The sequence below is a fragment of the Lactuca virosa genome, chromosome 8 (genome assembly GCF_052849685.1).
Source record: "Lactuca virosa cultivar CGN04683 chromosome 8, Lactuca_virosa_CGN04683_v6, whole genome shotgun sequence".
Lineage (NCBI taxonomy): Eukaryota > Viridiplantae > Streptophyta > Magnoliopsida > Asterales > Asteraceae > Lactuca > Lactuca virosa.
Window position 1 is genome coordinate 107,149,851 of NC_136433.1, and position 72,089 is coordinate 107,221,939.

The 72,089-nt window shown below is 37.1% G+C and overlaps 5 protein-coding genes across 5 annotated transcripts; 3 read left to right on the forward strand and 2 right to left on the reverse strand.

Annotated features, from left to right (window-relative positions):
* The first annotated feature begins 22,979 nt into the window (after positions 1-22,979).
* On the forward strand, positions 22,980-24,339 carry LOC145128580 (Leucine-rich repeat (LRR) family protein). The gene has a single exon (XM_079063389.1). It carries the CDS (start codon positions 23,069-23,071, stop codon positions 24,212-24,214), a length of 1,146 nt encoding a protein of 381 aa, XP_078919515.1. The 5' UTR covers positions 22,980-23,068; the 3' UTR covers positions 24,215-24,339.
* A 3,002-nt stretch (positions 24,340-27,341) lies between these two features.
* On the reverse strand, positions 27,342-28,376 carry LOC145133675 (Ribosomal protein L31e family protein). Its single transcript, XM_079068613.1, has 3 exons — positions 28,269-28,376; positions 27,976-28,085; positions 27,342-27,809 (listed from the first exon to the last, which is right to left on the reverse strand). Exons 2-3 carry the CDS (start codon positions 28,056-28,058, stop codon positions 27,530-27,532), a joined length of 363 nt encoding a protein of 120 aa, XP_078924739.1. The 5' UTR covers positions 28,059-28,085; positions 28,269-28,376; the 3' UTR covers positions 27,342-27,529.
* Positions 28,377-32,817: 4,441 nt separating this feature from the next.
* On the forward strand, positions 32,818-34,135 carry LOC145130700 (uncharacterized). The gene is made up of 3 exons (XM_079065477.1): positions 32,818-33,454; positions 33,612-33,861; positions 33,910-34,135. The coding sequence occupies exons 1-3, from the start codon at positions 32,818-32,820 to the stop codon at positions 34,133-34,135; spliced, it is 1,113 nt and encodes a 370-aa protein (XP_078921603.1).
* A 1,471-nt stretch (positions 34,136-35,606) lies between these two features.
* LOC145133288 (Insulinase (Peptidase family M16) protein) lies at positions 35,607-42,089 on the reverse strand. The gene is made up of 21 exons (XM_079068235.1): positions 41,753-42,089; positions 40,205-40,451; positions 40,007-40,132; positions 39,784-39,921; positions 39,568-39,702; positions 39,189-39,446; positions 38,964-39,101; positions 38,814-38,883; positions 38,519-38,732; positions 38,315-38,420; positions 37,994-38,227; positions 37,738-37,902; positions 37,517-37,666; positions 37,336-37,427; positions 37,174-37,255; positions 37,015-37,098; positions 36,812-36,928; positions 36,619-36,729; positions 36,175-36,255; positions 35,929-36,099; positions 35,607-35,843 (listed from the first exon to the last, which is right to left on the reverse strand). Exons 1-21 carry the CDS (start codon positions 41,962-41,964, stop codon positions 35,766-35,768), a joined length of 3,009 nt encoding a protein of 1,002 aa, XP_078924361.1. The 5' UTR covers positions 41,965-42,089; the 3' UTR covers positions 35,607-35,765.
* An 11,797-nt stretch (positions 42,090-53,886) lies between these two features.
* Positions 53,887-56,432, forward strand: LOC145129725 (deoxyhypusine synthase). Its single transcript, XM_079064503.1, has 8 exons — positions 53,887-54,030; positions 54,319-54,575; positions 54,684-54,851; positions 54,949-55,167; positions 55,285-55,371; positions 55,582-55,687; positions 55,803-56,038; positions 56,122-56,432. Exons 2-8 carry the CDS (start codon positions 54,366-54,368, stop codon positions 56,227-56,229), a joined length of 1,134 nt encoding a protein of 377 aa, XP_078920629.1. The 5' UTR covers positions 53,887-54,030; positions 54,319-54,365; the 3' UTR covers positions 56,230-56,432.
* Positions 56,433-72,089: the final 15,657 nt, after the last annotated feature.

Below are 72,089 nucleotides of genomic sequence, written 5' to 3' on the forward strand. Positions count from 1 at the left end.
TTGATCATATGGTTGTGAATGCATACTTTTTGTAAATTAAACTGAGATTTATTGTACTAAGCTATGAACTTTGTATATTAAGATGTGATTTTTGTGTTTTAAATTGTGAATTGACTGCATTAAGCTGCGATTTTTTTTGTTTAAACTAAGAATTGACTGTATTAAGTTATGAATTTTTTGTATTAAACTGTGATTTTGTGTTTTAAACTATGAATTGAATGCATTAAGCTGTTAATTTTCTATATTAAACTGTGAATTTTTTATATTAAACTGTGATTTTAGTGTTTAAAAATGTTAATTGACTGCATTAAACTATGGATTTTCTGTTTAAATTGTGAATTGACTGCATTTTGCTGTGAATTTTTTATAATTTATGTTAAAATATGAATGATTTATGTATAAATTTTTGTGTTAATTTTCTTATGAATATATTTATTTTTTTGTTGTATAAATTTGTAAGAATCCACAAGTTTTTATAATTGTTTTGCATTAAATTCAAAATGAGTGAATTAATAAGCTTTATTAGACTGTGAATGTACTATTTAAGTTGTTAATGCATGACTTTTTCTACAGATCTGATTTGAAAGAAATGACGGCTACTATGTTGATACAGGTGGTTGGTGGTGGCATGTGGTGGTAGAGTTTGAGTTTTTGACTTCTTTGAATTAGTGAATTACTGTAAAACAGTTTGTATTAAGTTGTGAATTTTTTGCATTAAACTGTAAATGAACTGTGTAAATCTGTATGTAATATAAGTTTTGTGTTAACATATGAGAGGGATGAAAATATTAGATTGTAAAAATTATAAGTTTGCTCTTTTCATACCAAAAACACAAAAAAATTAGGATTTTAACATGTTTAACAATAGTATCGTATAAATATTTACTAATTAATTAGGGTTCTTAATCTTTTATGGTTCTCATTTGAACCACTCCCTATATATATATATATATATATATATATATATATATATATATATATATATATATATATATATATTGTAACGCTCTGATTCCCGAGTATCAATTTACAGGTTATAAATTCTCATGGTTTTAAGGTCTACTCGACGAGTTGGTGGCCTGACTCGCCGAGTAGCAGTGGGTTGGTCCGCGAGTTTAAGTGACCTACTCGCCGAGTCCAAGAAGGGACTCGACGAGTAGGATCTGGCAGATGATACCCTAAGTTCCGGGGATTTGCACCCTATTTAAGGACCACTTATTCCCCTTAGCCTCTCTTACTGCCTCCCTTGAGTTCAGAAACCCTAATTCGTGGTTGCTCTCTATAATTGTGTGCTCCTTAGCTTGGAAGAGGGATCTTTGGAGTAAAAAGCTTGGAGTTCAAGAAGTTTGGAGCAAGGGGCTGTTGTAGATCCGAATTCTTCTCTGTCTTGGCATCATTTTGGAGGTAACAAGTTGTTACCTTGGCTCTCTCTTAGTTAGATCTCCTCATTATGGGTGGGATTTTAGGGTTTTGTGGTGGTTCTCCAATTTGGGTCAAGATCTGAGGTTGCAATCTCAGATCTGGACTCCTTTAGCCCCTCTTTGTCATAAAGTTCCAGTCTTTGTTGAGCTATGTCCTTTCCCTTACCTTAAGCCACTCCTTTAGCTTGTTTTGGGCCATTATCACCTTGCATTCACGTAAAGTTTTCAACTTTACGTGATAAACATGCCCTAGGAACTCAGATCTGCAGTATGGAGTCTTTGCATGACCTAAAAAGCATATGTATGGTTGAAGGACTGAAGGGACTCGACGAGTCATATGAAGATGGTCATGAACTCGACGAGTTGGATGAACAACTCGGTGAGTCCGATGAAGATTGCCTTGGGCTCGACGAGTCAGATAAGGGACCCGACGAGTCGGCTAGGGTTTTCCCAACCTTTGGACACGTATGAACGCGACGAGTTGTAAAGGGAAAACTCGACGAGTTGGCCAAGGAGTTACGACCACTGACACTAGGAACTCGACGAGTCACTCAAGTGACTTGGCGAGTTGGCGAGTCATGCCATGAACTCGACGAGTAGCTGAGGGTACTCGACGAGTTGAGGTCAACATGGACTGTTGACCTTGATAGTTGACTTGACCTTGACCAAGGGTTGACCAGTTGACTTCTGAAGGTATTTTGGTAAATTGAATATTGATAGCAAATGACATTGGTGAATATAGGTGTTGGAGTTGGAGCTATATTTGGAAGAGTTTGACACTACCTTCCGAGCTACTTGCGAGGTGAGTTATCCTCACTATATCAACAGGGTCTAAGGCACCAAGGCCGGCCCTTTATCGGATTTGTATCCGGGTATTTGCTTGATATGTTTATTGATCTGTTAGATCTGCATCCTGGTAGTTAGGATGGTATTATGCTAGTGACCTGGTTTAGGTCGGTATCCTAGTATATAGGACGATGTTATACTAATGACCGGTTAGGTCGATATCCTGGTTATAAGATGGTTGTTGTGTTAGTGATCTGTTAGATCGGTATGATTATCTATTATATACATGCTGGCGTATGATATTTATGTGCACATGATTGTTTGATTGGTAAGGGGGTTGGGTTGAGGAGGGTCCTGCTTCGTGCTATAGGCCAACATACCCAGGGCGGACCGGATAGACTGCAAGCCCAGGAGGGCACATAGTCAGGCCGAAGGCCCGGCGAGCGGTCCGGATAGGCTGAAGGCCCTGAGAGGGCGAACCAGACGTGTCGAGGCTCGGAGAGTGGACCAGATAGACTAAAGGCCCGGTGCAGGCGGTCCAGTCAGACTGTAGACTTAGAGAGTGGACCAGGTGGACTGAAGGCCTGGTGCGGGCGGACCAGTCACACTATAGACTCGAGATGCATGGTTGTTCTGTGTTTGTTATGTGATATGTTATGGTTGTATGAGGTTGGTATTTTGGGGGTAACTCACTAAGCTTTCGGGCTTACAGTTTCAGTTTATTGTTTCAGGTTCAGCAGATGACTGCGGGAAGGCGAAGGCGTGATCGTACACTCCCTCGATTTATGATTATGATTTCTGGGAACTCTGATGTTTAAACTATTTTGAAAACAAACTGTAATAACTGAATGGTTTTATATGATTTAAAAAGTTTTAAATTTGCTCAAATTTTATGGGTGTTACAAGTTGGTATCAAAGCCTTGGTTTGAGTGAATTGGAGGAACACTCGTGTGAATCCAGTCTCAAACTAAGGAAAATATTTTCAAAATGATCTAAATGGTTTTCAAAATAAGAAAGGAGGATGCGAAGTGTACGATCAGCCGGAGCCAGTAAATAGACCCCAAAATACCATACAAGTTATTAATCTTATGTGTTAGAACATCATGCTAGTAATAAGATAAGGATCCTCATGAATCGTATGATAGAATTGCCTGATCTTTGATGCCTTATCTTATGTAGAGTACCTTAGTTGATTGTTTGTGACTCTTTCGCGTGTGAACTAACTATTGGGTGAATACTCTAAGTCACATGCTACATGGGTTAAATGGTCTTAGGGTGAGGGATTTGGTCCTGCTGCGCAGCTCTTGTCTGAGTCCAACCGTTATCGGATTAAATCTTTTAGCCTAAGATTGTTTAAGCCATGCGGTATGTGATTGTATTCACACAATAGTTAACTGGCACCAATGGAGGGTCGTGTGGCAGTTGGTGGATGGGTGGGTAGTGAGAGGCTGGAAGGCCAGTTATAGGATAGTTTAGCATTCCTCTAGGAGTGAGGATTGATTGCTCGCTATGATATATATTAGGTTAGGGTGTTATGGTGATACTTGAGACAAATATGGGTAGGTGTGGAAGGTAGTATGGGCTCATACTACTGAAAGCACAGGACCCATACGCGTAGCAAGGAAGTCACAACCCCTAGGGTGTGGTTGGGATTAGGTTCCCCGTCGTTGTGCGGACTGTCTGATATCTTCCTGTTATATGTTCAATATAGTGATGGCAAATCGATTTAAGGCGGGATCCGGATCAGGATCGGGAGCGAGTGGCCAGGATAGGCCAGTATTGTCCGTCGATCAGATACGGGAAGAATTATTCGGTGTCGTGGACCGGGTCACCGCCATGGTGATCGCCCAGTTCGAAGAGCAAGTTGCAGCGTTGCAATCTGTGAGAGATGTTGCTACCGGTATGACTACTGGGGGAGTGTCGGTAGTGGGGTCACAACTAGGAAAGAGGAGGAGGGACTGTTCAGCAGAGGAAAAAGAGTTGGAGACAGCTAACTTAAGTACTGGGAGTCAGTAGGGTCACGAGGTGTGTGGCAAGTGTGGGGGAAACCACGGATTTTCTTGTCACAAATTCAGGTGCTACAAGTGCGGGGAGAGAGGGCACGTGCAACGGGATTGCAAGAAGGATCAGATATGCTTTCACTGTCACCAGCCAGGTCATTTCAGGTCCAGCTGTCCTGCGTTGAGGACGGAAGGAATTCAGATTCCAGCGATCATCGTTCCTCAGGAGGTCAAGGTCGAGCCGCAATAAGTATCTGGTATGTAATTGGAAAACCCCCATTCTGTAATAATATTGTGTTCAAGTCGTCCGTGATCGGTAGTTATTCTGTCTTAGAATATTGTTGAGTATGGATAAGTAGTAATTTCGGGTTAGTTGCATGTTCTGTCTTATCTATGTGTTGTGGAGTCTCATGAGTTGTTAGGCCATTGGTGGTGTCAGGAGAAATTTATTATCAAAGGATTGTAGGTGATTAGAGTGGTTGATTAGAATCTTTTTTTTTCATCTATGGCAAGGGTTGTGCCCTTTCAGCTTTTTTGAGCTCAAAGGAGTGAGCAGGCTTGTGACCCCAAGATCGGGCTGTATTCCAGCTTAGGGTCAGTTGGTTGCAGGGATTGGCGATATTAATTCAGCGCGGATGGGTCGATGTGACATAAGTATTTTGTGAGGTCTGGTTTACCTTGGAATTCTTGTATCAGGTGGTAAGAATTGATAGTGCGACCTATTGCAACTTTGGGATTATAGACCATGTCTTGGGAATATTTTGTGGCCCGGTTTAGGGAAGAGGTTGTTTCAGCTACTGCAGTTCAGTTGTGAACGTTTGAGCGGGAAACTTGTTTCGAACACCTTTGGAAAAAGGGGCATTACGTGGGAGGTCTGCAGACAGGATCCCACAGAATGGTTATTCAGCATTTTCAGGATTCAGTGGTTTTAGTAACTGTCATGGGTTGGCGGGCAAAAGCACCAAGGGAAGTAGCTCGTCACCGAGGTGTTAGTTGGAGCGCTAGTTAGAAGAGTTGGTTGTTATCGGATCGATCGTTGGACAGTGAGAAGGATTGGGAATTCTCTAATTTTCATGTATTGTGAAGACTTAGTTGAATCTAAGTGGGGGAGAATCGTCCCGGGATATAGAAGCGGGAGAGGTTTTGAAACGGGGATAAGTTTCACAACCCGACAGGGAGAATGGAGGCCTCAGTGGCTGCTTGGTTTGAGGGTTGTGTCGGTTGGGGGTTCGGTAAAACTCCCCAGCATAAGAAACACGTCTTCTTGATGCTGATAGCAGAAGTTGGGGAACCAGGTTGGAGTTCTAGTCATGAATTGAGTTCAGTTCGAGTATTCGATCGAGGGTGTGCTCGACTCTGAAGGTTTTTGGATTGATAGATTGAGGGTTTTGTTAACTGCCCGGGGCTCAGCAATACATTTGGCACGGGTGTGCGGGTTATTTAGCGTATGTGGTAGATACACGGGTCAGGGAACAGACCTCGGTTTTCCGAGAAGGTGGGCGATCGACATGAGACCTAGGGTTAGGCTGGGGTTAAAGTCCACGGAATGGATCAGGAGTTCGAAACCCCAAGTGGGTGAGAACAGTCCGCATGAGAGAGATCACCAGGATGGGTGGTCTAGAGAGATGCTCAATAGATTAGAGCGGTCCGGATAGACTGAAGGCCGGTGGGGCGTACCAATCAGGCCGAAGGCTCGGGGAACGGTCCAGACTGGTTGAAGGCCCAGAGAGGCGGTCCAGACATGCTGAAGGTTCCGAGAGTGGTCCAGGTAGACTGAAGGCCTGGTGAGGCGGTCCAGTCATGCTGAATACTCTGTGTGTGTGTGTTTGTAGATCTATGTGCAGGTATTGAGTATGCTACTATGTTATAGAAATCAGTAGGTTTGTCCCCAAGTATTGAACATGCTGATGGAGTATGCTGAAGACTTTGCATGGGTTTTGTTAGTTTCATGATTAGGTTCTGAGTTTATATGTGTGTTACGAGGTAGCAACTTGCTCTGCAAGTGGATAGTATAGGGTGAGGTTTCAACACTGTGACGCTTCTTGGAGTTGTAAAGGATATTGATTAGGTTTTCTTGGGTAATGAAGGAGATGAGTACCTACAGGACGGAGTGTTGGACATCTGAAGTGTCGACGGCGATGTCGATGGGTTATCGGGAGCATTCCAGTCATGAGCTAAGGGCCGGAGAGGGAATACCAGACTTATGTTGTGGGCTCAGAGGCAATCCAGACCTATGCTGAGGACCATGTAAGGGTATTCTAGTCATAGGCTGTGGGCATAGAGATTGTGTTGATTATGTATTTTGTAGGAGCGTGTTCGGGTTAGATTTTTCTCCTGATCGTCTATGGCGACACATTATATGTGGGAAGGGTTGAGGCGGTCCTGTTTTATGCAGTAGGCTAAGATACCCAATGCGGGCCGACTAAAAGTCGTAGGCACGGAGGCTCAAGAGGAGCAGCAGGGTTGAGGCGGTAAGCCAAAAAACCATGGGAGTTTCAACTCGACGGTTGAATTGATTCGACATGTTGGTAGTTCAATCTAGGGTATTCCATCTTAGGGATGACCGGAACCGTCATAGGCATGCCTGGTATTCCAGCCGAGGCTGATTGGGCCAGGCATGAGTGTTCATGTTTATTAGTGGATTGATTATGTATGATATTCTGGGAGCTGGAGGACGCATTATCCTGGCAGCACAAAGAGGTTCGCTTCAGGAAAAAGGGAAAGTTGGGTATCCGGTACTTTGGATCATCAGGATTTTGTCAGGTTGGCGAGGTGGCATATAGGCTAGAGCCTCCGGAGGAGCTTAGTCGGATTCACAGCACTTTCCACGCTTCGTAGTTGCGAAAGTGCGTTATGGACCAGGAGGTGGTGGTATCCTTGGATGACATACAGGTCGAGGAGCGCCTGAACTATGTCGAGAGGCCCGTGGCCATACTAGAGACGAAGGTGAAGATTCTACGGAACAAGGAGATACCTTTGGTGAAGGTACAGTGAGAGCATTAGAGGGGGTCCGAATGGACGTGGGAGCTGGAGGCAGGGATGCGGGAGCACGATCCAAGGTTGTTCACCACAGCAGACTTCGAGGACGAAGTCTAGTTTAAGTGGGGGAGAATTGTAACGCCCCGATTCCCGAGTATCAATTTACAGTTATAAATTCTCATGGTTTTAAGGTCTACTCGACGATTTGGTAGCCTGACTCACCGAGTAGCAGTGGGTTGGTCCGCGAGTTTAAGTGACCTACTTGCCGAGTCCAAGAAGGGACTCGACGAGTAGGAGCTGGCAGATGAGACCCTAAGTTTCGGGGATTTGCACCCTATTTAAGGACCACTTATTCCCCTTAGCCTCTCTTACTGCCTCCCTTGAGTTCAGAAACCCTAATTCGTGGTTGCTCTCTATAATTGTGTGCTCCTTAGCTTGGAAGATGGGTCTTTGGAGTAAAAAGTTTGGAGTTCAAGAAGTTTGGAGCAAGGGGTTGTTGTAGATCCGAATTCTTCTCTGTCTTGGCATCATTTTGGAGGTAACAAGTTGTTACCTTGGCTCTCTCTTAGTTAGATCTCCTCATTATGGGTGGGATTTCAGGGTTTTGTGGTGGTTCTCCAATTTGGGTCAAGATCTGAGGTTGCAATCTCAGATCTGGACTCCTTTAGCCCCTCTTTGTCATAAAGTTCCAGTCTTTGTTGAGCTATGGCATTTCCCTTACCTTAAGCCACTCCTTTAGCTTGTTTTGGGCCATTATTACCTTGCATGCACGTAAAGTTTGCAACTTTACGTGATAAACATGCCCTAGGAACTCAGATCTGCAGTATGGAGTCTTTGCATGACCTAAAAAGCATCTATATGGTTGAAGGACTGAAGGGACTCGGCGGGTCGCAAGGTCGACTCGGCGAGTCATATGAAGATGGTCATGAACTCGACGAGTTGGATGAACAACTTGGCGAGTCCGATGAAGATTGCCTTGGGCTCGGCGAATCAGATAAGGGACTCGGCGAGTCGGCTAGGGTTTTCCCAACCTTTGGACACGTATGAACGCGACGAGTTGTAAAGGGAAAACTCGACGAGTTGTAAAGGGAAAACTCGACGAGTTGGCCAAGGAGTTACGACCACTGACACTAGGAACTCGACGAGTCACTCAAGTGACTCGGCGAGTTGGCGAGTCATGCCATGAACTCGGCGAGTAGCTGAGGGTACTCGATGAGTTGAGGTCAACATGGACTGTTGACCTTGATAGTTGACTTGACCTTGACCAAGGGTTGACCAGTTGACTTCTGAAGTTATTTTGGTAAATTGTGTTGGGATTAAAACCCTAATTGAGATTTGATGAACAAGATGTGGAAAATAAGAACAAACACAAATATGAAGATTATGTCGAATGATCACTCGATTTATTGAATTATGAGGAACAGATTACACTTTAAGAAATATAAATCTAACTCTACAAGAAACCTCACAACGTGGCGGCTACATTTTGCCTCACTCTTAACCCTAATAATGAATAATACATGACTATTTATAGGGAAAAGACAAGTCTTGGGCTTTTAACCTACACTTCATCAAGGGGGCCCATTACCATCATCCATGGAGTGCTTTGAAACCCTACAATCTCCCCCTCAAAGTATGGAATGGATGACAATGCTTTAACTTCCAAAACAAGCATCTAGCAAATAAAAAGATCTGCAACGAGGAATATATGAAGCAATCCACGAATCTTGATTCTTCAATAGTCTTCAAACACGGGCTCTAGGATATATAAACCAAGCACTGAAGTAATGTCTTTAAACTTCATTTTCGAATGTAATCCCAAAAAAAAATCTTCATGAAAACCAAACCCGCCATGAAAAAACCCATTTCAGAACAAAGAAACCAAATCACTTCTTGTCTTTGAAGAGCTCCCCCTCCAAGTCACAATGATCTTCAAATAAGATAATGATATAAGCCATAAAAAATTATCATGTAACAACCCAATTTTAAGATTCGTAGCGCCACTTGATCGAGAAAATACTAGAAGTCGGAGATAAAACAAGTCCTTAGAAGAGCTCGATGAAGAACTGCTACTCTAAAGGATACTTCTCTGCAAAAGCTTTAGAAGAGCTCGACGAAGAACTGCTACTGTAAAAGCTACCTTCATAATTCTACCACAAGCTTTATAAAAAATCTTCAAATTTGAAAAGTCACAAATCCAATTTCGAATGGCCATACCAAATTCTCCCCTGCTTTATAATAAAAAACGTGATTATAAAGCCTTCAAATGGTCATGAGAATGATCTCGAATGGATAAAAAATTACTATGCTCCCCCACGACAAAATGATATAAACGATGAAGTATAAAATCCGAAAAAGTGGTGAAAATTTGTCGTTATCACGAAAAACGACTTTCCGAACCGCCAAGACTTGATGGAATCTTTATTTTTCTGTTCACGAAAAAATATGTGCGTTAAAAAATCCAAAACTGTTCACCAGCCCTTAAAATTGTAAACTTTTACAAAAAATGGGCCGAAATTGTCACTTTCCAGAAACTCAGGGGCTGGAATGGTAATTCTGCATCAATATACCCCTTTATTTGTAACAAAATCTAGAAATGGTCCAAAACTGCCAAGGCATGAAAAGTATAGGGACCAAAAGAGTCAATTCGCTGAAGTTTCAGGGACTAATAATGTAACATGTTTATCTTCTTCCCCAATTCATTGACAGCATAAACGAACATGACTGGAATCGTGAAATCATCACAGCAAACACCGATAACAAAGCGAACGTGCAATCTGAGCTCAAGTGACCGAACCAAAGTTCGTTTCAAGACCGCCAATTATTCACCTGAAGCGAACCCAACCGAAGGTTCGGTTCCTTTCGTTTCTATTTCCATTCCAAGCTTCATCAGGCGAAACTCCTTTCGCTTTCGGTCCTTCTTCCGTTCGCTTCAACCATTAACAAGCGAACCCAAGTTCGTTGTTCCAGGTTCGATCCTAATTCATCAGCAGTACCCCAAGGCGAATACACTCACAAGTTCGCTTATTGTTCTCACTCTACATTCGCTTCAAGTTTTAACAAACAAACCCAATATCTTTCTAGGCTCGTTCCGAGTCCGTCGATCAAAGCGAATCCACGTCAACGAACGTTAGAGCTAGCCCAGAAATCAATTCCAAGTCCTTTCGCTCCGAATCAATCTCACAGATGTTCGTTCGATCGTTCGCAGGTAATGCAATTTTGACTTTTCGTTTGACCGTTGTTCATCCCAATTAAGTTTTGATTACAATACCATTCGTTCGATTGTAACAAGCTCCGAACTCGTGATTTCAATTTGCGAAGATGTTCATTACCGAGAGATACTGTTCCGAAATTAACCCCATATCCCCGTGATCTGATTACCTTCTCAGTTTCCTTTCTGATTCCCTTCGCAAACCTGATAATAAGACTCTTCTTGTTCCGACTGAGTTCATTGTCCAACATTCCGATTGCGAAATCCATTTCACAACTGATAACAATTTGTGAGATAAGATTGACCATCCGGAACCCAGTACTTTACAAACACCAAACCAAATTTCACAAATCGAATTCCATATTTTTAACCAAAATAACAATTGTTCTTCATCTGTTCTTCAACGGTTCTAAAAAAACACACATTCACTGATTTTCAGATCAAAAACATCAAAATCAATTCAGCAAATCACACAGAATCAACGATTCACGAATATGGGTTCTCAAACAAATCGATTGAAACAGATCGGTCATTCAACCACAAGATCGCACAAGAAATGACAATATCGATCAAATATTGGTTACTGTATGAATCGAAAACATGAAACACGCTAAATCACGAACTCGATTTTGAATCGATCAGAATATAAGAATACTTAATCGACATAAAGTTGAACACATTATTTGAATAAAGAATTTTGACTTGAGAATCCAGAACTTGCGATTTCAACACCAATATATTTGCTAAACGATGAACAGTAGACGAAAATATTAGGCTCAAGGAACAGTATAGGATCGAATCTATGGGCTAAATCAAGATAAATTGATCCGGGAAGTAATAAAATAACAAACAATTGATTAGATCCAACCAGAAAATACGAACAAAATATGAATCAGATTGAAATAATACCCAGATGAACAGTAGAATACACCATAAATCTCCACGAACAGTAGCTTGAACAAGAAGCTTTATTCCAAAACGCCAAAATACCAAAAATCTTCAATAACTTGTGTAGAAAATAATCAAATCTAGAACCGATACTTCAAAAATCAATTAGATCTTCAAAGACCCGCTCTGATACCACTTGTTGGGATTAAAACCCTAATTGATATTTGATGAACAAGATGCGGAAAATAAGAACAAACACAAATATGAAGATTATGTCGAATGATCACTCGATTTATTGAATTGTGAGGAACATATTACACTTTAAGAAATATGAATCTAACTCTACAAGAAACCTCACAACGTGGCGGATACATTTTGCCTCACTCTTAACCCTAATAATGAATAATACATGACTATTTATAGGGAAAAGACAAGTCTTGGGCTTTTAACCTACACTTCATCAAGGGGGCCCATTACGATCATCCATGGAGTGCTTTGAAACCCTACAAATTGAATATTGATAGCAAAGGACATTGGTGAATATAGGTGTTGGAGTTGGAGCTACATTTGGAAGAGTTTGACACTACCTTCCGAGCTACTTGCGAGGTGAGTTATCCTCACTATATCAACAGGGTCTAAGGCACCAAGGCCGACCCTTTATTAGATTTGTATCCGAGTATTTGCTTGATATGTTTATTGATCTGTTAGATTTGCATCCTGGTAGTTAGGATGGTATTATGCTAGTGACCTGGTTTAAGTCGGTATCCTAGTATATAGGACGATGTTATGCTAGTGACCGGTTAGGTCGGTATCCTGGTTATAGGATGGTTGTTGTGTTAGTGATCTGTTAGATCGGTATGATTATCTGTTATATACATGCTAGTGTATGATGTTTATGTGCACATGATTGTTTGATTGGTAAGGGGGTTGGGTTGTGGTGGGTCCTGCTTCGTGCTGTAGGCCAACATACCCAGGGCGGACCGGATACACTGCAGGCCCAGGAGGGCACATAGTCAGGCCGAAGGCCCGGCGAGCGGTCCGGATAGGCTGAAGGCCCCGAGAGGGCGGACCAGACGTGCCGAGGCTCGGAGAGTGGACCAGATAGACTGAAGGCCCGGTGCGGGCGGTCCAGTCAGACTGTAGACTCAGAGAGTGGACCAGGTGGACTGAAGGCCTGATGCGGGCGGACCTGTCACACTATAGACTCGAGATGCATGGTTGTTCTGTGTTTGTTATGTGATATGTTATGGTTGTATGAGGTTGGTATTTTGGGGGTAACTCACTAAGCTTTCGGGCTTTCGGGCTTACAGTTTCAGTTTATTGTTTCAGGTTCAGCAGATGACCGCGGGAAGGTGAAGGCGTGACCGTACACTCCCTCGATTTATGATTATGATTTCTGGGAACTCTGATGTTTAAACTATTTTGAAAACAAACTATAATAACTGAATGGTTTTATATGATTTAAAAAGTTTTAAATTTGCTCAAATTTTATGGGTGTTACATATATATATATATATATATATATATATATATATATATATATATATATATATATATGTAATCTGAGGTGATACGAGAATTTCGTTGTCAAACTTGTTAGTATATGTTTCATAAATATTTCAAAGTTTTTTTTACAACAAAATTGCAAAAATAGTAAAGGCCAAAGGATGCGTACGCTGGGCGTACCGGCACGTACGCTCAACGTACTCCCCTGTTAAGTCCTTTTTCCATAAAGTGCTTAATACACAGATTTAGAAGTTATAAACACAGATCCAGGTCCTTTTCCATGTCTTAATCCATAAAGTCACTGACTTGGTGACTTAACTTGCCCCAAACAAGTCCAAACTCCAAAATGATAATCTACTTCCATAAAGAGGGCTATATCTCATGCATGAACTCGTTAAGACACTCAAGATGGAGACTTTCCTGCTTATGGAACCCTTTTAGCTCTGAGGGTGGCAGCCCTAAGCTCACAAACGAGATTTCATCATAAAGGTCCATTCTTGGGACCAAAATAACTCCAAAACTACACTACACTAGATCTAAACATTCTTAAGTAAAGTTATGAAATTTATACCTCAAAAGTGTTCCAAATGCTGATGGTATTCCAGATCTATGAGCTCCAACTCCCCAAGTTCTTCCTTGCCAACTTCTCCTTTTGCTATTCCAAGCTTACACCACCAAAATGAGCTTCCCAAGGTCAAGACCTCACACGAATGAAGGGATGAGGCGTTCTAGGGTTTTTCTGAGGTTGAGGGACAAATAAGGAGGCTAGGGTTTGGGCCATTATGTTCCTTATATAGTGGCATGCCCTAAAATTAGGGTTTTAAGACTCTGAGCGTACGCTGGGCGTACATCTCGTACGCTGGGCGTACGCCGTACGCCTCTCCGCATCCGCGACCAATCCTCCTTATACGTTGGGCGTAACCCAGCTTACGCTGGGCATACCCAGCCAAGCACGTGCATGCATCCCTTGCATGCATGGGACTTACTTTCCAAATATTTCCTTTAGGGACCATTTATGTCAATAACTTCAAAGTGCTATAACTCCTTCATTCTAAGTCCGTTTCCGACGAACTTTATATCCACGAAAAGGTGGCGAGAAGCTCTATGTTTCTAGCAACACCTTTTGGCCCGAAACCTTCTCGCCTAAAACTCAAAGCCCATAAAAGACCGAAATGCCCCTAACCTCGTGCTCTGAAATCCATAAACGAATACTTTCAGAACAGGGCGTTACAACTCTCCCCACTTAAACTAGACTTTGTCCTCGAAGTCCGCCACGACAAACTATCCTGCACTCTGCTCACCAATTTCTTCTCGAAGCATGCACCACCTGTTGGGTCCGATCCCCGAAGGACCACTTCCATTGACCTTCCGCCCGGTCATCCTGACAGAACTAATCCTTGCCGATAACACCTCGAGAGCACTCTAATCACCAACCATCCTGAGAACATGGCTCTTACCCCACCGTCAATCCTTTCGGTACTCCCCGAGTACTTATGTTGGACATCCTAGGGGTTCACCCCTTCTCCTTGCGCGATCACTGCCCTTCCCAAGGCAGCTTCCCAAAAACATCAATATTTCCTTTCTCTATGAAGGGCGTACCCTTCGTTGTATTCACTTCTCCAGTCACTCTCAGTACTGGTCACTTCACTGATACCCACTGAGTGTCCTCTCTTGCTATGTCCTGGTGCTGACATCCTATTCCAGCGAATGGATCAGATAATCCTTCGAGTAAAAGATTCATCCATGCAACGGTTAGACTCATACAAGAGCTGCGCAACAGGGTCGAACCCTTTCCTCTGAGATTATTCAACCCTGATGTGATTGGCGTAGCACCTCTCGGTCAACTAGCTGCTCCATCAGGAATTCTCTTATCGCTATCCCTGACCGAATGTCCTGCTATCTCCTGTCCGCCTTCCGGACGAACCGAGACCACCCTGGTCCCAACTAATCTGCCATAATCTGGGTTACCGGACTCCCACCGGTTACTGCACCCAAACTCAATCGCTCAGTCGCTCTCAGCGACTTCCGAAGGAAACTTCAACTAACTAAAACTGCTCTATATACCTAACCAATCTGGCTCCATAAGTCCTGGGATCCTTGATCCCCTATCTTGACTCTAAGGTCTCTACCAGATCCCACCTGCGCGGCTCAAATCTCACGGGCCTCGCCCACGGGTCTCACCCAAACTATATCTTAGAGCGGTCTCTCCTTCGAGTCTCACTTGTCTTGCTACAATCGCAAGGGCCTCGCCCACGGGTCCCACCCAAGCCATACTACAGAGCGACCCTGCCCCCGGTCTCACCTATCTAGGGCTACACGGGTCCTAAACCGTCCTGAATCCTCAACGTACTATCCTTTCTCGATCTCTATTAGGCTGACTAGGAGATACGGGCCTCGCCCACACTCCGCTAACTAGGAGATACGGGACCTCGCCCACACTCCTTCGACTTAGGAGATACGGGCCCTCGCCCATACTCCTCTAACTGGCTACTAACGAATGCTGCGACTAACCCGCAGTCTTACCACACTCTCCATGTTGTCTCTGCCACCGACTACAAATCCGGAAGCATCCCATGCCGGTCATTCGTACAATCTACATCCCGACTTACTCGAGTCCTGCTGGCGATCCTCCGTCCTGGTTTCCCAAACCAGCCCTCGGCTGTCAAAATATAGGATCTCAACGTTGGGAAGTTTCTCAAACTCCCAACTCATGCACTCCTCTACCTACACAGCCCCTCGGACTGCTTTCCTTTCCTTCTCGAAGGTCACTAATCCCTCTAGGTTTCGCATGCCGCTGCTCCTGGATACTTGGAGGTTTCTCCCCCACTTCGATCCTGCTAAATCCTTACAGTTCGCAACTTGGAAAAAATTCCACTCCTTCCTATTATCCCATGACGAATCTTCTAATAATCCAGCGCTTACTGCTGCTAGGGATCCAAACTCGCTAGTATCAAATCCGAACCGCTCTTGAAGACTAACAAAACACTTCCCGAACCCCACTCACACCTGCTACAGTGACTGCATCCTGAGAACCGGTCCCAAAAAGGGGTACCTCTGTGAACTACCGCCCGAAAATCCATGGTATGCAGATGGCATATGATCCGAACACGAACAGAAATAAAATTCTAACATACATTCACTAACATAGATGCAGTACCATAACGATATAATCATGAATAAAAATTGACAGGAAGGAAAAAAGTACACACCTGCAACGTCTGGTGCTGCACACGTCTCCACTGTAGACAACTGAAAAGCCCTGCTCCCCACCACAGGCGCCTCTGCTCGGCCCTGACGGCCGTTGGTAATCCTCATGGCTGCATGGGCAGGTGCCATCACCTGTCCTAATGGAAGCAAACTCGGACACCGGGCCTTCTTGTGGCCCCTCTGACTGCAATGGAAACATATCAGGTCTGATCCCTGAGTGGTGGTAGCAGTACAATCCCTGCTGAAATGACCAGTCCGGTCGCACTTGAAGTAGCCCGAATCACCACCACTACCACTCCTGCATGCACCCTCGTGCGTCCTGCCACACTTGCCACAACGACTGCGGCCCTGATAATCCCTCAATATCACATCCGACCCCTTGGGTCTCTTGCATGAACCTGCAGCTACCTGAACCTCCTCCGGCTTCCTCTTCCTGAGGTGCTCCAGATCGATCTCCCTTTCCCTGGCCCGAGCAATTATATCCTACAGCGTCTTACAGCTGGACCTGCTCACAAACTCCCTGATGTCACTCCTCAGCATCTCGTGATATCATGCCTTCTTCATCTCCTCATCCGCGACATACTGCGGAACAAGAAGAGCCCTCTCCCTGAACTTGGCAGTGATTTCCGCCACTGTCTCTGTAGTCTGCCGCAAATCCTGAAACTCTCGTGCTAACTGTTACACCTCAATCACTGGTGCAAACTCGGCCCTGAACCTGGTCGAGAAGTCACTCTATGTCACCGCGTCTAACGCGACATCATCCCCAATAGCATGACCAACCTCCTCCCACCAATCTCGTGCTCTGTCCTTTAGAAGAAAGGAGGCAAGTCGGACCTTGTCCCCCTTGGGACATCGGCTCGTACGGAAATCGTTGGCAACATCGGCCAACCACCTGCCGCCAGTGATGGGGTCTTTGGCCCCATGGTAATCCGGAGCTCCACAAGCTCTAAACTCTCGGAAAGTCAGCGAACGCGCCCCCATCATGGCCATTATCTCAGTACGAAAAGCTCCCAGCTTCTCATTGAGAAGCTCCAAAACACCCTCCTTGACCGAACCAAAGATCACAGGAGTCTGGTTTAGAATACTACGCGAAACCTCAGCTGAAATAAACTCTCACATCTGCTCCTCGAGCTGCTCGGCTCCTGAACCTGAGCCTGATCCCTATCTGACGCCTGATCCGCCCACTGGCCTCCTACGCAACGTCACCATTCTGAAAACATGCCATAACAACCATCAGAATACACATCACTACCGAGGGACCACACACGCACTACAAGTTCCCTGGTTTTATCTCGGCCCTTCTTGAATCGAGTACAGATCCTCTGCTTTCAGTAGTATGGGCCCCTACTACCTTCCACATCTATCCGTACTTTCCTCAATAATTGCCTTGACTCCACCAAGTCCCTTACTACTACTATTGCTCCCAGCACTGCTCTCATCCTAGGCTTGCCCTAGGGTAACCTCCAACCCGCACCCAGTCCTCAACTACTGAAGGTATCCTCGTAATGCCAATTAGCCACCACCTGAATACCATCACATGTGACAAGTCTTAGATAATCCTTCGAGTAAAGGACTCGTCCCTACAACGGTTAGACTCAGACGAGAGCTGCGCAATAGGGCCAAATCCAGAACTCTGAGATTATTCAACCCTGATCACATGTGACTTAACGTATTCACCTAATGGCTAACTCCCATCACTCAGAGTCCCACAAAGCACAAAGCAAGTAGCATTCAGACAAAAGGAAAATCTAACCACATAATCCAATCATACTGCTCTATCCCCTACTCAGGAATCTGTACTAACATGCAACACATAAAGCTCATACACATAAACAGGCACATAATGCATCCTCCTAGATCCTTAGTCCTAATCTAGCATGCAGTTCTAATAAACATAGCATAACAGAAACTTGTATGGGTAATTTGGGAGAACTTACTTGAACTCGGCTGATTGCATGCACCACACCCTTTTCTTTTTTTCTCTTTTTAAACCTCTTTTATAAAATGACTTTACTTTTGAAAAAATTTCATACCAAGTCCTTAGTTTGAGTTCAGACACACCCGAGAGTGTGTCCGAATCCCTCAAACCAAAGCTCTGATACCAACATGTAACATCCTTAAAAATACGGTCCGAAAATTTCATTTTTAAATCATTAATAAAAGGCATAATTATCAACCATTGCATTCATAAACAAAAGTGTTATATCCAATCAGAGTATAATCCCAAAACATATTCTTTTTATATCAGAGTGAAACATCCCAGGCTAAACAAAGATGGTGTGTGTCATGCGATCACCCCGAGCTCCTCCCTCCGCTACCGGAAGTACCTGAAACCAAAACTAAAAACCGTAAGCACGAAGCTTAGTGAGTTCCCTAATCTACCACATACCACATACATAACCACATACTGGGCCCCTGACCGCTGCATCGGGACTTGCCCGGCATCGGACTAACTACGGCATCGGTCCCCGCCCGGCATCAGGCCCCGCCTGGCATCGAGCCCCGCTCGGTATACATATCTGTTTCTCTTAGGCCCGACCTGTCTCTGGGCCTCGCTCGCTAAACACATACAAACATATAACATAACACATAACCAATAGCTAGACATACTCTACTATACTCCTGTTCCAAGGCCTCGCCTAACTTGGGCCTCGCCCCTGTCCTGTTACTGATGAGTCATGGAACCTCGTCCACGCTCCTGCTGGTAGTGAGATACAGGCCCCCGCCCACACTCACCTCCCTCCTAACTCGAGCCTCGCCCCTGCTCTGCTACTAATGAGATACGGAACCCCGTCCATACTCGGATAGTTATGAGATACGAGACCTCGCCCACACTCACCTCCCTACCAGGCACATACAAGTATCACACAGACAACAAGTATAACTAGCATACTAACATTCCTCGGGCCTCGCCCGGCATCGGATCGTAATCCGGAACATATATCATAATAATTCCTAGGGCTAACCCCCAGGTCTTCCTACTATACACAAACATAATGGGCCAACATTGTGGTTGTAGACCCATGCACACAGTGAGGAGACTCACCTCGCACTGCTGAACCCTGCTGATACTCCTCTGGCTGCTGACTGGCAATTCCCGAACTGCTGACCCTTTGGCTTCCCAACTACCAATACCAAACATCACTTAGTACAATACAATAACCCTTCCGGGGTAAAATGACCATTCTACCCCTAACCCAACTTGGTCCATATCTAAGGACCAAAACTATGTAAGCTTTCCAAGCCCACTAGTGGCCTACTAATGGCCCAATTTGCTAAATTGGGCCCATTCCCTCTATTAGGCCTCACTCTAAGCCCAACTATTTCCTTGGCCCATATTATCTGACTACTGATGGCCCATTAAGACCCAAAGTCCACTACATGGCCCAAACCAAGGCCCATAATGCACAAATCCCAAACCTGATGAGTACGCTGGGCGTACTCCAATGTACACTAAGCGTAAAGGCCAATTGATGCGTATGCTGGGCGTACCTGCACGTAAGCTCAGCTTACTCCCCTGTTAAGTCCTTTTTCCATAAAAGTGCTTAATACACGGATTTAGAAGCTATAAACACAGATCCATGTCCTTTTCCATGTCTTAATCCATAAAGTCACTGACTTGGTGACTTAACTTGCCCAAACAAGTCCAAACTCCAAAATGATAATCTACTTCCATAAAGAGGGCTATATCTCATGCATGAACCCATTAAGACACCCGAGATGGAGACTTTACTGCTTATGGAACCCTTTTAGCTCTAAGGGTGGCAGCCCTAAGCTCACAAACGAGATTTCATCATAAAGGTCCATTCTTGGGACCAAAATAACTCCAAAACTACACTACACTAGATCTAAACATTCTTAAGTAAAGTTATGAGCTTTATACCTCAAAAGTGTTCCAAATGCTGATGGTATTCCAGATCTATGAGCTCCAACTCCCCAAGTTCTTCCTTGCCAACTTCTCCTTTTGCTATTCCAAGCTTACACCACCAAAATGAGCTTCCCAAGGTCAAGACCTCACAAGAATGAAGGGATGCGGCGTTCTAGGGTTTTTCTGAGGTTGAGGGACAGATAAGGAGGCTAGGGTTTGAGCCATTATGTTCCTTATACAGTGGCATGCCCTAAAATTAGGGTTTTGAGACTCTAAGCGTACGCTGGGCGTACATCTCGTACGCTGGGCGTACGCCTCTCCGCATCTGCGACCAATCCTCCTTATACGCTGGGCGTACCCAGCCAAACACGTGCATGCATCCCTTGCATGCATGGGACTTACTTGCCAAATATTTCCTTTAGGGGCCATTTATGCCAATAACTTCAAAGTGCTATAACTCCTTGATTCTAAGTCCGTTTCCGACGAACTTTAAATCCACGAAAAGGTGGCGAGAAGCCCTACGCTTCTAGCAACACCTTTCGGCCCGAAATATTCTCGCCTAAAACTCAAAGCCCATAAAAGACTGAAACACCCCTTACCTCGGGCTCTGAAATCCATAAACGAATACTTTCAGAACAGGGCGTTACAAAAAAAGAGGTGAGTTTTTTGGTAAGGAGATGAATTTTTTGGTATAATCCGGTCTGTGTGCGTCCAATGTACAAGTGTACATCTATTGAATCTCACCTTATATATATATGGTTCTTTATTGAATCTCACATTATATATATATATATATATATATATATATATATATATATATATATAAATTCAGTTTTTTTAAGCGAATAGGTATGAAAAATTGCAATTTTTAGCTTTGTAAAGTAAGAAAAAATTAGATATCTCAAAGTATTTATTTTTTATGTATTTTTATTGATTTTCTAGGTTTTATGATTTCCAAAGGTTTATGTATTTTATATATATATATATATATATATATATATATATATATATATATATATATATATATAGAGAGAGAGAGAGAGAGAGAGAGAGAGAGAGAACTCAACAAAAAAAAACTTCGTTTCGGTAGTAGAATATTTTAGTTTTTATTTTAAACAAAAAAACTCTAATCCAAAAGTTATTACTTGCTTTTCATAGCTTTTTGCTTTTAATTTTTATGTAATTTTCACATTTAATAGCTAATTATTTTTTACGAACAATTATGCAAAAATAAAAGTTACAGCTATCAACTAGTTTTGTCAAATAAATACATAATTGGTACCAACTAGTTTTTGTTGAAATTCAATCTTGATATTTAAACAATCTGATAATTAGTATTATGGAGTAATTCACAACTTATTTAGAATTGACAAACAAACGAATGATCATTCACGATTAGATCTGATTGTAAGAAAGGAGTAGAAATCAAAGCGTCCAGATGTCGCAAGATAATAAATTCAATTATTATTATTATTGTTACCAAGTTACGTCCAGAAATCAGAATTATCCTTCACGATGAGATCTGGTAGTAAGAAATGAGTAGAAGCAGATTGACCTGTTATTGGACGAATTTAAATGTGAAACGAGAATGTAAAACCGAACTGTTGATGACTGATCTTGATTGTAGAAAACTACATGGGTCGAACTCTTGTCCTTAAAGTTTTTTACTTCGCTTTTAGGGTTGTAATAAACAACATAAAACCTCTGGATTTAATGCAGATTTATCAGTTCTCCAACAACAATGGAAAACGATAAACACAAAGCGAATACTCAGTTCGCTTTTAGGGTTGTAATAAAGAAAGTTGTGATTGCTTGAGAGAGAGGATTTTTTTTGTGTGTGTGTTTAAATGGGACCTGGGAGGTCCTTTTTATAGTGGACGAAAACCCTAGAGGCCCCAAAAAAATCAGACCTGGTGACTAAGTGGCCTCTCACAGGTTGACACGTGACAGTTTAAATTTCGAATCAGATATCGATATATGCTTTTATTCGAATTCAAACATGAAGTCTATCCGCTCTTTCTAGAGGATTCTAGATGATTTTGTATCCTCATCCACGAAGTCAACGACGGTCAACTTTTTGACCAGGTCACTCAAACCGACTTGACCTGAACTCTACAGAAATGTCAAGTGCGCCTAAATCGCGTCATTTCACGCATTCACGACATCGGCTAGGTTAGGCGCGTGTGTGGGTTTGACCAATCTCTTGATCCGCTTAAACCTTTGAAGGCCTATCAAGAGAAAAACAATATAAGCCCACAAAATGTTTCTTCTCCACCAATATAGATAAACGAAAATACACAAATCGGCTTATTCTCTTATAATTTCCAACAGTTTTGCCAAACAAATATATAATTGCTTAAATGATACAAAAGTGTTTGGAATATATTCAAATGGAGAACTTGATCTCTAAGTCTTCCCTAATCATTTTCTCTTTTAAATATATTCAAATATCGATGTGTCTTCTGTCTTTTTTCTCAAGGTACTCAATGTACCATTACATACTTCATACTACATAAACTTTCTAGATTCAAATGCTATATATCTGTGATAATAAAAGCATAACTCAATTAATTGTTTCTTAGGTTTGATTTATTGATCAACCTTTAATGAGCACCACGTATAGTGTGGGAGGCAGACCACACTACTCAAGTGCATGTGGGTATACCCATGGAGAATAGCTGCAATCCATACAGTACAACGTTTACTTTCACACTTTTTTTTTTTTTTTTTTGCTATGTGCTTCATGGCTTTATATAAATCCACTTATCAATCAAAGGATTTTTATTAATTTATATAAGATATATTTATGATTGTTGTTCAAAATAGGTTCACAATGAGCAAGAAAAACCATATAGGCATTAAGGTAACCATCATAAATGGGACACAATCTAGTGATGTAAAAAAAGGTGTACAAAAAAATCAAATAACCAATAGCTTAAAAAAAAAAGTTAGTAGTACATTTTTATGATAAACATCATTTAATATAAAGACTTTTTTTCTAAAAGCTTACCTATTCTTAAATACCAAAAACATATTTCAAACACTATTTTCTGCATTTTTGCTATATTAAATCATCTAATTTTTAAGTGCTTTACATAAAGAGATTCAAAGACAATCATTTAATGCAAGACCAACCCCCATCATCTTCCCCAATAAATTTCTGTAAAAACACACACCCAACTCCAAGAACAACCCCAAAGAAATGGAGGAAAAAACTAAACTTTTATTACTTTCTTTACTCTTTCTACTTGCAGTTCACGGCGGCGCCGGAGGTTTTGTTGGTGGTGGAAGAACCACCAGAAACGGGTGGTCAAACTCAAACACATCGACTCTCAACAATGCTTACATTGCCCTCCAAGCATGGAAGTCAGCCATCAAAGATGACCCTAAAGGAATCTTGAACTCATGGGTCGGGTCAAATGTGTGTGATTACAAAGGAGTTTTCTGTCAAGATTCATCAGTTACAGGGATAGACCTTAACCATGGTGGTCTCGAGGGTATTCTCGTAAAGGAGCTTTCCCTCCTCAAAGACATGACTCTCCTCCACCTCAACAGCAATAGCTTCACAGGCACAATCCCAGATAGCTTAAAAGACCTTTTTGCCCTCACTGAACTTGACCTCAGCAATAACCAATTCTCCGGACCTTTCCCTACTATAATCCTCCAAATCCCAAATCTGGTGTATCTAGACCTCAGATTCAATCTTTTTTCAGGACCCATTCCAGACCTTGTATTCACCAAGAATCTTGACGCAATTCTACTCAATAACAACAATTTCGAAGGTCAAATCCCACAAAGTCTAGGCAATTCCCCTGCTTCGGTAATCAATTTAGCCAATAACAAGTTGACAGGTGACATTCCGATTAGCTTCGGGTATTCTAGTTCCGGATTGAAAGAAATCCTGTTCTTGAACAACCAATTAAGCGGTTGTATCCCTCAAGGAATCGGAATGTGGTCAGATTTACAAGTTTTTGATGCGAGTTTCAATTCATTGATGGGTCATATCCCTGATTCGATTTCTTGTTTGGAAGATATTGAAGTGTTGAATGTTGCACACAATGAGTTGTCGGGTGAGTTGCCAGATCTGGTTTGTGAGTTGAAATCGTTGATGAATTTGAGTGTTGCTTATAATTTCTTTTCTGGGTTTAGTCAAGAATGTGGGAAATTGTATGGTAGGAATGTGGGATTTGATTTTGCATTGAACTGTATTCCAGGGAGGGAGATGCAAAGGCCTGAGCCAGAGTGTGATATGATTCCCGGTGGTAGTTTGAGTTGTCTTAGAATCCCATCTATGAAGTCTTTTTCTTGTGGGACATCGTTTAGATCTTCGAATTCGCCAATCCCATGAGGATAATAAATATAAGATTTTGTATTGGAATAGAGAAATTATGTTGCAAATTGATTATTGTATTGAGTATTGACATTAACTCACAAAGTGAGGTCGGAAAGTTATGGGTTATTCACTTATTCTCAGTATTCATATTGGCTTTTAATTTGTTTCCACCGTTTCGGTTTGATATGGATATATTACATACAAAGTTTTATCGTTTTTTAGTGTCGTTGGCTTTTGGGTTTTACCAAGATGAAAAGAAATATGCCAATGTATGTTAAAATATAAGGCAAAAAAATGATTACTTTACTATTTTAATGTTAAGGCATGGTTTAGATCAATAATGACCATAAAAGCGAGCATATTTGTGAATTGCAAAGTCCAAAACTATAATGACCATTTGTTTGAAGAGCTTTTTCGCTAAAATGAACATTTATCTGAAGAGTATACCTTAGTATAACTCTTATTTTATGGCTTTAACAAAATGACCATTAAATCCTCAAAACAAACCTCGCGAACCACGAAGGTAACACAAATATCAAAGCTAGTCATGGTGTCTATGGGGGTTTTGGCTATAGTATTGAAGGATTGAAGAATAAACGAGTTTGGTCCTCGATAGTTGGTTCTATTAACCAACTTCACGAAAAAAAAAAAAAAAAAAAAAAAAGTTGATTCCACATACAATTTTGAAAAAAAAAAAAGGATTGGAGATGGAGCATTGACCAAGATCGACAGAACTTTGGCTGGGAAGACTTGCTTGTGAACGTATTTCCGCATATGCTTTTGCTAGAAATAAACAAAGAGTGCTCAGTTAAAGATTGTCGAGGTTCCGATGGTTGGATTTAGGGATGGAGGTGGACCATACAATGTGGAGCCAAGGACCAAGAGCTTTTGGCTCTTCTTCAGCTCCCGGAATCGTTTGTATTATTGGAGAAAAAATGACTCGTGGAGTTGGGTGTTGGCCTACATTGAAAGATTCACAATTGCAGTGCTCAGAAATCAGATAAATGATTAGATTTTGGGATGTCTTATGTGTGATTCCGAATCGAAATAGTCGTTTCACGTTTTCTTAGCCAGTGTAGCTTCTTCACAACTGTGGGGTCATGTTTTTAGATGGAGTAACCTTTCTTTTATGTGTTTCTCTTCGAACAAAGATCATTTTAATCAAGTTGACTCGTTGAAGGTCTTTCACACTAAGAAAAGTGTCATTGAAGCAATTACAGTGCCTATGTGGTGGGTTATCTGGAACTACCGCAACTCCCTTATCTTTGGATCGAAGACTACTAGGAAAGAAACATTATTTGGTAGTATTGTAACGAGTTTTTATAATGCATTTAATTTCAGATTTGGTAAACTGCAAGTTAGTAAGGTCTTTTGGATTTAAAACCAAGTCTTCACAATTAATTGCAAGTTTTCTAGCTTCTTGCTAACTTCTAATAATATTAAGCCTTTCAAACAAAAGGACGGGTCCACACTTTTCAAAAGTTCGTTTTCATCGTCATCATCGTTTGCCATCTCTTTCACAACAAAAAAATGAACCAAAGTCATCATTTTTGTTTGCGCATGCGGATCATGGGTTGATAAAAATGAATGTGATGCAAGCAAGTAATCATTAAACTTTTGTTCTTATTGTAACAGCGTAATTGTTAGTTGAACACACTTGGCAGTGGACTTTAGCATTTAATGTTATTTTGTTTTGGTTATTTGGGTTTGATAAGCATAAAATATCATTTCCTTCACTAAAATTGAGGTATTTTTACATAAAATATCATTTCCTTCACTAAAATTGAGGTAGTTTTAAGGGAATCATAATAGTTCATGTTGGTTCGCGAGACCCGCACAACTATCCATTAACCATGCATGAATGGTTGAAATTATTCACATTGACGTTGTTGTAATGGTATGAGTGCGAATATGTAATTGTATTTTCCGTGTGATTCGATATATATCATCATTGTCTAAAATGTCGTTTGATCAATGGTTATTACCCGTCCTTATTGACTATCAAGATGAATGTGCTATTTATGAATGAAATAAGGAAAAGGTTGTCTTCTACTCCAACTCCAGTGAAACTATTTAGAAATTCATATTTTGGATTGTTGTTGGAGTTGTGTAATATGAATGGGGATCCTTCGCTCATCCATACGATGTTGATTTCAATGATTCATCATTAACATGACGATGGTGCATTGTAGTTTCTAGCTAGAGGATACAAACTACATTTTGGACATGAAGAGTTTTACCTTATCTCCCTTGTATATGGGTGGATGAGAATGATATTTGCTAGGTTAAGAGTGATGCCTAAATATATTGAGGATTTACTTGGGTTGTTTACGACATTTCTGTGGAGAAAGTTATCCGTGTACGTCTCTTATTTGCATTGTAGCTCAAGGTTTTATGACATTTCCGAGGATAAAGTTATCTATGTATGACTTATTTGCATGTTGGAGCATGCTTTATGGGACATAATTTGTTTGTCAAACCATGGATCCTTTTGGTTACATACAATTTAGATGTGTGTAACATGTGTAATTTTTATGGCTTTTTTTCGTTTCAAATTGTTTATGTTTTATTATAATGAATTCTTATGGAAATTTGCATACAGTTGGATGCTATGGCCATTTGTTAGACTGTCGTTGTAATGAATTTTTTTTTGTTGCAAAAGTACCAATGGGCAACAGTGATCTTTTACATGGAAAATTACAATAAAAATTTAACCATAACCAAACCAAATAAGGGATCCTTTTTAATTAACCATAAACTAAATAACTGCAACCAAATAAACCAAATATCATCCGGTTCGGTTTGATTTTTCAGTTTTGGTTTTTTTTAATACCACTACTTCAAGCTCATCTGTGCAAGAGACGATGTTAACCCCACTTGTTTAGAAGCCCCAGGCAGCAGTCAAGACCAAGTAAAAGGGTTATAGACCATTCAGTCTGCAATTGCTTGAAAACCAAAGAAAGGGTCGGGAAGATATAATTGGCACCCCTACTTGTCCAATGGCATATGAGTTATGAGTGAAGCAGATTACAACTACAGAATTGTTTAGTTTTGGTATGAATTGTGAAAGAGGATTAAACAAGAGGTCAAGAGTTATGAAGGGGATATGATCTTCTGTAAGAAACCTTCTATACAGGAGACACGTTAAAACTAGCACATGCATTATAGTTTCTTTCAAAGACAACACAAATGAGCTACCATAATCCATCAAAGACAAAATGTAATAGATTCAAGGAAAATGTAAATTACTAGAATCCAAATAAAAGTAGCAAGGATAAAAATAAAAACTAAACTCTGCCAGTTGTTTCAAAAAGGTTGGATTTTGATGAATTAATCTTCATCGTCGATGACCTTAGTGCCTAGTCCCTTCAACCCCTCTGCTGGGATCTCTGCAACAGTGACAAGCGAGTAAAGTTCTTCCTTTGCATCTTCATCATCGTTCCTCTTGCGGGCAATACGAACCCTAACCCTCCTGGGTACACTTCTGATTCCTCGGCTCCAAACATACTTGTTTAGCTTAACATCCACCCTCACATCTGTTGTCCCCATGGCCTTCTGGGCAAACTTCCTGATCTCCTTAATGGCCTTGGGAGCCTTCTTCTTGAATGTGCTGTTGATCAACACAGATGAAAATTTTACATATAGGGTACAATCAAGGTCAAACATAAACGCGATCGTATAATACAGATGTTTGCAAAGATAAGGCTTCGAAACAAAGTTCAACCGAAGTGAATAAGCATATATGAATAATTTATACGAATGAAACAAGTATGTACCATCCATGGAGGCGCTTGTGGAGGTTGATTGTGTACTCCCTGGTAACAACCTCTTCTTTTCTTCCTTTAGTTTTATCCACCATTTTTACTCTCTCGTATCTGCACCTTACCTGCAGACGCAGGTGCAAACAAGGAATCAAAACAACAAATCAGTAAAATTTCCATCACAAAACATCATAATTCTTATATCAGGCAACAAATAATATCTCCATTGATTGCTAACAGATAAGCTACATCATCAAATTAGATAGTCATGGAAGTCATTTGAGCATCAGAGAAGACAGAGATCGAACCTGCGATTTGGGAGCTGGAGAAGAGAAGACGGAAACAGAGGCGCAGAAATGAAGGGATGAAGGCAATAAAACCCTGATATTGATGCGTTAGGGTTTCCTTTTTCTGTGGGCTTGGCCCAGAGGCTCTATTGAGTCATTGTTGAAACTAACGGAAGGCCCAGTTCGTAAAAGGATTTTTTTATGGCCCCGAGAATTCGAGACTGGTAAAGAATTAATATATATTTTTTGTGTTTGGATCTATTCGTTCTAAAAACATTGTATTTTTATGTTTTATAAATGATTATATAACTTTATTATTATAATAATGATGACATAATTTTTTGGAGGTTGTACAAATTAAAAATACTGGATGATTTTCGATTAACTTATTTGTTTCTCTTTTAATTTGATTATTTAACTTATATTCACTATTTTGATAAGAAAATGGGTCTTATTGCCGTCTCTACTAATTCATGTAAATTGTTTCCTTACATGTTATTTATGTATCAAATAAATTTCAGATTTTATAAGTTTCTTTTGTCATGTAGACATACCTATATGTAAATAACGGGAAACGACACAAATGTTGTACGAACTTTCTAAGGTTTGTTTGTCAATTTAGTCTCTAAACTATTTTTGTGGTTTTATGAGGGAACGAAGTCGTTTTATCTGGTCGATTACATCTTTTTGGGCAAAATGAAGGGGTCACTCGGTTACCCCTTTGACACATAGACATTTGTTGACCAATTATCCATTAACCCACATTGACTTTGAGTGTACAACCCCATGAAATACCTGATAAACTCAGTATTATTCATCTTCTACCCCAACCTAAAACCCACCTTATAACTCCATAACCAACCCACCACTCACAATCATCTTGAAAGTGCTTCATAACATGTAAAACTAATAGTTGTTCTCCTCTATGTTAGCGATAGATGCCCTGTTTTCCATCTAAATATCAGATATTTGTGAATGCAACTTTTGCTTCTTCTCTTTTACAAAACAATTTAAAACTTTTGTCATGGGTAGACTTGTCACGGGAGAAATGGAGATCTTGATGTCTTTATGCGATTAAAACCAAAGTTGCATCCTCTTTACTCCCTTTTTTTATAATATTAAATCAGCATATGTTTCTCAATCATATAAAAAATAGATGATGGCATCGAGTGTATATCATGGGTAGACTTGTCATGGGAGAAATGAAGATGTACAAGTTGGTATAGTTAAATAAGTTGTGACTGTATGTAGCTTTGTTCCATATTTTCCTATTATGTGAGAAAGATATCACCTTAGTACATCGATTTCTTCTTTGATCTCGTTTAGGCATTTCATCGAACAACTGGAGTGTGTAGCTCATCTCTCCCTTTTGCAGCCCTCTTTCTTAACCACCATAATTGAATGCATACTAGATGTAATTGAATCTTCTATGCCCATTTGAAACCATAGACATGTTCAATAAAATCTTGAAGATCTTGATAAACTTTATCAATACATCACCACTTGTTTGAACTAATATAGGGTTCAGAACCGTGTTCAGATAGCTTCGTAGTCAGAAAACTTATCATCCATGTCAAGAACAAAATACGAGAAGAAGATGAAGGCTAAAAACTATTTGATTTCATGTAGAAATCAAATATCATCATGGAGTTTTGGCTGTGACAATTCGATGAAATGTTTGAACATGGGTAGAGGAAGAAGATGATGGTGGGTGCTTGGTAGATTGTGTTCTTAAGAGAGAGAGAGAGAGAGAGAGAGAGAGAGAGAGAGAGATAGTCCCCAAGTATTGTCTGTGTGTCATTTAAATCGGCTAAACACAAGTAAAAATGACTAAAAAGACGAGTTTCCCACGAGTTGGTTTCCTCATAAAGCCACGAAAATAGTTTAGGAACTAAATGACCAACCCTAGAAAATCCATAAGGCATTTGTGTCATTTCCTCATGTAAATAATTAACATATTCTCTTATTAATTTGATGGCACCAATACGACTTGAAGAATAAATATTATGGAGTTAATTCGTAAACAACAAATTTTCTCTGTACACAACAAATTATGCTTTAAAATGTTGTATTGTACAACTCTATACAACACAAAATGTTATGTATGAAGAAAAAAATGTTGTGTACAAATCACTTTCCTATTTAAACATAGGTTTCAAGTCTTACTCACAATGGTTGTAATGTTTTTTTTGTTGGTTAATTATGAGGTAATGTATTTTTAATAAATAACCAAGATCTTATACTATTTTTTTTATGGATATATCATAACTAACTTGAAAGTCTTATACTATTATTTTTTATTGGCTCAACCGGGTAAGGTTAAGTAATCACCTCCTCATAGGTGACCTAAGTTCGAATCTTAGGAGTTTCAATTAGGGGTCACCATGAGTTCGGGATTGTGATGCAATTTTGAATAAGGTTGCTTAGCACATCGCCTATAATAATTCAGATCCCCTATATTCTTGTAAATCGGGAAATCTGTAGTGAGCAATAAAAAAAACTTATCTTGAAGAACAAAAATAAAATAAAATATCTAACATGAATAAAGACATGCATGAAAACCCTGTGTACTTTAAATATATAGTTAACTATTGATCATATACAATGACAGTTCTAAGATTTCAACCAAAATATAATCTATTAATACATTACCATTTTTTACATTGAAACATTACATAAGTTCAATTGAAGCTGTGTACTTGTATACCAACATCTAATATATAGAAAAATCAAGGCCTCTTTCACTTAAACACATGAGAAAGTCCATGTCCTCAGATTTGAAGAGGACGAAAGTGAGAGTTGGATAAGGATATCAACGACTTGTTAGGACGGTTGGTTATAAGCCATAATGACATACTTTAATCAATACTTAGCTCCTTATAAAAGATTAGTTGAAAGATTCAAGTAAGTTATTGTAAAAAAATTATAAAAAAAAGGTTTAAACCAAAAACTCTTTTCATTAAAAAGAACAAAATTACATCAAAACCTCAATAAAATCTCACTACAAGACACACTCTCACATACATACAAATAACCTACTCATCAAAGATAATTTATTGTAACTTATAAACTCGCTTATAAGCTAGTTTTTAATAAGCTATTTTGAAATAGATTTTGAGAAGCTTATGAAGATTTTTCAAAAATATTCCAAATATGTATCTAATGTTGATTTTTAGTTATATATCCAAATATCTATTTATGTAAATTTACATTAATAATCTAGCTTATCAGCTATTTTTTACCAAACACTATTAATTTATAAACTAACTTATAAATTACTAGCTAGTTTTTTAGAGCTTTTAAACTAATTTGTCAAATATGGCCTAAGCCTATAAATAGGTTATAAGCATTACAACTTAATTAGGTGATGTTTGTTTTTTCGAAGAGAAAAATCATGAAGTTTGCGAACCACATCTGCAATCCTCTGTAGCAGAAGAGGTGGAACAAACGGTTGCAGCCTATAATAAGAAGCATGTTTGTTTTTTAACATCTGCAGACTTCTGCAACAAACTGAAATTTAAATAAACTAATTTTATAAACTGAAAATAGTTCTCAACACCGAAATTTTAATAATTATACTCTTAAAACATTGAAAGAATACTAAAAAGAACATGTAAAAAACAAAAATATAAAACTTTAAAAAAAACTTAAAAAATATAAAAGAAGCTAACAGTTTTATTCTAAAAAAAATTAATTTAAAAAAAAAACATAAAAAAAAATAATAATAATAAAATTTAGAAAGTATTGCAAACGATGTCTACAAAATTCGTAAAAAAATCACACACGTTAAAAAAATTGCAACTGAAACTAAAAATATTATTAACAGAAACGGTAAAAAAATTAAAAATATCAAAGTTTTTTTTTAAATCAAGTTAAAACAATTTGTGAAACTATAAAAAGAAATTGTATCAAATCCGTATATAAAACTTTAAAAAAATCATAGTTTTTTTTTTAAATTAAAGTTAAAAAAAAATATAAGTTATACCAAAATTTAAATAAAAAAAAAACACTTGAAAAAAATAAAAGTTGAAGAGGTTTGAAGAGGCAAGTCAAGTGTTGCGCCACGCAGCATACGCGCAGAGGTTTTGTAGTTTGAAGTCTTCCAAAAACAAACTGCTGCGAGAGGGAAAGTGTTCCGCGTGTGCTACCGCGCAGCAAAAAGTGGTTTGAAGAGGTTTAAAAAAAAACAAACAGCACCTTAGTACAAATACAGTGGGATACACGCGCATAAGTATACAAACACATATACCCTTCCTGTTGTCATCCATAAGGCTATACGGTGTGGGGTGCGGTTCCAAACCGCAGTGCAGCCACGTGGACCGCGAACACCGCCCTCAGGGTGCGGTTTCCTGCGGCCAAAACCGCAGTGTGGCTAGAAACAACCGCGCAATCTGATTGGATGTTCCACCTTTTGACCGTTGACGGTCCTTTGCGTCCGAATTTATTTTTTTTTATTATTTTTTTTTGCCTTTCTTTCCTATATATACATATCCAATTCATTTGTTTTTAACCACAATACAACCTCTTCTCTCTCTCAAAATTTAAAAAAAAAATCATCACTCTCTCAAAAATGTCATCTTCTTCATCTTTTGAAGAATTTCAGACTATTTTTGATACCACTGTTGCGTGTGCTCAAATGGCGGAACAAACATACGATGCTTTATGCAACAACGCAGCTGCAAGTTCTCAACGGAGAACACGAAGATATATTTGCAGAAATCGTGAAGAAGCCAACCAACGTTTGGTGCAAGACTATTTTGAAGAGAATGCCACTTATCAAGGGTATTATTTTCGTAGGCGCTTCAGAATGTTCAAAGGTTTATACGAACGTATAGTTGAAGATGTAACGAGGGAGTGCAATTTTTTTCAACAAGGCTACGATGCTAGAGGTACACCCGGTTTCACTCCCTTACAAAAATACACGGCCGCACTTCGTCAGTTAGCATATGGCATTCCGCCTGATGCGTTAGACGAAACTTTTAGGATGTCTGCTAGGATCACACGAGACAGTCTCCATTTTTTTTGCAAAACTGTGATTCAGTTTTATGGTCCAAAATATTTACGTAAGCCTACACGTAATGACATCCTGCAATTGCAAGCTCATCATGCTAGTGTGCATGGGTTTCCTGGAATGCTAGGAAGCTTAGATTGTCTTCATTGGGCATTGGAAAATTGCCCTACATCATATCATGGGCAATTTACCCGAGGTGATCATGGTCACCCAACGGTCATACTTGAAGCAGTTGCATCACAAGATATGTGGATTTGGCATGCTTTTTTTTGGTTCTCCTGGTTCGATTAACGACATCAACGTTCTTAATCGTTCACCAATATTTAACAACATATACGATGGATCCGCACCAGATTCTTCTTTTGAAGTGCATGGAACGCCATATAAGTATGGTTATTATCTGGTCGATGGAATCTATCATGAGTATGCTGTGTTTGTTAAATCGTTTACGTGTCCACATGGTTCTAGACGAAAGAAGTTCAAGAGAGCTCAAGAAAGAGTTAGGAAGGATGTTGAGCGTGCTTTTGGAGCTCTGAAGAAACGGTGGTTCATATTGAAAAAACCAGCAGCTTATTTAGGCGAGGAAAAACTTCAAGAAATCATGTATACATGTCTCATATTGCATAACATGATTATTGAAGACGAATGAAGAGCGATATGTGCGTTTGACGAGGAAGAAACCATACCGGAGACACAACCAATAGAAATTGGTGGCGAAGAGTATATGAACAGGAGAGCAGAGATACGTTGCACTGAAACATTTCACAATCTTCGCAATGACTTGGTGGAACACATTTACGGGGTTCAAAACATTAACCTTAATTTGGATCCACCGGATGACTCCGAAGACGCGTTCTCGGAGAACGACTTTATGTAGTTTGCTTTAGTTATTTTATTTGTGTTTTTTAAGTTTCTAGGATTATTTAAAGGGTTTAGGTCATTTTTGGTCACTTAACTTTTGGTTTTGTGCTCATTTGGTAACTTAACTCTTTTTAATTTTTAAAGGTCATCAAACTTTTGACTTTGTGCTCATTTAATCACTTAACTTTTGGTTTGGTCACTTAACTTTTAGATTTGTGCTCATTTAGTCACCTAACTTTTAAAATTGAACTCATTTAGTCACTAAACTTTTGAAAAAAAATAAAATTTTAGTGACTAAATGAGCACAATTTTAAAAGTTAGGTGACTAAATGTGACCAAACTAAAAGTTAAGTGACTAAATGAGCACAAAGCCAAAAGTTTGATGGCCTTTTAAAACTTAAAAAGAGTTAAGTGACCAAATTAGCACAAAACCAAAAGTTAAGTGACCAAAAATGACTTAAACCCTTATTTAAATGTCATGTGTGGTTTTCGTTTTTTTTTTTGGTAATGCAATGTAATGTTTTTTTAATTTTCAAGTAATGAAAAATTATGTTTTTTATTAGAAAAGAAGTTTTATTAAATTAAAATAGTTAAAAAAAGTTTTATTAAATTAAAATAGTTAAAAAAAAAACAAAAAAATAAATAATAAATAAATAAAAGTGTGACACCACTCCTTTGGTATGACAAGAAACCACACTTGTATGGTAAAAATTGATATGGCGTTTATGTGGCGGGGGAGGGAGTGCGGTTTCGGTGGCACCACTCTCTCCCGCCTAACTCAATGATACACATTCCAAGATGCCAAGTACAAGCATCAAAGCAACATCCGTTCTTCAACTCTACCAGCAAATCCCACTAGTTTTACACATGCTTGAATTAGTCCTTCAAGTATTAAACTATGCATCAAACTTGCCAAGTTAGAATGGTGTTTACATGTGTGTAATTACGAAATAACTTATCAAAAATTATTTATTGAAGTCAATAAGTGTTTATGAAATTTTCCTATCCAAACATTTAAAGCTTCTTATTATCGGTGCCAAACTACAATAAGTCAATAAACACTTCAAAATAAACAATCCCAAACAACCCTTTAGTTCGGACAAAACCTATAATATATGGTCTTTTTATGATTTTAACCATTATTTTTAATAAATGTCTGTGAACCCGCACATACCCTACCAAATTTACGAAGTCAATTCAAGAACCAAAACAAATGTTTCTTGGGATGTTGAAACTGATTCTAAGATCGATCATATCAATTCTTTGGATTTTAGAACTTGTAGTGAACCGGAAAATATCATTTTGTTCATTGTGTTGATGTTATTTTACTTTTTTGTACTTTTATTTTTATTATCTATTGTCTACTTTAGTAGCTACGCTTTTTAGATTGTTCTTCCACCATCTCACTCTCCTTCCCTCTTTCCCTGGTTTGGTCTGAACACACACTAAAACTACATATCGCCTCCTCCCTTCCCCAATTTGGTTCATAAACACGAACATTGTTTTCCTTTTTCAATTTTAATCAGTGAACTCTAATCAATTTTTGGTTTGTGTTTTAACCAACAATGCCTCCCACATATACCATGATGTATCTTGTATCTACTATTCAAAATTTCTAGGTTCTGATGACTACTCAAACACAGACTCTATGATTCCGATGATCTTCGTGCATATCTCCAGATGCAGAAACCCAAAACTACCAGACCACCAAATCCAACTTGAACCTGCACCCACAGAAAAAAATCATTACTTTCTCATAAATTTTTTGTAAAAAATAATTGAGTCACTGTTTTGACTTTTGTAACTGACCTTCGCATCAGTGATGAAGGACTTTAGCCTTTCAAAACGAGAAGCCTGAGGCATTAGAATTACAACAGTGTATTGTTTTTTGCAAGGGAAAGGTAAAGTCCTTTGCAGTGCTTGCTGAGCTGTAACTGGTGTCAAGATTTTCCTAACGTCTATGCGACTCTCATCTTGAACCTGCATCAAAAAATCACCAATTATTATTAAAAAAAAAGGCTACATGGAATAGACTGTGTGAACACAGACACTTACAGCAAATGAAGTACCAACATCCCCTGAATAGATCCTAGATTGATAGCTGTGCAATATCCGATCAAGCCACCAATAATTCTCCTGAGATTTCACACTTTTTTTTAGTTTGTTTTTTAGACTAAATTACTTTTTTAGTTCTCGAGGGTAGCTGATTTTTGCAACTTTGGTCCTTATTTGAGGTTCTTGTAACGTTTTTGCTCTTTAATCCAAGTAAATGACTATTTTTGGTCCTTAAGTATAGCTGATTTTTGCAATTTTGGTCCCAAAAACATAGTTATTTTAATTGGAACAGGGACTAAAAACGTCAAATAAGGACCAAAATTGCAATAGGAGACTTTTTGGGACCAAAACTAAAAAAATCAGCTACACCCGGGTACTAAAAATGTAATCTACTCTTGTTTTTAACACAGATATCACTTTTTGAGTATTTTTCATATTAATCACCTGTAGTCCATTTTCGTGGGCCCGTTGTTCAATCTCGAGTACTGTAGAGATATCTGCATCTGAAGGTCCTTCTTCTTGAAGACGTAATATCTCATCTAGAGCAAGATCAACCTGAAAGGAAAGTCATATACTCATATGATAAATGAAAAATATCCACAACTGTTTTCAAGGATCAAGATGTAAAAACACATACCAGTGCTAGAGCGACATCTGGATCACAAGAAAAGTTTACACTAATATCTCCACGAGCATTACCAACTCGTGAAGGTTTATTGCCACCAAGAAATACAGAAACACCAGCTGAGTAGATCTGGTATGAAAACAGCATTAGAGTTTTAATTAAGGTGATGAATGAATTTAGGCAATGAAGTTTACACGTGAAACATAAAAACAAACCTGTCCATGCTTGAAACGGAGAACCTGAATTATTTTGGCTTCCAATAGTTTGCTCAAAAACCCAATGAAGTGAACGTCCTCCATCTATCATGGAAACAAATTATTACTTCATTAGTCCTCCATCTATCAAGAAATGTCACAAGCTTCTCATCCACATACCATTTTTTCATTCTTTAACTCAACGGGGAAGCATAACTGAACAGAACACTGTGCTTCAACCATAGGGCTGCGAACAACTTCTCTACAAACAACACCATGTATTAAATAAAATTTATTTATTTTTTTGTTATTAAAAGTGAAAAGGGAAAAACATGTACAAACCGAGTTATGGTTGTGGGAAAAGTAAAAGGCAAGCCTTTCAGGTCATCACGGTTGTACTTTAAAATGGGTTCAGATGGTCTTGGGATTCCTCCCTGCAATAAAAATCCATAACACATTTCACATAATCATATTTCCAAAAGTTTTAAGTTAAATTTAAATATAAAAATACAATTCTACTCGCCAAATATTGTAGTATCAATGGCCTTGCAATATCAGGATCAATATTCCCAACAATCACCACAGTGAAAGTTGACGGGTCTTTGAAACATTTGTTGAAATATTCACATGCTTTAAATGGGTCAACTTTTCGAAGATCACTAATTCTTGTAGGCTGAAAAAAATAACTGTAAGATGTACTAAACTCTATAAGTAAACCAAAATATAACCAAAAACCGAGCTTACCCTGAAAAAATAAGAGTTCCCATAATTAATCTCCCTCACACGGTTTGCAAAGACAGTATACGGGTCTCTTTCTTGGGCATTGACCGATTCTTCTGACATTTGCATCACAATCTTAATGTCCTCTTCCCCTGGTACTACCCCAGTTGCAAACAGTTGATAGACCAACTAGCAAGAAACATAAAAATTAAAACAGGATCAAGAAAAAGATATTATGAATTTTAGCCAAAAATGTAAATAAATGATTACTAGAACAAACCTGGAAGGCAGTTTCCAAATCGGTAGGTGAACAGTCACCGAAGAAAGTTCTCATATATGCACCAAGTTTTGTACCAATTTCGGCTCTTTTACCAGCAAGCATGTCTAGAAGTACTGAAGGCCTATAACCAAAAATACCAATTTCTCCAGCAATGGTGGAACTCATTGAACATGAAAAGTATTCGTTTTCTGGAAGTTCAGATAAACCCCCGTATGCGTATCCTGTGAACAAAACCTGTTCAAACACAGCATTTTAATCACATAACAAATATGCACATAATAAGTTTTTACAAGTACTAATTTTAAGTGCTTGAAAACAAACCTGGTCTTCAAGGAAGTCTGTGTGCTTATAGCAGACACGCATGCCATTTGACAAAATCAGCTCAGTGACTCCAATATTTGAATATTCAGACTCCTGAACTACACTCCTACAACAGACACAAAAAGATTTACAAATGGGAGATTAGCAAGTATACAATTTGCAGAAATGATGTCATCAGTTACATTGCATGATGAGGAAAGTTACCCGGGGTTTGGTTTTAAAGTAACGATTTCTTCTGGGATGTGTTCTTCATCCCATGGGGAAATGTTTCCATCTTCCTCAAGTGAATTTATTTTTAAAACAATATTTTTTAGATCATCCACTGTTGCAGCAGCTCGAGGCTCGATTGTCTTTATGACACAACTATGTGTGGTACGAAAATTCTCTGAATACTTTGATACCTCAGATGCGGATATGTCTACCACATCAAAAAGTAAAGCCACCATTAGTATCAAACACTCAAGAACATAACTATAAATTAATGAGACTAACAACTTACGGGGTAAAATAGTTTTTTGAAGTTGTGCTTCGTACTCAATTCCAACAACAGGTTCGCCACGAAGAAAATGCTAAAAGTTAAACACCAAGAATTAGACAATGAAAAAACTTAAACTATAAAAATAATGATACAAGGGAATCAGTGGAATACATGCAAAAATTCCTCCCGTAAACTTGCTGACTGTACTTGGTCACGCTCCAAATATGCAGATTCAATTTCAGACATCATTGATGCTCGTGCAACAGAGGTTTCACGTTCAGAAAACCCATGTATCCGAACCCTAGCAATCTGAAAGAACTTATATTAGTGAACAATATTGAATCACACATTCACACTCCAACATAAAGATGGGAATGAAGCCATGAAAGATGAAACCTCTGTGAGCATGGATTCCAAGGCATAAAGAGTGCCTTTCTCTTTACAAGATGAAGTCATTATATACGCCTTAATTGGTTGAACAACCACATCTGCAGCAACTGAGCATGAAAAGTAAGGTGGGTCCTTCTTGCGTGACATTTTAAAGAATCGTTGATTCATCGCGTGGTAAAACATGGCTTCCACAAGTAAATTCCGGTAGTCCTTTACAGTTTTCAGCTCGTCCACTTGTGACTTGCAGCTGATCATGACTGCTGACTGTAACAAAAAGAAAATTTTATATTTCATTAATGTGTATGTTTTGCTGAATGTAACCCCAACAAAAATATGATATTAGTTCTATACATATTTATTACATTGGAGACTGTAGAACACTAACCCCAGCAGCTTCAGATTCCACAAAACATGAAATACGAGGTTCCTCGTGAGATGGAACTAGAAATTTAGGTATTTCTTTGTAATTGGTAGCTGACACTTTACCACCAAAATGGGTCTTTATTAATTCAACAACACTCTGCAAGAAAGAAAAACAAGAGATTAAAATATGGCTTTCTGTTTGTCACTTATAGTAGGCAAACAATTATATCATTCTAACCTTTGTATCAGAAAAGTCTCCAACAGCAATAACAGCCATATTCTGGAGATGATACCATTTTGTGTAAAATTGTTTCACGGTTTCAGGAGAAACTGTCCGGATTACCTTCTCTAATCCAATTGGTAAACGCTCTGCATACTGGAACAAAAATCATTGAAATTTTAGAAAGAAATACTTTTGAGACAATGAACCATAAAAAGAAATATTTATGATAGAGACACACCTTTGAACCTTCCATCATCAAAAGCCAATGTGCATCCTGCATTCTGCCATTGGCGTTCCTGTTTGCTCTGTACTCTTCCATTACAGCACCTCTCTCTTTTTCTAAATCCTCTGCTGATACTCGAATCTGCATGCATAAAAAATATGGAAAACTGGAAGAAGGATGATGCAGATGTATGTCACAAATATTTGTTCTTACCTCTGAACTAAATTCTGCCAAGACTGAAATGGCTTGAGATAATAGCTCAGGTTTGTCAATAGGAACAAACAGCTCATAAACTGTTTCATCAGAAGATGTGACTGCATTCTGACAGGCACCAAACTCTGCTCCAATGCTTTCAAGAAATTTGACAATGTCATGATTTGTGTATTTTTTGGTTGCACTGAAAGCAAGATGCTCAACTATGTGAGCAACTCCTCGCTCTTCTTCCTCTTCCAGAACTGAACTGTCATGTATTAAGATTTTCAACCATTAATGCTCATTTCTGACTAAAATTACTTGCTTCTATATGGACATATACTTTACCCCAAATTTAAGGTTCTCCAACTTGCAACATAAAACAAGCAAAGGTATCTATGATGCAGTTAGAGGAAACTCATACTTCTTAAGTATTAGAATGGAAGTATAACAATAAGAACCTACTAGAAACTAGCACCACCCCATGACTTACACATTAAAAGGATAAGTTTCACGTCCTCTTTAACAGCAAAAGAAGTAAAAAACAGGGCATGCACATATAATTATGAAAACTTTAGACAAACCAACCAGCGAACCCTAATTCACTGAATCACTGCTGTTTTTGTAATCTCATAAATGTAAGAATAACTAAGAGCATGTCTACACATAATATCTAATGAACTATGCATTGCCGGTGACATATCATCATAATTAAGTCAAACATAAACCTGATTTCTGAAAAAAAATCTTATTACATTTCTTATAATTACATACTACACATAAAGAATTTTAAGTGTTCAAGTGTTGAGAAAATTTCAGGTCATAAATATATACCATGTCAACAGGAAAGTAAGATAGTTTTGAGCAATCTTTTAAGTCATAAGTGACTTGCATCTTTCCCTTATTGATTCCCTGTAAACTTCCAGATTTTGACCATTTTAAATGCAGCCTAATGTGCATCAACCAAATCAACTAGTCTGCTATTATCTAATCAATGCGTTAAGTTATCAAATATCATCTATAATTTGGCCAGAAATGTATCACAGCATCAGATTTCAAGTGCAAAACCAGTACATAATCAAACATTACTAACAATTTCAACTACAACCAGCAACATTGAGTTCAAATGCATACTAATTCTATAGTTAGCTAAATCCTCAACTTGAATCATTCACCCGAACAATCCAACAAAAGGGCTTAAAATGAATCACTAATATTAGCAGTACCTATAAAAAATTAAACACAGCTTTCAGGTGACAAAGGAAAAAGATGAATATCAGTAAGTAGATATTAAGGCATAACACATAGCATTTCAGGCAGATTAAATGGGAATCATGCAGTTACAGTTGTTCCAGAAAATGCATAACCAAATATTATCGGATAACAAGTAAATCAATATCCATCAACATTATGCTAAAACCCTTGCAAATCTATAGTAAAACTGCTTTGCGCTAGAGTAATCAACAAAAAACTGTTTAAATAATTCAAAACGTAATAATGAATAAGAAAAAACAAACACAAATTGCAAGTGAAATTAAGCTATTATCATGCTGATAATAAATGTGTTACCCGACTCTGACGGCGAGTGCGAGCGCTGCTCTCATTTTAGGCTTGGAATTCAATCGCACATAGTAACGGAGTCCATTGTCGAGTTTACCGTAGTCCGCACCGTATGGAACATCCGATAAAACTTCTTCGTAATTCAAGTCTACCATTTTCAGTGACCTAAATCTGTGCTTCTTCACAATCTCCGATGACGCCTCCGCCGGTAACAAATCCATCTCTCCTTACTCCTTTCTCTTTCACACACATAAACACACTCCAAAACCACGCACAATTTCTCTCTGTCGCGGTTGAGAAGTACCCAGAGAAGATCCGCAACGTCTTCTGTTTTATACGAGTCACTGTCTCTCCACGTGTATGCCGTCGGGTTTCCTTTTCCGGTAAAGGTCAAACAAGTAAAAACATACGTCAAATCATATACGTGGCACTTACTTATTGGATAAGAGACTAAGATCTATTTCTTTATATTTTTATGTTTGATGTTGCTAACTTAGAAAATGCTGATTGATAAATATGATTGACTAAGAAACCATTTTGCTTGATTGTACATTTGACTAAATGTGCTTGACTCATGAAAAATAATCATTTTACCTTGCTGCTTTATACAATGATGGATGAAGTTACTGAAGAGTTATAAAACCATACAAATTGTCATACAAAATATAAATTACACACAAGTCATTTAAAAATCCAAATAAAAATTATAAAAAGAATCATTGTTTTTATAAAATTATAAATTGATTCATTATATATATATATATATATATATATATATATATCAAACCGAACAAACTAAAACATTGGTTCTTTTATTTATTTTTAATTCTTAAATAAATCCACACCAAATAATACAACCAAACATCAGAAGATTACATCTCACAAAGCAATACCATTATCTTGAGTCCATAAAATATACTAGAAATACCAATAAATTATGCCAAATTGATTTCTTGATTGAATGTTTAATAGGATTTGTATGATTGTGTCACTAATATCAAAATTAAATCTCATATCTGCTTATAAGTTAAAACCACCAGACATGGCGTAAAATGAGTGTATTATATCATTGAACCCGAGGTGGAGGTACATTACATTTTGCAAATCATATCCACACCATAAATAGATACATCAAGAACAACCCATCTACATATATCATACTTCAAATCACTGCTCTTCTGTGATTTCAAACCCTACAATCAATGAAATGCAATATGTTCATCAGTAAGTAGAATGACATTTTTACCTTCAAATTATTTTTGCAGACAAGAGATGATACCCTGGTATTAGCATTAGAAGATGTTGATGAACCTGCTCCAGACCCTGGCCCTAAGGCTGTTATTTGTTGACTGAAATTTTGTTTGTGGAGCTCTTCGTGTAATTGTTGCATAAATGTGCATTTACCTTAAATATAAAAATTGCTAAAATAAACTCAAACTCTTTACAAAGATTTTGATATCATCTTGGAGGGACAAGAACAATAATATACCTTTGCAACAACTTCAAATGATTTATGATAAGGTTCATTTCACGGATCCTGCAACAGACAATAATTAATCAACTCAAAACGAATAAAAATCAAAACCTAGCAAAAACATTAATTCCATACAAATTAGGGCACTTTATTTTACCATGCTTTCAGCAAATCACATAACCAAATCAACTCCAAAATAAATCCGAAAATCACATCATAAGATCATGCTTACCTTTAATCATAGTCCTCGACTCCTCTACACTCTAGAATGTTGACAACTCAAGTAAAGCCCCTCCCCATCTGGTTAGATTCTATGCAATCGAGGAACAAAGAAATACACAAATCAAATGGTTGTATAGAACAAACACCGAAAAAAAATCAGGAATACATAGAAACACGAAGATACATTTAACACATGGTGCGCGAACCCTAACCTCGGTAACGAGAGGGTTTTGGGCATAAAAACCCTCCGTCGTCGTGTTCAGACCGGTTTGTTCTTCCCTCCATCGTCGTGTTCAGACCGGAGGAAACCTATTGGAGGGGGAAACGTATATTAAAGCGATGGAGATGATGATTGAAGGTATCCAGCAGTGGAGGCGGTGGACTAAACACGTTAGAATTAAAGTAACCCGATGAACATGTGACATCCCCAAAATCACGGCCAGAAAAGACCGGTTTAATTTATGCTTTTAAAATGATTTCAGAGTAATCCTTTGCTTAAAAGAGTTGCGGAATTTGTTCCCAAAACAAAATATGATAAAAATAAGATTTACCAAAGCATTTCTTAAAGAAATGTATTTTTCATTATATTACAATACTCGGGATGTCATGTTCCGATAAACAGACCAAAAACATAAACATTTCAATACAGACCTTACAACAGTTATTTACAACAACAGGTCTATAATCCAAAAATAACTTGACAAGTCATCCAACTTATGCTCTGGCGCCACTACCTGTAATACAAAGAAAACTGAGTGGGTCAGGCTTGGGGGCCTGGTGAGCATATAGGGTTTTCAACCCACAATAAATAATTATGTTTAATTCCACCAACCAACAATAACCCAATTACCCATTCCCGTTATTCTCACTTTACGTCCCTAAGACAACTAACATAAGGGACCTAGTCTAAGAATATTTCATCGGGGCGACAACACATGCATTCGGGGGTTTCCCAGCAATATATGTCAAATAAGGCAACCATGAGGGGGATGAAGTACAACGAATGAACACCCAAGTTCATTAACACCTACAGGTAATGAGCCTGCTAGCGTTCCACTGGACTATCTAGAAAAGTCTGTGGTCGTCATCTAAACTCCGCTAGATGACTGAATCAGCAACAACAACGAGGCCTCTCATCATTTTATTTTATCACACACCAACTGTCTACCCATGTTATACCCAACATATTAGTAGATAAAATATATGCATTTATATACAGTTTAAAACCTGTATAAATCATCCATTCAACAACTAGTTCAAATAAACAATTAATATATAAACACATAGCACGTATTTTATAAAGAATACTTCATATATATGTGTTAGAAGAAAACGAATATACACTCACTCTTAACATATACTTAATACATTCAAACAATACTTGTATTAAAATTGAGTTTATGAAAGAGACTATACAATCACTTGATCAGAAGATGATCGGACAGCACTACGACTTGTAGAAGTAGTATTCTTCGGTAGATCTGGAAGATCTTCACAAAAACCGGGCTTCTCGCGGGCAGAGCTTCGGCTCGGGAATTGCACTTCTCGGGATCTTCGGGGCTTCGAGACTTGCTTCGGGGCTAGGGATTAATACCGGGGCTTCGGGATATTTCTTGCACGCAAAACGAGGCAAAACGGGAGAGAGAGAAGAGAAAAGGAGCAAAAAGGCCGGCTGCCCTCGCACCCTTTTATAGGGCCTGAAACCCTCGCATTACGCTGGGCGTAATGCTCAGCTACGCGGGGAGTAGCTCGAATTCGTCATCGCTTACATCATCGGAGCACTCGAGTCTGAGGCGGTTCATGCACCGGGGTACGCTGGGCGTACTCAACTACGCTGGGCGTAGTTCGGATAAGATCAGTGACTCCTTCGGATATTATCCGAAATTCTTAATTAAATATATATTTTAATTATTTATAAAACTTCTGAAATTCATATCTTCCTCATACGAACTCTGTTTTCGACGTTATTTATATCCACGCGTAGGTGAGACTATGCTCTACAACTTTCGTTTAGACTCCGTCGGCTGATTTTGATTTTATTTTTATTATTTATTTTTAGTAGGCCGGGACAGGAAAACTCCGTTATAAATTCATAACTTCTTCATCCGGCGTCCGTTTTCGTCTGTCTTTTTATCGTTGCACTACTAATAACGAGATCTTCGATTCTCGTTTAGATTGTCTCGGCTAAAACCGCTCGATCTCAAATCGAGTATTCGGGCTGCATACTGCTAAGTCAAAACTTACAAAAATCATAACTTCCTCATACGAAGTCAGATTTGGACGATCTTTTTATGCACGCTCTCGGTTTAACGAACTCTACGACATTCGTTTAGATCACTAAGGCTAAATATCGCTCTATTTCAAATTCACATTTTTCGTCATTCAGCGTTTTGCCGGTACGGTCGCGAAACTTTGACAGGTCATAACTTATTCGTTATAACTCGGATTTTGGCATTCTTTATATCTCCGAAATCCTTGTTTCAACTACTACATATTCATGCAAGGATATCGGGCTTATCTCACACTTTACTTTTGACGCTTATTTTATTCTTAATTCATTAAATTATAATAATTAAGAAAACAAACACGTAAATCACATAATTCACATAATACTCAAATATTTCATCATTAATACTTCAAAAAGAGTTACAAAGGTTAACCTAGACTATTATATCAACGATAATGCGTAGCCTGGAAACGCGGGCGTTACAGAACAGTACCCTGGTTTGGTATTGTTCATAAGGTAGTTGTGCTTTAATTATATGTTTAATTAGGAACACAACACCGCTCAATCTAGTTTAAAGAAATACAACTTGATTTGTGTTTTAACCACTTGAAAAAGTTAACTTTTAAATCATTTATCGTCTTCATCGGGTTACTATGAATGTGTTTGAACCAATGTTTAAAAAACTGGTTTTTTAGTTGAACCGATATGGTGACCGGTTCCCGGTTCGACCGTCGATTCAACCGGTTTCTATAGTTTTCTATTTTTTTTTTCTATTTTTCTACACACACATAGACATCCACAAGTTTAAACATTAAAATACACTTAAATACAAGTTGAAAATCAATCCAAATACATTAAAAACACACATAACCGTAAGTTTTACATCAATCCACGTACATCAAAAATAAAATAGAGTATAATAAGGAAACAAAATATAATTTCAGATAAATACAAACACATTAAAAAACGTTATAACATTTATAATATGTTTTTATTTAAAAAAATATATAAATAGATGTGAAAAAAATCATAGTTTGTTATAAAAATGATTTATTTCCATATGTTTTTATTTTATTTAACCGGTTCAACTGGTTTAACTGGTTCGACCGGATTTTTGTAAAAACCGATCGGTTCATTCCGGTTCAAAAATAGACACAAAATCGGTGCTAGTTGAACCGCCCCCTTCTCCGATTCCTGATTCAACCGTCCGGTTCAAACTGGTTTTTAAAACATTGGTTTGAACAATGAGTCATTTCTTGCCTTTCAAATGGCCCAAAAGAAGGAATAAATTAAAGTTCATCTCAATTTAAAGCCCTTTATATCCAACTTCAAAATCTTTAAATTGAACAGGAGCTCCAAATGGCTCTTAGGATAAATATAAAAACTATTGATCTAAGCTTTTTTTAAGGTACAATATATTAGAAGCAACTAACAAGACTTTATAACCATACAATAATGAAAATTAAGGGCACAACACCACTTAGTCCGGTTTAAATAAATACAATTTGATTTGTGTTTTAACCACTTGAAATAGTTAACATGTAAATCATATATCATCTTCATCGGGTTGCTATGTGTTTGAACAATGAGTCATTTCTCACCTTCCAAATGGCCCAAAAGAAGAAATAAATTAAAGCTTATCTCAATTTAAATTCATTCTTATCTAACTTCAAAATCCTTAAATTGAACAGGGGCTCCATACGGTTCTTAGGAGAAATATAAAAAACTATTAATCTAAGTTTTTTTAAGGTACAATATATTAGAAGCAACCAACAAGACTCTATAACCATACAATAATGAAAATTAGGGGCACAACACCACTCAATCCAATTTTAAGCAATACAATTCGATTTGTGTTTTAAGCACTTGAAAGAGTTAACTTGTAAATCATCTATCGTCTTCATCGGGTTGCTACGAATGTGTTTGAACAATGGGTCATTTCTCACCTTCCAAATGGACCAAAAGAAGGAATAAATGAAGCTCATCCAATGTAAAGCCCTTTTTATCCAACTTCAAAATCTTTAATTTGAACAGAAGCTCCGTACGGTTCTTAGGAGAAAATGGGAATAAACCAGTCAACTTATGCATCCAAAACCAAACTGTATCAACAAAAGAACATTAAGAAAATAGGATCCACACCTTCATCACAAAACGCACAAAGAGGGTAACTAATCAACGCCATTCTCACACCTCGAATGGTAAATTTAATTGTCGTCGGTATCCTGTCTAAAAAGAGCCTCTAAGCAAAATAGTTTACCTTAATTGGAACCCAATTAACCCACATAAACATGTTAGTATGCTCATCTGCCATCGTATCAGCCATGAGCATCCTAAGGGACCGAACTAAAAAAAGGACCCAAAAATAAAGGTCACTTTCATAAATCCAAACATCACCAAAATATTTGTGTCACAACATGAATCCAAAACCAGAGTATCATAACAAAATCTATCTCATAAATCATGAAGACGACTGGATAGTGTATCCAATCATGCTTTTGCTTTACTCCGATCCTCAGAAATACCTGAAACAGTTAAATTCACAATTGTAAGCCAAAACTTAGTATGTTCCTCAAAATACCACACACAACAATATACATATAATGCATGCACACAAGGCCTATAACACAAGGTTGGACTGCCCCTTGGGCCTTCAACATAAAGTTTGACCGCCCATGTATTTTGGCCTTCATCACACAGTTGGATCGCCCCTCAACCCTCCCATAATATGTCGACATATGCATATAAACAACAAACTACCAAACAAACAACCACAAGTAATTATAACAAATCTACATGCCTAACAATTCACTACAACATATCAATATCCTAGCATACAAATGATCTATATTGTAGTACAAAGTATACTGAGAAGACTCACCTCACAATCAGAGTAGACAAACACCACTACTCACAAGAACGTAAAGATTGGTACTACACACCACCTATATAGTGGAGGAAGAGCAAACTCATTTTCAGTGCTTGCCGTATTCGATGCTTACCCTTCAATCGAGTTGCAGATTTAATAGAGCGAGATGAAGACTAGTGTGTGGGTTTGATGGGGTTCATTGTTGGTGCGAAGTGATTGGTCAGATTGTTAGAAAGTTGAAAATAGACTTTTGCCATGATTTTGACCATCAATTTTCATCTTTCTCACCAACTTACATGTCACAACTGGCAAAATTAGATCAAGATGTGAGTTCCTAAAACAATATAATCTCCTTGTATAAGCCCAAAACTCGATCCAATAAGCCCTCAACTTAGTTCTTTTGCGCCATAAGACTCTCTTAGTGGGCCTTATTGGGCCGTAAACAACCTTCTTGACCTTATTGGGCCCAAATGGGCCGATAACCCCTCCTTTAGGGCCCAATGGGCCGAAAATTATTATTAAGCTCCATAAATTCGAGCAAGCCAAGAAAAAGGAGCCCAAAACCATTTCATCTCCATCCTTAAGCCCAATTCTCGGCCCATTTAGTTAATTAAACAAAAAAAAAAGAGAAAATAAGGGATTTTATGCATATGACACCTCCATATTATACATCATATATCAATGTATTTACACACCATACATCTAAGCACACTTGTATTAACCAACATGCATTACACATTAATTTCTCTCCCCCTCCTCCTTAAATTCGTCCAAACCACCCCAACCCTCCCCATTTTCACCTCATTCTTCCCTTCAAACAACACAAGAACTCTCTCATATCCCTCTCTAGAACACAAAGAAGTTCTTCCTTTTCTCATCTAAAAATCGTGACTTTGGTGGGTTATTTCAAGAGCTTTGCATCAAGTATTATCATCTTGGTAAGTTTACTTCACACTTAGTTGTGTAACTCCATTTTATGCTAAGATCTTACCTTAAAATCCACTTTATTTTCGGGTTTATGCTCTTAGAAACACCAAAACAACACAAATTTTATCAAGAACTCAAGCTAGGTTCAAAGATTCTTCTTCTTCTTCATCTACATCTCAAAAACCCCCAAGGTGAGTTCATACCCCCTTGTTTTCGATTTTATAATGTTTTTGGGGGAGAATACAAGTGCTTTTGTGTTAGATCTATGTATATATGCATGTTTATGTGTTTAACTTTTAGATCTTTACTTGAAAATGAAGTTTATCACTTGGATCTTCATATAAACCTTGAGAAAAGTATGTGTCCTCACATATAATACTTGTAAACTTGTTGATCTGGTATTTATCCACTTAAAATAGCAAAAACAAGTGTTGTGAACAAACTTAGATAACTTAAACTAAAAAATCAGTCCTTGACAGAAAAGTTTTAGTCCAATCTCGAACTGTTTTAACCTCTTTAATGGTGATATTTTTCAAAACTGTTTTATATGCAAAAAGTTCAGGTTATTACCTTTAAAATGACTACTCTCACGTTTTCATACGATTTTTCTACTATTTTTGGCGAATTTTACAAAACTGCCTATCAGATTTGAAATAATTTCGGACCAACCTGTGAAGGTGAGCAATTTCACACTTGTTAGAGGCCAATAAAAATTATGAGAAAAATTGTGAACAAAGTAGACAAAATTTCCAAACTTCCAGAATTTACGGATCCAAATTTCGACTTACGATGATTTTTCTACAAATTTTCCAACAACTAGGTCAGAAAAGCCAAAAACCAGAAAAATGTGTATTTCACAAAAATCAAGCCAAAAGTGATATTTTTGACAAAAATGAGTTTAAAATGTTATTTTTTACCACAAACTAGTCAAAAACACAAGTTTTGAACAAAATGGGGGCTAAAGTGTTATTTTTACTATAATTGGGCCTTAATTGAAAATTTTGTGGCTTATTGGGCCAATAACGTCATTTTTACAAAAAAAGTAGGCTTTTTATATCAATTTTGTAAATAATCGAGCTAAAATAAACAAAACAATAACAAACGGGTTAAAATGATATTCTTATCCTTATTGGGTCTGGAAATAATATACATGTTTAATGGGCCTTAGTGTCCCTTTTACATTATATTGGGCTCAGGGTAGACATTCATATTCCTTTAGTGCCTGGAAATAATAGATGCGTATAGTGGGCTTTAGTGGTCCACTTACATGTTTATTGGGCCTGAGAATGAGTTTTATATGTGTTCTTCTTTCTTTTCCGTGTAAATTTTCATTAAGGATCTAGTGAGACCTGTCGGTTGGCACCTTTGAGTGTACAATCGTAGCCTGCAGTTATAACCAGAGTTTCCTGGAGGGAAAGCGGGAGTTTGTGTATGGATCTATACGGGGGTGACACCCCACACCTGAGCTGTTCGCTACAGTTAGACTAGGCCAGTCTAGGGTGACAAAAACCTTATTCTATTCCGGCGGCGTCCCAAAGACGCAAAGACAGGCGAAATTGTCATTATTTAGTATGGTTATAACGACTCATTTAGAGGAATTAACGTTGTAAGATTTACGGGAAACCATTCTAATTTGTTTTTGGGATAAAACAGGAAATCATTCTATTTTCTTTTTGGGATAAAACAGGAAACCATTCTATTTTCTTTTTGGGATAAAACAGGAAATCATTCTATTTTCTTTTTGGGATAAAACAAGAAATCATTCTATTTTCTTTTTGGGATAAAACAGGAAATCATTCTATTTTCTTTTTGGGATAAAACGGAAACCTTCTTTTTGATAAAACGACAATTTATAAGCACCGGTACTCAACCACCGGGGTTGAGATTCCAGCATCAGCTATCGCAGACAACATCGAGTTGTCTGGAAATCATTCTCTTTCTATTTTCGTAAACATTAACACACATGCATAAATATAAGATCAAACACAAATATTTCAAACCATTTCTTTTTAGAAAATATTGGATTTTTTGAAAGCACTATGAAAACGATTCTAAACAAGTACAAAAACCATTTTTATTCAAAACTGCTTATGAACTCACCAACTTTTTAGTTGACGCTTTTCAAAACGACTTGTATTCTCAGGGATCCAGTAACAGGTAGTAAGTTCGACTAGGAGATCAAGTGGTGCAACTTCAAGAAATTTTACTTTCCTACTTTTGTGTAACTGATGAACAAGTTCAATATGTAAACTATGTAAGTGTGTATTTCTAATGTATGATGTTTGGTTGCTATGCTTCATTTATATTCAATTGTTATGATACTGTACACGAAGTCATCCACCCCCGGACGTTTCCGCCGTCCAGGTTCGGGGGTGTGACATTACAAATAGATTCGTGGGCCAATATCTTCACTAGGTTTGATTTTCACCATGAATTTGACCCATATTTTTTCGTCAATCTCAAATAACTCCTTTTAAATCGTTAGGTTAAGGTGATTAATATTTGGAGCACATGTAAAGTTATCTCCTGGGGTGATTCTGACAACTGTTTGGTACTTGAGTTGAAACTGGGGAAGCAACAACATCTTGCTGATGGTGGGAACAATTGTTGGTCGTCCGGGAATAGATTCATTGTTCCAGTTGCAAGTTGCTATATCTGATGCATTCATGAGCGATCCTATCTAACATAACTTACTCGTAATCTTGGTGTGAGGATTTTTGAAGTGAGAATGCAGTTGAAGAAGGTAAAAGAAATGGGGAGAAGGAGTGAGTGCAAGACCTTTATTTAATTTAGGTTAAAGAGAAAGAGTTTTGAGTTTTGGTGAAAGATAGAAAGGAAAAATCCACGTGGATGATTTTAGTTGACCAAATGCCACGTGATATATCAAAATTCATGATTAGGATGGGGTTCACTGGGTGACCCCTTCATATATTTTGATAATGACATTTTAAAACGGTAAAACACAAGTATGTACCCCTAAAAGGAAAAAAGAAAAAAAAAAACCCGCGAGAGACCTTTTAAACTAATATACTAACACATGGTTGGGCTACGGTGACAATAACCCTATTTATTTATTATTATTATTATTATTTTTTTGCAAAAAATAACATTTTTTTTGTTATTTTCTTAAAAATCAAATAAAAATATCATTAGTTTAGTTAATTACCCATAAAACAAATACCAACAAATATCATACATTAGGGATGTGCATTTGGACCGAGTACCCGAACCAAAATCGAAACCCAGACCGGACCGATCCAAATCAGGACCGAATAAGTTATTTGGGTCGGTTCTCGGACATCTATTTTAGCCCAATTCGGTTCTCGGGTTATTCGGTCCGGGTTACTAGAATAAAGGTTTAATCAAACCAAAAGGACTGATCCGAAAACTAAATAGTCACTTGATCGATCCCTCTTGGCTCTTGCGTATTGCTGATCGAAGTTTCACATCCCTACCCAATATTGATCGAATTAAAAAAAAAAAACTACTGAAATTGAACTCCATCATCACCCTAGCAGTCCATAATCGATACCTAATTGGATTGATTGATTCATCGTCGCTTCCAAATTGGATTGATTGAACTCCATCGGCCTTGCCATAAAAAAAAAACTTCTCGACTTCTTTTACTCCTCGCTTCCTACTGTGATCGAACACAAAAAGAACATCTACTGTGAAATCGAACTTCACTCTACTTTCATGAAATCGAACTCCATTCATCTTGGTTTATTTGAGTTATTCGGATCATTTCGGTTCAAAAGCATAATGTACATATTATTTCGTTCCTTTTGGGTTAATAACCGAACATAAATCCAAAATACCCGAACCGAACCGGTCCTGCATTAGCATATTCAGTCCGGATTTAGTTCCAACTTATCATCCAATTAAAGTTTCAGGTTATTCGGGTCCGGTTCCGATTAGTTCCGGCCCGAAATACATCCCTCCCATACATTGCTTTAATGCTTTTCATTAAAAAAAAAAAAGATAAAGGTTTTTGCATGGTTGTCAAAATCGCGATCCTGATCGTATGATCGTACGATCCTACGATCCTAGGTATGAAAAACGATCTGGATCGTAAAAGGATCGTATTTGGGGTAGAATCGCAGGTAGGATCGTAAGATCGTAGATAGGATCGTAGGATCGAGCTCCGATCCGATCCTACCTTCCCTTGATTTTTTTTACCAGTTTATGTCTTTTACCTTTTAGCAATTTACCATTTATCATTATTGTGGCTTATGACTAATATTTTGAAGTTTTTATAACTTTTGAACGAAAAATTAAATGTTTGAAATATTTTTCATGATTAAAAATTATAAATTAAAATTATATTTTATTTTGTGAGATATTGGGATCCGATCCCGATCTTGCAAACCCAAAAACCATAGTAGCATCCGACAACTTTTTGTTTAATATCGTGTTAATATTTTTCATTTACAAAGTGAACTCCTCTGTCTCCTCAGCACTTCGTCGCCGGTACCTCCAGCCGCCCCCCCCACCGCCGGTTCGTCTTCCCCACTGGCGCTCTCTCTCGTTCACCGGCTCGACAAGATATCCTTCTCCCTACTGTTCCACAGGTTTGATTTGTTTGATTCGTTTGCAATTTTGTTTGATATGTTTGATGTCCTGCATATGTACGATTGTTTGATTTATCGGAGCTGAAGGAAAATTAGTATGGTGACTTATTTGACTTTTATGTATATCGGGAAAATTGTTTGATTTATCACAACTGAAAGATAAGGAATGTTCTGACTTTCTGATTTACGTTAGGTCAGCTATATAATTAGGATTTAGTTGTTTGTGTTCATCTTTGGAGAATTACTAGTCATGTTGTGTATTTGTAAATTGTTTGTTTGGTAAAACAGAGACAGCCCCTTAGTAGCGTGATAGTGCAGCAGCCCAAGTTGCAGATATGGGGGAAGATGTTAAAGAGGCAGGAGTGATTGAGAACTTAAGGTCGGTGGTGTTCAAGGAATCAGAGAGTTTAGAAGGCAGCTGTGCTAAAATCCAGGGCTACGATTTCAACAATGGGATTGATTATTCACAGATTCTCAAATCCCTAATTTCCACCGGTTTCCAAGCTTCTAACCTCGGTGACGCCATTGAAACCGTTAATCAAATGGTAAGTGGTTCGTTCTCAGATTCTTTACCACCTTTTATTGTTTTTATCTTTTCGAATTAGGTTTTTCATGTTTGTATGATCTTGAGGCGTCCAATTTGTTGATTGTAGCTAGATTGGAGGCTTTCTCATGAGCAAGTAATCGAAGATTGCAGTGAGGAAGAGAGTAACCCAGCTTACAGAGAGTCTGTCAAGTGCAAAATCTTTCTAGGGTTCACTTCAAACCTCATTTCTTCTGGTGTTCGAGACATTATTCGCTATCTAACTCAGCATCATATGGTTAGTAATTTGCAACTTTCATGCTTATGAACAATTACACAAACATATCAGAGTTTTATTCTTTTACAAAATGTATGTACGTTTTAAATCCATGCAGGTTGATGTGATTGTGACAACAACTGGTGGCATTGAGGAAGATCTGATAAAATGTCTTGCAGACACATACAGAGGTGAATTTTCTCTACCTGGTGCTGCCTTACGCTCAAAAGGTCTTAATCGTATTGGTAATTTATTGGTGCCAAATGATAACTACTGTAAATTTGAGGATTGGATTATCCCAATATTTGACCAAATGCTTCAAGAACAAAATACACAGGTATTCATTGTATTTTCATTCAAGGTGTTGTTGATTTACATTTTTGTAATCTGTTATTTAGATACAAAATCCTTTCCATCATATAAATTTATACTCTATCCGCTTTGTGTTTAACAGCATGTGTTATGGACACCATCAAAAGTAATATCTCGTTTGGGGAAGGAGATTAATAATGAGAGTTCTTATCTATATTGGGCATATAAGGTAATCCCATGCCCACAGTTCTTTTTTTTGTTTTTTTCATGATCTCCTCTGATTTTGAATGCTAAACTTGTACCCAACAAAATTGTTATCTTCTTCCATGGTTTCAAAACATATCTACGTTTACCTTTTTTTTTAATATCTTCTTTCTGATAGTTTTTGGAGTTGGGTTACTATTATTATTATGCCATAACATGATTAGTTTTATTGTAGAACGACATTCCTGTGTTTTGCCCAGGCTTAACAGACGGGTCTCTTGGGGACATGTTATATTTCCATTCATTTCGCAATCCAGGTCTTGTTATTGATGTAGTACAAGGTGACATGCCAATTTTCTCTCATCTTGACTTTCTTCAATTATTATTATTATTATTATTATTATTATTATTACAATCATTTTACAGGTGTTATAATTTGTGAAAACTGATTAACAGATATACGCGCGATTAACAGCGAGGCTGTGCATGCAAACCCTAGAAAGACAGGGATGATAATTCTAGGAGGAGGGTTACCAAAACACCATATATGCAATGCAAATATGATGAGAAATGGTGCGGATTATGCTGTTTTCATCAACACTGCTCAGGAGTTTGATGGTAGTGATTCTGGTGCTCGTCCTGATGAAGCTGTCTCCTGGGGGAAAATACGTGGTTCTGCTAAATCTGTCAAGGTTTTTCATCAAAATAAATCCAATATTTTACTATTTTGGTGAAGTTTTTAATTTAAATGGTATTGAATTTGGTTTTGATCCAGGTGCATTGTGATGCAACTATTGCGTTCCCTTTACTCGTTGCAGAAACATTTGCTGCAAAGAGAGAGGGGGAGATGAAAAATGTTGAGTCAACCAAAGCTTTGGATTAAAAAGGTGGAACAGTGTAGGGCAGGGACTCATTTTTGATATTTTGTTTGCTAAAAAATGGTCTTTGGAAGAATATTAATGCACACAAACAAGGAGACCATGTTACTAATCTTGGAGAGTGTACATGTAAAATGTTTAAATAATTTTAAAGCTTCTCACGACAAATCAAACTTATATGCAATTTTTAATGGGGTTAAATGATTCATACAGTTACATTTGAAGTAATAATTTAATGCATGAACCTTTACTTATCGTCAAAAAAGCCCTTTTCATTATTTCCAGAGAAGAGATTTTCAATTTAGAGGCTCCTCTTCTGGACATAATAATAATAAAAAAAAAATCAGGTTTTTATTTTATTTTGTTTTATTTATTTTTTACTAAAGGTCCATATAAAAAAGAAAGAAAGAATGGAAATGGATCTACTTTGGTTTGCAATTATTGTAATGGAAGGGAAACACTAAGGTGTTTTAAGCTAGAGTAAATTACACAAATGGTCTCTATGGTTTGGGGTAATTTGCGCATTTGGTCCCTAACATATTTTTTTAACTTGGAAGGTCCCTACTGTTTGTTTTTATTACGTGTTTGGTCACTACTGTTTGTTTTTGTTATGCGTTTGGTCCATGTTTTACCTAAAAATACTATTATTTAAATAGGAAAAATGGTGGGGTAGGTAAGGTAATGTGAGAGAGGGGGTGGGGTGGGGTTGGGGTGTGTTTATTTAAATAAATTAAAAAATCAAGGGCAAAATAGTCTTTTTAGGTAAGACAGGGACCAAACGTATAACAAAAACAAACAATAAGAACCTTCCAAATTAAAAAAATAAGTTAGGGACCAAACGCGCAAATTACCCTAAACCATAGGGACCATTTATGTAATTTACTCTTTAAGCTAACTAGATTCTTTCAAGATTTTAAAGTTGAAAATGAAACAAAAAAATCAATTGCTAATAACAGTGTTTATGATATTATTGTGTGCTCCTTAGGTGAAGGTTAAGCTTCAATACATCTCTTTAGTGATCATATCTCCAAATTGTTAGGTTTAATAAACAATATACCCGTTGTTAAAGAAACTTCTGCCAACATTGAAAGTATAAATACTTTTGCTGATATGACATGTATCGATTTGTCTTCTTCAATTGTTGACTGAACTGCAACTCAACAAATGACATGTACTGATGATCGTTTGGAAAATATTATGAATGTCTCTGAGTTAAAAATGACCGTAGACCATCCCGTTGGGACCGACACCAAAATTTCAAAAACTGGCAAACTAAGGGTGCGTTTGGTTGTGGAAAATTTTCCAGTTTTCTAGGAAAATTTTCCAAGAAAAATGGAAATTTTGAAAACGCGTTTGGTTTGTTTAGTTTTCCAAAATTTTCCAAGAAAATGAAAATTTTCAGTTTTCCAAATTGTATGTAATTAGAAAAGTGATTTTTACAGTTTTCCAAATTTCTAAGATGGAAAATGAAAACTCCCCCGGTTTCAACAAAACGCGTTTTCTAAAATTTTCATTGAAAATTGAAAATGAAAACTCAACTCTATTTTCTGAAAAGTTTCGGGCATGTTGGCAAATGTGCTAGTTGTGCCTGATTACAATGTTCATTTTCTTTCTGTCCATAAATTAACCCAAGATAGGAGGAGGCTAGGGATTTACTTTGATTAAAACAATTGTTCTTTATAGGATCTACGAGTAAAACAGAGATTGATAGAGTCCGGTGGTCTGTATTTTTCAAATAACTACATGCTGAGTAATTCAAATAATTGTTCTACGTAATCTTTCTTTGTGTCTATCAGTCTATGTTTGTATGACACAACAGACTCAGTCATCCCGCTGACCAAGTCATGTTTTAAAAGAAACCTTAGTGTATGATAGTGGTGATGTCATTCCTTATGACATTTTTCATAGTGCTAAGCAAACCTATGAGACCTTTCTGGCCAATGAACATAAAACGTCAAATCCAATTGACTTTGTACACCTTGATGTGTGAGTTAGTATATAGTCTTTTACTGAGGAAGAGTTCATATTTTTTGTCTCAGAGCCGTTGATAACTTTACAAGAGTAGTTTGAATTTTTCGATTAAATTAAAGGAAAGTATAAAGTTTTCCTATTAAAATGGAAATGATGATGTTTTTGAAAACTTAGTTGCTTGATAAAACAACAATTTTCAAAATTTGTTAAAAGTTTTCGTTGCAAAGGAAAGTTATGAATTTGTAAAATTCTAAATCAAACTGTTTTTTTTAAAGCGGGCATTATTCACTACACGTCATATATTTCCGTTCCATTAAAAATAGTGTTTTAAAAGGAAAACACAAACATCATGAATATGACCGTATCCTTATTTGACATGGGGATGGTTAGGAGTGTAATGTTCTAAATCAACCTTTCTAAGCAAATTTGAAAGGCAAATCACTTTTCCAAATGATTTATAAAAGAAGACATAATATTAATTTTAATTTTATAAGGTCTTTGGTTGTTTGGTTTTTTCTACAAGACGAAAACATATTTGATAAGCTTTCTTTAAGATCAGACAAATGTATTCTGATCGATTATTCTAATATTAGAAAAGTTAAAACTTCTAAGTCTTTATAATAATCTTGTTTTCTTTTCCATAAGTGTGAAGTTTTGTGAATTCGTTTTTCATTTCAAATGGGTTTGATGGTTACAACTAATGATTACATAAATCATATAAACAGTTTTCTGAGAATATGTATCAAAAGAGTACATGTAAAATAAGTCCTTGTAATTGTAATGACACCTTTTAGATTCAATTTCTATCCAAATGGTCGTATGATGAGAAATAGCATTGCGATAAAGAACTATGTGCTTAAAATTTTCATGTAGTCATTTTAGGTTTTACATCTAAGGGAAATCTATAAAAAAATCCTTAACTTTAACTCTATTAACGATAAAACAATGCTTGTTTTTTAACGATTAAGCTTAGGGTATTGGCTAATGTTTGCAAAACGTGTCTCATACCCGGTTACCACTTACGTAACCGGTTCCTTGGCTAACGTGGATAAAATGTTATGAATACTAACATAAATTATTATTATTATTATTATTATTATTATAAATGAGTTGAAGGGCACACTTTGTTGGTCAAATCCTCGAATTGGTCCATGTTTGTTGGAGCATTGATTATTAAATATGGCTTAGTGAGTGTAATGAAGCGTAAGGGTAAGAGTGAAGAGAATAATTTCGTTGACAATGACCATGAAAAGGAAGAATTGGATATTAACAATTGACGTTGAAGACAAAGACAATTTCATAATCGAACCACCAACTAGATGCAAAGACGTGTTCCTTAACACACTCTATGGAGATGCTAATGATTACATTCCTAAAGAAGAAGTCTTGGAAGAGGAAGGTGGACTTAGGGTTGAATATTTCACCCAAGATTCCTTTGTGAAGTAGAATAAGATGTAACCTCTACATGGAGAAAGGTATGAATCACCTAACCAATTGAAACTTTGTTTAAGAAATTATGCCATTAGTAATGAGTACTGGCCAGATATATGATAATGTGATAATGACGGTTAGATGTGGGAAGAAAGGTGAGGAAAAACAGTGACCCTTCAGAATTTGGGCGTGAGTAAAAAGAGGTCCTTTCAAATTAAAACCATGGTTGATGAGCATAAGTGTGTTAGGTCCTCGGATAATGCTCCATTTATGAATCCAACATGGATTGGAAGGAAATTTTGAAAGAGTTGATAAAAAAATAAAACCTGAAATGTAAAAAGATGCAAACTATGATACAAAGTAAATTTCATTATCAAATATCTTAGTCAAAGTGGTATAGAGCTAGGTGCAGTGCAATGTCTCTCATAGAATGAAAATTATGTGATCACTATGCAAGAGTCTGGGATTATGCACATAAATTGATAAGATTCAATCCAGGTAATATAATTAAAGTTACTTTGAGTGTCAACCCTGATAACAACATATATTTTCACTAAATTTACATATGTTTTACAACACTTAAAGGCGGTTAAAGAAGAGCTTGTCGTAGGGTAATTAGGCTTGATAGCCGTTTTCTAAATTGATAGTGTAAAGGAGAACTCCAAACTGCAATAGGGAGAGATGCCAACAACTAATTTTCATCCCATAGGTTTTTTATGGACATTGAAAATAAGACAAAATGGGTGAAAGGTGTTTATGTATTATTGCTGATCAACATAAGGTACTTTCCAAATATATTATTATATTTAAAAGTTATTTGGTTATAGTAGCTAATTAATATATATATATATATATATATATATATATATATATATATATGTGTGTGTGTGTGTGTGTGTGTGTGTAATGTAGGAGCTGCTTGAATCAACAAAAGATATATTGCCATATGTGGAGCACATGCAGTGTGCTAAGCATATATATATGCCTACTTCAGGAAGGTTTATAGTTAAGTTCACAAAATCGATTAAACATTTGTTTCAAAAACCATTGAATAACATTTGATTGATTGAAAACCACACATTATCAGAGTTAAGTTCAAAAACCTTGGAAACGAATATCTTTGATGTGCGTGTACAGTCTCGCCGAGCTCTTCTCACGAACGACCTGCAAAATGTTTAATTTACAACTGTAAGCGTAAAGCTTAGTGAGTTCCCCAGTATAACACATTGTTAGATGCCATTTTATGCATTTTTATAGGAGTTTTTATTAGTGTTTTGCATTATATTTTATGCATTTATGTCTGCATTAGTTTAAATAATGTTCAGCTCGTGTTTATTGCTAGAATTCCCGTACTGATCATGTTTTTATGTCTTTTTTAGATATTTCAATTGGAGCAGAGTTTTGGAAGCAGCTTGGATGCATGTTTGGAGCTTCATGGAGCTAAAATACCTGAGGGAGCTGGAGGTTGGTTCAGATTTGCTTAAACTGAAGAGTTCACGTCCGAAATGCACGTTTTCGAGTTTACACGATCGTGTTTTTCACCATGAGTTTGTGTTTTTGGTTGTGGTTCATCTTTATAACTTTTCCAGGCCAAAAGTTAAGTTTCAGGACCCCATAGCACAAACACGATCGTGTTTTTGAGTTTTATGTCTGATATAGCAACATACTTCATTAAACGGAGAATTCGGGACTTCGGAGAAAAACACTATCAAAATGATCGTGTTTTTCACAAAAGCACTATCTTGTTTTTTGAAAATTTTCGTTTGATGCTTCTGGCTTGCGTATAAATACTCCCTATCTCTTCAGTTAAAACCCAAGACGTTCCCATACAACGAAAGCAACTTCTGAAGGCGATTTTCTGCACCTTTTCATCACTTTCTGAAGATCTAAAGGTTGTGGATAATCTCAATCATTCAGTTTTTTAAGAATTAGTAGTTTAATGTCTCTTTTCATTAGTGTTGGTCGGATTTTAGCCATGTCCGGCTAAACCCTATATTTTAGTTCTGCACAGATCAATATTTTTCATGTAATCAATCATTAGGCCTGGTTTTTGATTTGTGATTCTATCTAGATTATTCAGTTTTGTGCTTAATGAATGTTTGATTTTGATTCTTTTTAGCCTGATCACTTAATTTAGGATTAAATCAATCTAGTTAATTAGTTAACCAAATCCGTAATTGTTCTAATCAACTGGTAATAAGTAACAAGTATCAGATTGGTTCCATGTTAGGATTTAACTCTGATATAAACTAAAATTTCATATTTTTACGCTTACGAGATTGTGAGAAGTATTGAATATTGCTGAGAATTTTACACAGATCTTAAGGCTGCTTTTTTTTATTTTAATTAAGAGCTTGTTTAGTTGAATTAGTAAAAAGTTAGGATTAAGTGAAGAGCCTGTTTTGGTTAATTAACTAGGTAAAAGAAAACTTACTAGAGCTTATTAGTAAATTTTGTTGGATTTGGTGTCTAAGCCCATAACTATAACTGGGATATACTTGACCCGATTGTAACATGGTCCTTTTGGGTTGCCTTCATTAGTGCAATTTGATAAGATGGACTTTTGAGAATAAGGTTATTTGTGATTTATTAATATATTATAAGTATAATATATTAATTGAGAAATCATATTATTTAATTAGTATTGATCAAGAATTAATTTGGAATTAATTTTGTGATCAAAAGAGACTAATTAAATATATGGGGATTGATTATGTAAATCAACGATTCTTATAGTGTGGGCCAATGATCCATGATTGTTTAGATGTGCTAAACCAATGAGATAATCCATGGAGGTTTAACCCATGGAGCATAAGAATGTGAAAGGTCATGGATGATTAGGGTTTTCAAAGTGTAACCCTAACATTTGCCACACTATAAATAAAACCCCCTAGAGCCAAAATCGTTTGCCACAACATTCTTGGAGAGTGTGTATTGATTTTGTGCTAAGTAACTTATTCTCTCAAGCCTCCTCTTGCATATTGGTGTTTGTGAACCATTAAAGGCATCATACTTGGGGTGCTCAAGCTTTCAAAGGTCAAGAACTACAAGTCCTTATAAGAGGTAAGTCATCTAACTAGTTGTGTTGTTCATTTGACAATTTGTATGCTAGTTAGGAGAATGCTTTGGAAAATTGAAAATGCATGTATAATTAGAGAAAACATAGATCCAAAGCATTTAGGGTTGCATGTGCACCATATGAATGTTATAGTGCTCAAAACCCAACAGTGGTATCAGAGCCTAGGATTGTTTTCTGTTATACTTGATGCTTGTTATTTTTCAAAGTTGAAAAAAATCGATTTTCTGCCTTTGACTGATGAACTCGCCGAGTCCATGGACTGACTTGACGAGTCCATGGACTGAATCGACGAGTCCACTCAGTAACAGAGCAACTCGGCGAGTCAGTTCATGCACTCGATGAGTTGCAGACTCTGTTTGCAGAATTTCGGGTTTCTTGGCCTGGATTGGATTGGGAACACTACCACAAACTGTTTTGGATCATTAAAAATGTTTTTGTCTGATTTGGTAGTGCTTATCCTCATCCAATCACAAGATAATTGTCATAATTTTTAAGATAATTGTTGTTTTATGTGATAAACAAAGTTGCTTGTAAATTGTTGACTTGGAATTATCTTGTTTATGAGTTTAGTTAGATCAATCATGAATTATGTGATATTTTAGTTGTTAGAAAATTGATCTAAATGAATTTTAATGACCTCCATAACTTGTCCTCAAGTTATGAAAAATGAAAGGTCTCATCTTTAAAATTGCATTAAACTCATAAGTTATGGAAATGAAAGGACAATTGTCAAATATTAAGATAATAAGTTAATTATTTGATATGAATTGCCTTGCTATATGAGTTAGATTAGATCAATAGAATATTATATGATAATTTTTCCTTGTTAGAATTGATCTGAATGTTCTTTAATGAGTTCCATAACTTGTCCTCAAGTTATGGAACATGAAAAGTCTTATCATAAATGTTTTAATGAACTCCATAACTTGTCCTCAAGTTATGGAAAATCAAGAGTCTTTTCATAAAACCAACATCAACTCATAAGTTATGAATACCAAGAGTTTTGAAAAGTTTCAAAACTTGCCCTCAAGTTTTGGATTTGTAAAGTCTCACTTCTGAAACATTTAATTCCAATCCTTAGAATTTTAAAAGTTAAAATTCAACCCTTATACTATTATTATATTAAAAGTTAATATATATATATATATATATATATATATATATATATATATATATATATATATATATATATATATATATATATATATAAAATACAAGTCGGTCTTACCGTTAGTATGCCTCATTCACGAAGCCGGTCTATAAGGGGGGGTATAAGGTTACTGCCTATAAAATGACAGTTTAATGGGTGTCCACTCTCACCCACCGCTTCCTTGACTGGTGGAGGGTCGTTAGCCGAATGGGTAGGATAAGACATTAATTCTCCCTCATTAAAAGCAAGGTTGTAGAACTCGCTACTCGGTACCTGCTCGGCCGACTGGGGAGTAGCGAGTACTCGGGAGTACTCGGATTCGGTAATTCATGTAGAAATAATTTTAGGAAAATTATATATGTCAAAATCATAAGTTAAAATCATAATTTGATTGAAATATATAACAAAATTAGATACATGTGAATACATAAAAACTGAAATACACACAAATGTCTCACTTCATAAATAATTACTGAAAATTTAAGATATATATATGTAGTAATAATAACATGTGTGTGTTAAATAATAAATCATTAAGTGTATTATACATATTAATATTGAAATTCTTGATTTTTTTCTCTTTTTATGACAATTTTGACCCTTTGACCGAGTTTGACCGATTTTGACTGAGTTGGCCGAGTTTGACCGAGTAGGCCCGAGTAAGACCGAGTAATACCGAGTAGGCCCGAGTTAGAGAGATGTTGACCGATTTTTGACCGATTCTAACCGATTTTTGACCGAGTTTGACTTAATCCAAGTTTTTTTTCCGAGTTCACATTACTCGCCTCGGTGGATGGTCGATTCCGAGTAATCGGCCGAGTACTCGGCCGAGTAGGCCGAGTTTTGCAACACTGATTAAAAGTATAATGATAAATATAAAGTAACTAAAATTTTATTTAATTCCCAATCTTAGTTACTTTAGGAAACTGTGAAAATGGTGCTAATCAATGAAATTACACTTTGCACCTTGTTAAGTCGTTAGTGGAGCGTGTGTGGTTAAACGACACACTAATCTGGGACTTACAATGTGTGGCAAAGGGTAGCTTGATGTTAATCATGATCAATGGAGTGTGTGTGATTAACCGGCACATTGATTAGGTGATTTGTAACATTGGGTGTACCAAGCTAATTTGCATGGTTATTCACACCTTGTTTGTGATCCTCGGCATCCCAGTCACAAACATGAAGGGCACAATCGAGATTTAAAATGCCATTGAAAAGTTCAATGAATCTCAAAGGATCTAGGAATTTCAATCCGTTTAAAACTTAATAATCTGTTTCGTTTTTCATGGTGGAAATTGGTAATCGTCATTTACCTACCTTCAAATATTTTACAATTGGATTACGGCATCCCTCTTCGCAATTGTAAAATATTGTGTTGGGTCCTAGCCTTAATATTTCGTTTTGGGTGTTGTATTAAGGACTTAAATCAACTAACTTAAATTTCTCCCTTGTAGATGTCTAGTTCAGACAACTATGGTCTTCCCGAATCTTTTGGAAAAAGCTTTCCAAATGAAGATGATATTCCACAATATCATACTTCACTTCCTCCACATCCTCCAATTATTCTCCCTGACCCACAAGTTCGGAGAATTGAAAAGTTCAAGGTGACTCAAGCCCTTTTGGCTAGTAAACACCAAGATGGAAGGTCTATGTGTGCACATGTCTTGGAGATGAAGTCACACATTAACAGGCTGGGAATGTTAGGAGTAGATGTCTCAAGGAAGTTGGTTGTTGACTTGGTTCTTCAATCACTTCCTGAGTCATATAGTGAGTTTGTTAAAGATTACTATATGACAGACCGCGACGTGACCCTTATCGATCTTACCTATTTGCTAATTGCTGCTGAATCAGAAATGATTTGGCGTACTGGTAATGCAAATTTGATTGGAAGATCTACTTCCCAAGCTGCCATGGACATAGGCAATGACATAGATAGTCCAGAAAAGATCCCTTCTCCTATGGGAAGGGAATTGGCTATGGTCAAAAGATTTGACCATAAGAGAAAATCCAGTTCTGAGATAGTTCCATGTGCAAATGCCAAAGAGTCCACTTGTTTCCCCTGCCATTTGAAGGGACATTGGAAGCGAAACTGTCCTGAATACCTGAAAGATCTAAGAGAAGGTAAAGTCAAAAAGGTTTGACTCTACTTCAGGTAAATCCACTATTTAACTCTATTAAGTTCCTATTTATAGATTCTTAATACATTATGTGATAAGATTACATTTTTATGTTTTGTAGGATCGAAGAAAAGAAAGGATGCTTAAAGGAAGAACAAGCTGAATCTGATCATGAAGAGATGGATTTCGATCGCATGGTTCGATGATCAGATGGTTGAGCTGCTGCTTAGGAGTTATGATAGATTGCTTAGAAATTTGCAATAACATAGTTTTCATTTGTAATTGCATTGTAAGGAAAAGTTTTTCTGCAGTTTTATAAATAAATAAAAATTGTTGTTTTTTTTATCTTATTTATATATTCCTTGCAATAGAGTTTGTGAAAATTGATGTTTGTATGTTTCTAGAAATATTTGAAAATGGATTTGATTCTTTCGTTTGTGGTAGTGTCAAAATTTACCAAATAAGGAAAGATTCTCATCACCCAAGTTTCAATTGGACAGAAACTTGGGATCATGCAACTTGTATTGTATGATGAATGAGAACCTTCATCTTTGGGAAATTAGGACTAATTCCTTGTTCACATACAAAGGTGAGTTAAGTGAAGGACTAGGGGATCAGGTACACTTGGCTGTGCACTGGTCAATGCCACCACAAAGAACGATAAGAATATTCGTAATGATTTACTAAAGTTTAGTAAAGATAGTTATGCTTAAAAGATTACGTGTAATTCTGAATCATTGAAAAAGTTTCAATGTATAGCTGAACGAATAAGAAGAATCAAAGTCGGCAGACAGATAAAAGTTTCTCCAATCTGAAAAGATGGGAGAGTACTAGAATATCGTGTTTTATGATCATCTTAATGATTATGAAAACCATATCACAATTTGATCCTCTAAGGACACCTTAGTGCATTTGTTTGGCTAAGAAGAAGAATCAGGAATTGTTGAATTGGTTAAATCAATTAAGATGAATCATACTTCGTTCCAAAATCAAATCTTAGAGTCATACTCCAAAATTGTATATTGAGTGACATATCAGCAAATATAGATTAATGTTTTCTACTCTTGTACATTTGAAATTGGTAAGTTGTAATGTTTTGGATAAAACAAAGATCAACTAAGACCGATTGTCAAAAGTGTTTGTCTTGATAAGAAATCGCACTAACTCTTGAATATTTGTTGTCAAGTAATGTTTCTTAACAAAGAGAATCTTATATGTCAAGAGGTCAGTGGGAGTCTTAAAGATCTTGAAAAGTTTCGAGAACTAATCAAGAATAAAACCTATCATTTATCACTAGCACACGACTTGAGGTTTGTAACCTATCGTGTTGACATATTCTTGTTTCTGTGCCTATTCCAGTTGAAGTTGACTATGCATGTGAGTTCTATGAGTTCTCAATTGTTTGCATCACAACTTGGAAACAATGGTAGGCCCTTGAGTTGCCAGGTGGAAAGAAATTAAGATTGAACAAGTTCGGCCCATATGAGTTTGGATTTGTCACTAGCTCTGTCTTGTGATTATGGTTATGACAAATTCACATGGATAGAAACACATACACCATAAAAAATCTAAGTGTCATGAGGTTTCTATCCAATTCATGAAAATGATTGTGAGGAAACGCTTTCACTAAGTAGATTTTGAAAAGTTAGCAGTTGTGATATTTGCATTCTCAAATTCGATTATGACTATGGTATCCCTCTTCATAGTTCGAATTGTGAGAAATGGAAAAAGGTCTAAACATTTGAGACTTATTGCTGTAAGTTCTAAAATTGTTTAGACACACATATGAGCTTTCTAATAAAAGGTGTGTGAGCTTAGATAAAGGCTTATCGAAGCAACTCATGTCAGAAATCTGAAATTTGGTAAGAAAGTCAATAAAGTATTGATTTCTAGAAGTCCAGCTGATTTCTGGATTTATGTCACAACTAGTGAGAGCATAAATGTTATGCAAGTAACAAAATAATTGTTATGCTAGTGGGAGCATAATTATTATGGTAAGTGCTGCAAGTTAGCAATGTTAATTATAGAAAACAAAGTTTTCAATTCGCAAAGTTGTAGGGTTGAAAAGTTGTTTTGCTATAATTAAGGGAGAGGAACTTATACTTCATTTCAATTCTAAAAGTTTAGATTGAGATTTTAATCAAATTTAGTCAAGGATTTATATGAATACCATGTTGAAATGCTTCAACATTGGAAACTCTATATATGGAAATATTATAGAAAAAGGCTGGTCAAGTATCATGTCTTTATGTAAGACATTATGAATCGTATCCCATATGCTTCGGGTATAGGATCGATTGCATATGCTATAATATTCATGTGTTCTAATTTTCCAAATGCCTAGGGCATTAAGAGGGAAAAAAGGACTAGAACCAGATATGAATAAAGTGGTTAAACAACTGTCAAGGACAATCTAAGGTTCACCAAGGATTGGTCGCTTAAGGACAGTTGGAAGTATAGTAATGGATGGACCATATTGACATTATTATAAATAGACATGATTCTTTTAATAATGAGTAGTCATATGGAAATTATGGAAATGTTTCCATAATGGGAGTCGGATATTAAGAATCTATGTGTATGTTAGAATACAAGTTATTTTGGAAATGTTTCATCGGTACCTGTCTACTGATGACCTGAGAATACAAGTTATTTTGAAAGAGTTTATTAGCATAACGCTGGTGAGTTCATAAGTATTTAGTGTCATTGCCTATAAAAAAAATGTTTGTAACAACGTAGTGTAAATGTTCATAATTATTTGTAAATAGTTGAACACTCTAGAAAATCCTATATTTTCTACTGAAATGTAGTCTTCTACCAAGACCCGACTGTTTGTATGTTTGCTCCTTTGTAAATGTGAGAGTTTTCCCCAATTAAACTATCATTATGAAAAATATAGTTTACTTAAATGTGTATGTGACAAAATCACAAAGTAAATGTCATAGGAAAATAATGTTTATCCTCAGCAGTGACACTGCTGGTCATAAAGTGAAGAAGTACAGACTCCAGGTAGTACTAAATGTACAGTACACCTCGGGGAGTCTAAGGTAATGAAAATGTAGACTCCAGGTGGTATTAAATGAACAATACGCCTCGGAGAGTCTATTTTGCCTTTAATTCTTAATTGGTTAATTAAAGGTTTGAATGTGAACTCGTATGTAACCATGCTGATCGACGGCTGAATAACTGATGACCCTCCGGTGTCATATGTAGTGAGGTAACATTCTGTCACCCCTTGGCCTTATAGGCTGGGACTGTAGCTAGCAGTCGGGGTGTGGGAGTGTCTGTCCCGTATAGATCTATACACACAATGCCCGCTCTCCCTCCAGGAGACTCTGGTTACAAAGTGATACGACAATGAAGTGTCGTATCGAGAAGTAGTATGTCACATTCCGTTTATAGTATTCAAATGTTTGTGTAATAATTCTTGGTGTAGTAATGTTTTCTCTGTACTAGTGTATACTATGTTCCCTTGTATAGTGTATAGTATGTTCTCTTGTATAATGTATAGTATGTATTGTTTCTCAATGTAGTACTTATGTAGTGACTCGTAAATGTACTGACTCTTGTATGTATCATTGTAGTAGTAATAGTGAGTAGCAATCCCTTAACTATACCTATTATAGTTAAATAGTAATGTTGTTTGTATGCCTTCGTTACATAAAGGTACTGAACTGAAGTGAAAGTATTTATATCCAACACATATATATAATATATAACTAAGAGTTCAACGACATTCGGACAAATAACAGAATACCCTAAGTCCACAACCAAACAAGGAACAGGAAATAAGGTGAGCTATCAGTCCTAAGTCCTTCAAGTTTTACTTATATAAATATATTGGTGTAGATATGAGTTTGAAAATAATATAAGTTTAAAAGAGTTTTGAAAACAGTTTTAGCATTTAAAAGAGTTTAGTAAAAGGTTTTGAAGTGCTTGAAATCCGTAAGTTTGATAGTAACTTGAAAGTAATGGTAAATCTTTCTGTTTGTTCTAGTTATTAATCACATATGATGAAAAAAATAACTAGAATGTTTCAACTTGTATTCCCCCCATAAAAGCATTTAAAATCATTTCAAAGGTTGATTAAGGGGTATGAACTCACCTGTAGTGAGTGGTTGGAATGAACGGATGGTATAGGATGCTAAGTGTCAAGTGAAGACTTGAACACACACACGGATCCTATTAACATATAAAGACACATATATGAATACAATTAGTCATTTAACAACTAATTAAGAAGGATAACACCCTTATAGTCTAGGAAACACTTATATTGAAGTGTTACAATCACAAATGATTGCATAAAAGGAGTGTATGGTCACCAAATGGAGCTTTCGGTCCAAGTGGCATGTTCCTAGAAGATTTCGGTCCTAATGGTATTCTCGGTCCGAAGGGTTCTCGGTCCGAAGAGGTTCTCGGTCCAAAGAGGTTCTCGGTCCACATGGTTCTCGGTCCATGAGGTTAGGACCGAAAACTCAAGATCTTTGATGCATGTGGTGATTTTCAAGGGCTTTCAAACATGCAAAGGGGTTCTAAGCTTTATCCAAAGACTTAAGTGAGTTTTAAGGTCTTAAAGGCACCTTTCTTTAGGGTTTTCGGTTTAAGGAGATGCACTAACCGAAAACTCCTTTTGTTCTTGGAAAAATGACGATTTCAAGGCTCTAAATCAAGTATCCTTACTAGATAACAAGTATAGGAGATAGATACTTACAATATGGAAGCAAAGAAAGGTGTTTTCGGCCCAAAACACTAGTGTGTGTTCTTGGTGTTCTTGAAGAACACTTGAAGATCTAAGAAAAAGAGAAGATTTCATGGATGAAATCATGTATAACTACTAGATGAAGTGTTGTATCAACAAATCAAGAGGAGAAACACTTACATTTTTGGAAGATTTGGAAGAAGCTCTTATGGTACTTGAGAGAAAAGGTGGGTGTTCTTGAGTTTGGAAGTAAGAAATGAGGAAAGAAGGTGTAAAGCATGAGTTCTCGGTCAAAGGGGTTTTCGGCCCTACCCCTCGTGTTTGGCCGCAACACCTTATTAAGGTGTTATTTGTTCCCCAATAATTCTAAAAAAAATACTTCCTTTCGTTTATTCTCTCGAAGAATAAATATTTAAAAATACCCAAACGGACTTTAAACCGAGTTAAAAATTAGCAGAAATGAATTTGACTTTTAATTGAAGTGTTTGACTGTAGAGTACGTACAAAAGAAAATTTCGGGTTGTCACATATAACATCGAAGTTTATCTGTTCCTTTTATCCTAAGAGGATTAAAAGCGATATCTTGGGCCCCTCGATGATTCCGTTTTGACTATGTGTCGGGCCCGGTCAGAATTAAATTGATGTGTTCAGTTATATTCTATGTCAGACGAATCGGAAATCGGGAAACAAATTGCAGGACAATAAGTATGACTATGTTCCATGTATTTGTCCGCATAGATATTTTGAGAACAGATGAGTATATGATCCCTTATCTAAAGGACGAGTCACTGACTAGGTCAAAGTTCGACAGCGGCTTTTGAAAGCTTACGATTGTTAAGTCGGATCCTGAAGTCGCATTGGTAGCTATAGTTATTAGACTTATTCAAGTGGGAGACTGTTGGATTTGGTGTCTAAGCCCATAACTATAACTGGGATGTACTTGAACCGATTGTAGCATGGTCCTTTTGGGTTGTCTTCATCAGTGCAATTTGATAGGATGGACTTTTGAGAATAAGGTTATTTGTGATTTATTAATATATTATAAGTATAATATATTAATTGAGAAATCATATTATTTAATTAGTATTGATCAAGAATTAATTTGGAATTAGTTTTGTGATCAAAAGAGACTAATTAAATATATGAGGATTGATTATGTAAATCAATGATTCTTATAGTGTGGGCCAATGATCCATGATTGTTTAGATGGGCTAAACCAATGAGATAATCCATGGATAGTCCATGGAGGTTTAACCCATGGAGCATAAGAATGTGAAAGGTTATGGATCATTAGGGTTTACAACGTGTAACCCTAGCATTTGCCACACTATAAATAAACCCCCCTAGAGCCAAAATCGTTTTCCACAATATTCTTGGAGAGTGTGTGTTGATTTTGTGCTAAGTAACTTATT

Bases quoted from the DNA above. Each gene is read 5' to 3' on its own strand.
- LOC145133288 (XM_079068235.1), bottom strand. From the start codon at position 41,964: ATGGATTTGTTACCGGCGGAGGCGTCATCGGAGATTGTGAAGAAGCAC. The intron at 40,133-40,204 runs GTAAGAACAAAT...TTATGCATGCAG, and splicing joins TGGCAGAATTTAGTTCAGAG to ATTCGAGTATCAGCAGAGGA. The intron at 36,256-36,618 runs GTGATTAATATG...GTGAAATCTCAG, and splicing joins CCCACGAAAATGGACTACAG to GAGAATTATTGGTGGCTTGA.
- LOC145128580 (XM_079063389.1), top strand. From the start codon at position 23,069: ATGGAGGAAAAAACTAAACTTTTATTACTTTCTTTACTCTTTCTACTT.
- LOC145129725 (XM_079064503.1), top strand. From the start codon at position 54,366: ATGGGGGAAGATGTTAAAGAGGCAGGAGTGATTGAGAACTTAAGGTCG. The intron at 55,168-55,284 runs GTATTCATTGTA...TGTGTTTAACAG, and splicing joins TTCAAGAACAAAATACACAG to CATGTGTTATGGACACCATC. The intron at 55,372-55,581 runs GTAATCCCATGC...GTTTTATTGTAG, and splicing joins ATCTATATTGGGCATATAAG to AACGACATTCCTGTGTTTTG.
- LOC145133675 (XM_079068613.1), bottom strand. From the start codon at position 28,058: ATGGTGGATAAAACTAAAGGAAGAAAAGAAGAGGTTGTTACCAGGGAG. The intron at 27,810-27,975 runs GTACATACTTGT...GTTGATCAACAG, and splicing joins CACAAGCGCCTCCATGGATG to CACATTCAAGAAGAAGGCTC.
- LOC145130700 (XM_079065477.1), top strand. From the start codon at position 32,818: ATGTCATCTTCTTCATCTTTTGAAGAATTTCAGACTATTTTTGATACC. The intron at 33,455-33,611 runs GTGATCATGGTC...GATCCGCACCAG, and splicing joins TCATGGGCAATTTACCCGAG to ATTCTTCTTTTGAAGTGCAT. The intron at 33,862-33,909 runs GTATACATGTCT...AGACGAATGAAG, and splicing joins GAAAAACTTCAAGAAATCAT to AGCGATATGTGCGTTTGACG.